The sequence below is a fragment of the Strix uralensis genome, chromosome 1 (genome assembly GCF_047716275.1).
Source record: "Strix uralensis isolate ZFMK-TIS-50842 chromosome 1, bStrUra1, whole genome shotgun sequence".
Taxonomy (NCBI): Eukaryota; Metazoa; Chordata; class Aves; order Strigiformes; family Strigidae; genus Strix; species Strix uralensis.
This window is the reverse complement of record NC_133972.1, coordinates 88978377-89050465: the sequence shown is the minus strand read 5'-3', so window position 1 is coordinate 89050465 and position 72089 is coordinate 88978377.

The window sequence follows — 72089 nt, the reverse complement described above, 5'->3', positions numbered from 1 at the left end:
TCTATGTTTTTCCCCTGTTGCATGTATTCAACCAACAACAGGATTCAATAATACAGCAGTACAGTAACATTATTTCTCCATTATTGAAGGGGATGAATGTGTTGATAAACCAGTCTGTTCATCAGGCTGTTTACAGTACTGTCATTAAAGCAAGTTGGTGAATTAAGTTCATATAAAAAGGGGTGATAGCCCTGAAGTTCAGGACTAGGATACTGAGTCAATTCATTATAAAAACAAAGGCAAATTCAATTTGGATCAATAATTCAATCTTCACTTTTGATATCTATTACAGTTCCAAATTTCAGAGTATGCTGTGAACCTGAGACACACCCAGACACACTCTTCTACAAATTAAACATAATCTGAGCATCATAATAAAGCATAAATACTAATTTAGGTGTTCATTTTCAACTCTGGAATCATGAGAAGTTATAGGCAATTTTGTAGTGAAAATATTCACTTTTGTAATTAAAACATTCACTTAGACTGGAGTTCAACAGAAGCATATATTAGTACAACTATAAAACCAGATTAGTTCATCTAACTCCCTTTAGACCCCTGGTTAAAAAAAAAACATATATTCTGCACAGAATTAGCCCACAGGTAGATATGAGTAGTGGCAAGAATGGGATCACTTATGTTGAGCTATAACTTCATATAAGCATCCTTATCAATAACAAGCATGGGACCCTCTCAGCAGGCAAACAAGAAGGTTTGGCATCCTGGTTGTGAAGCAGTAAGTGCTACAAAAGCTATTAAGTTAAATAAACCAACCCCAGAAAGTAACTGGGGGAAAAAGTCATTATTACAGGGAAGGTCTATAAAGCAGACACTGAATAAGTAAAGTTGTCTAATCATCCATGCTTCATTGATAAGAGAGATAATTACTATCAGATGAAAGACATAAACATTATATTGTTTCATTTTACAGCATAAGATTTTTCTGCAGCGTGAGGGATCAGTGCCAGATTTGTCTAAGTCTACCAATATAAGAAACCCCAAATCTGATTTCTTCCATTTTCTAATGCGTGGGTTGAAATGGAAAAGGAGCTACCTTATTCTTATTTACAGTCAAAATAAAATATTGGGAGCAAGTTATATGTCAAGAAAGCAGCTGACAGTAAATCTCCCTAAAGCTGTAGCTACTACCTCATCCTGACGCTAACTAGACAGAGATGTCATAGATTTCAGCAATTAAACAAAATAGATTTGTGAGAAGAAGCACTGATTTTTCAGGAAGTCAGACTTGTCTATCCTGCCTCACTAGTGACTATAGCAAACAAAAAAATCCAAAATGATATTTTAAAAGAAAAACTGAAAAAAAAATCTTAATGTTACATCAGGCAGAAAACAAGAGCAAGAGAATCGCTACTTTCTTTAAAAGATGCTTTCTTTTTTAGCATAAAATTCAGCTATGTACCCTGTCTTCAATTTAGTTCTGTGCTCCTCTGCATACGCATCCACTATTTATTGTGCTTATAATCCTTATTCATTTCCAGGGAACGCCCTCTTCTTCTCACTTCACATAGTTTATCATACATGCTTGGAATAGGTTCTTTACTATCATATGCCTATTTCTTTCCCTTTGACAAGCAAGAGCTTTTCCTTAGTTGCATATAATTGTTATCCTAGGTGTCTCTTCAGCTGGGAAATTTAGGTTGTTTTCTTAATGCACTGTAACAACTATGCTTATGGAAAACATAGGAAAAAGAAGTCTGGACTCTTAACAGTTTTTTCATTTCCTCTTTCCAGGTAGGGCTGTTTCAGAGTCTATTACACACTAGTTTCATTTATTTGCTGTTCATTATGTTTACAGACTGTAGACTGTTGCATGGAAACACAAAGAAAGTGAGAGGCAAAAAAAATCCACATTTTCAAAAAAACCTGTGGTGGTTTAGTCCCTGCCGGGGCCTGAGACCACGCGCCGCTGCCCCTCCCCCACAAAGGGAGTGAAATACAAAGCCCCGGGGCTGAGATAAGGAAAGGTTTAATACAACAGTGCAACAGCAACGCAACAAACAACAACAACAACAATAACAGTAACAGTAATAACAATGGACAGAGCAAGGCATATACTGATACAGCAGTGAGAGAACCGGCTGTGCCAACCACGCGATCACTGATTCTTCCCGCGCTCTGGCGCCCGGACGTGACGTCAGCATGGCATATGAATAACCCGGCTAGAGCTTCCTCCCCCACTGCTGGGGAAACTTAACCCTATCCTGGCTAAACCAGGACAAAGCCTTTTTCATTTCAGGATTAGTATCTAGAAATAGATATCTGATATATCATCAGCAAAACAGAAAACTGATTCTTACGTGGTTTATTTCTAATAAAAGCATTACAAGAACTTTCAAAACACAAACAATTCTAAGACCAAACCACTTGAAAAATCATGGTTTGCTGTTGCATGCCGTATCAACTGGTTTGTTGGAAGAATTCATTGAACAAGTAATGGTTCCCAGGAGTTTGGTATCAATTTTAAAAAATAGCCGAATAGTCCAGAAAAGCACCAAAAGTGCAATAAGGACAGAAACTGATTAAACCATTATAATGTGCTGCCATGTTAATGAAGCAATTTGAAAACCACCATTATGAACATATTTATGCAATGCATGTGAAAATTAACTTATATTAAAGCTTCACTTAGGAAAGTTTCTAGCAGCCCATTACGTGAATTGCTGGTTCTTCATGGTACCTCCTTGGATGCCATTAGACAAGTAGTAATTTAGGAACTGGGCAATCAACAATATCAATGTACTTTCCAAAATCTATTTTTTTACTGAAAATTCTATAAAGTGTTAAATATGCAAGAAACTGCCTCCAGTAAGGCTTAGACTACCAAAGATAAAAGCACTGGGCTTTTATGGAAGAGTTCTTATGAGAACAATTGTTGCCTGAACAGCAGTATAAAGATCTTCCAATTTTTGGCCCAGTACCTTAAGGAAAACTTCATTTCTACTGCTGGCATCCTCCACAACCTTGAAATGGATTAATCTTGCTGAAGGAACTGTATACAGAAATCCACATTTTAACTACTTGTATGTTATTTTAATATCCTTGCCTGGTTTCCAAATCCAACCCAAGGCCATAAGAACTTGTATATATTTGTACTTCATGCTACTTAAACACCAACCTTCTCAGCAGATGAGTTTCTACTGCTTACCAATTGACCTTGCAGCATGATTAGATTATCTATTTTTCAAATAATTAAAAAAAAAAATCACTAACATAATTTAATCTAAAAAGATTTTGTGCTGCTGGGAAAGACATCAAAGAAACAGTCAAAAAAGGTTTTTCTCGTTCACAATGCACTAGATGTACATGTGTCCAAATAATAAAGGTATTATTTGTGATAATTGGCTCTCCTGATAAGTTAGATAACAATGAAGCACAGTTGTAGTCTTTGTTGTACATTCAATGTAATAATTTTACAATTCTTCATTAACTATCTCCTAATACATAACGTATCTGTAAATTTAATAATGGCCAGAGGGTTGGAATCCCTCCTCTATGAAGAAAGGCTGAAAGAGTTGAGGTTGTTCAGCCTGGAGAAGAGAAGGCTCCAGGGAGACCTTATTGCAGCTTTCAATATATAAGGGGAACTTATATGACAGATTGAAACAGACTTTTTACCAAGACCTATGGTAACAGGACAAGGGGAAACAGTTTTAAACTGAAAGAGGGTAGAATTAGATTGGATATAAGGAAGACATTTATTTGTTTGTTCGGTGGGGGTTGGGGGTCTTTTTGTTTGGTGGGGGGTGGGTGTTTTACAGAATAAGGGTGGTGAGACACTGGAACAGGATGACCAGAGAATTGTGGATGCCCCATCACTAGAAGTGTTCAAGCTCGGGTTGGGCAGGGCTTTCAGCAGCCTGATCTAGTGGAAGGTGTCCCTGCCCATAGATGGACTACACGATCTTTAAAGGTACATTCTAACCCAAACCATTTTATGATTCTAGTTTAAGTCCTTTTTGTTTATTCAGCTCTTGTCAATATCTCTGTAAAGTACTGTACAGTGTGACCCTGAAGTACTTCCTGACCTCATTCAGTTAATGGTGATGGCATTTTCATTCTACAGCTAGAGAATGAGACTGGTACACTCATAATCCAGTCAAAGAAAAATGCATTAGGCATGTTCTAACCCATTATGACATGCAACTGATGACATGGTTGTGAGAAAAATAACCACCCTGTCCTTAATCTGAATATCATTTGTGTCCTGGTTTAACCAGGATAGGGTTAAGTTTCCCCAGCAGTGGGGGGGGAGCTCTAGCCGGGTTATTCAGATACCATGCGGACGTCACATCCTGGCGCGTCACATTTCCTGGCGCGGGAGCGCGGTGTGTGTGGTTTTGTACATCTGCTCCTCTCACTGCTGTATTTGGTAGCTATTTTGCTCTGTTCATTGCTATCACTATTACTGTTATTGTTATTGTTGTTGTTTGTTGTGTTGCTATTGCACTGTTGTATTAAACCTTTCCTTATTTCAGTCTTGGGGCTTTGTATTTCACTCCCTTTGTGGGGGAGGGGTAGCAGCCGCGTGGTCTCAGACCCCGGCAGGGGCTAAACCATTACAATTTGCCACTCATCAGCATATCCAATAGCATGACCAGCTGTAACTTATCTACATAGAAATGTTTCTTTGGCAAAAATAATGACATAAGACTAAGCCAGTCAAGTCTAACTAGATACGCTATGTAGAAAAAAATAATCTCCAAAGTGGTATTCATTCTTGTCTCAGGTACAAGAAATCTTAAATAACTGCATAGGGAAACTGAAAAAAAAAAAAAAATCTAATTCATGTTATGGAATAAAAACATTTTTTAAACAGAATGCATCAACAGTGATGGCAAGGGAAGTTTATCTGTGTGATTACAGCTATGAAAGGCTGGACAAGTCATAAGAGATGATCCTGTCCAATTCTGTACATTCCCTAGCACTGAAGCAGATTTATGTATCCTGCACATTTCAATTTTGCTAACCTTAATACAAGAGTTTTCTCATGGACTGATAATGTGAATCTTATTACACAGATAGGACTGCCTTGTCAGTCCTATCCTACTTCATATCCAGACCCAACATTGCTTTGCCAGTCTTTTTGTTTACCTTTGGGATAGCAGGAATATTTCTGTTTCCCCAGCACTCATTCTAAGTAGCAAACACTGGCACAACTGCAGCTGTCCCTCACAGTCAGAGCATAGTTTATTTCTGAAAGCAAGTGCTAGTGATGGAAACATGAGCTATGCTGAGTTAAAAGCCACTCAGAGCACAAAATATACAAGGGAAGAAAGGGTAATGGTGAGAACTGTTTCAACATTTAAGACTCAGAATGTTAAAAACCCATTTTAACAGGATAAAAGCTTGTACCCAAGGGAAGACAAACAATGGAGAATTAGAAAGCTGCACACCAGGTTCGAGATGTGCTCTCTCAGCAGAGAGAGAGAAGAATCCTTGGAGACCATTTAATTTGTTATGACCTCCATACACGAATCAAAGCGGAAAACAACATAAAGCACATACATGTTTTTATAAACTATCATTAAAGCTTGTAATTACATTTGTACTACACACTTTCCTATGCTGTTATCTTTGAAGTATATTAACACTAATTATTGGAATTTGTGTGCTACAGTGCATAGCTAATCCAAGATTTCATCTGAAAAAAACATACATATACCACAAGTGGCTGTTTGAATATCCGAGTGCAATACAGCTCAGATTTGAATGACTGAGCAGGGAGATTGACAATATGGCCTTTTGAGATCTCTTCAAGACATCTTTCTACAGCGTTTTCACTTCCTTTTCATTATAGGTATTATATGCTCTTAAAATAAGTTTTTGAAAATGTTTTCAAAGTAGTTAATGAGATATGAGAAGACAAAAAAAAAAGAAGGTATTTTAAAGGGTATAATTTTGATTTAAACATAATTTCCAGAAAATTCTAACAAAACATTTAAATATTAGAATAATGTTCTCTGTAAAATAAAGTGCTGTAAGAATTTTACAACTTCCAATTTTATAAAACCACTAGTGGCTGGAATATGTTCAGAAGGCATTTCTGCCTAACTGATGTTCTCAAATATGGAATTCATTCTTATCCATTTAATACTTGGAAGATGGCAGCAATGCCTTCATATAAGCTGAGTTCCTGAAAATGCTGCATCTACACATGAAACTGCTAATAGCAGTTACATCTATTACATGTAATAGATAGCAAAACTCTGTCAGATCTTTTTTAGTACAGTAACTCAAATATAGGAAATGTTTTCTATTGGGTGAACTAGTTCTCTAGTCATATAGAAACAACTTTTTAACTCAACACTGAAAGACACTTTAGTGAAGCTAAACTCAGTTAATTAAACCTAACTTTAAAAGACAATCTGACAACTTTTTAGAAGGAAGACAACAACAATATAACCATGAAGTTGAGGAAAAATAACTGCCTGGTAGTTATGGGTAGTCACAGATTGCCTATTTATGAGCTAAAATGCTAACAAGGCAACCAATAAAGGTGCTGGGATAATGGTTAATTTGCAGTCAGTTAAGCTTGAAAGAGATATATTTTGCTTCCATAAAGTTGTAGAAAAATAAACGGTCATAAAAATCCTATGATCTGAACACTGAGCTCTTTGCTTATATTCTGATTTTGTAACACCCATCATCCCTGCTTGTGGACAAATTGTTGTAGGACAGTTAAGAAGAAACCCATTAATAAGCAGCTACCAGAATATATGAATATTAAAATTACACCAAGACTCCAACTTTTTGTTGACATGAGGTTGTAAAACATTGAAAAGGTACTAAAAATCTGTGAGGATTTAAATAGGACAACAAGTAGCTATTCTAACAACTATTTTTCTTCCCTCTATAAAAATTCCATAATTCTTTTCTTAGAAGAGCAGACCTAGGAAACACAATTATAAGGGGATTTAATTCAGATACAGGCTGGTTTTCCTCAAGACTTTCACCATGGCTTCTTAAACCAATGGTAGTTCCATGCATCCTCAAAGCTACCGAAATACATATCCCAGAGACCTGGCACCCACCAGTGAAAGCTTCGCCACTCTCCTTCATCCCAACCAGCTAAATCAGACCACTCAAGGTCAGCATATAAAGGGCTTCCAGAAAGTACTTTTGAGTACTTCCTTTGGTTTACACCTACCTTCTTATAAAATTATGTGCTTCCTTGTGGGTAACCAACATGGAACCAACCATTCACCAACCTGCAGGTAAATTATTATGCTCATCCCAAACAGACAAGAGAAAATGAGAAGACAGTTCAATGATTACAGTTAAAATAATGTCATAGCACACCAGCTGACTGTTTTAGCATTTCTGAATCTAGAAGCATTGTTCTTCAAAAATTGCATTAGCCAAAAAGGCAAGTAACTAATGAGCTCCTTTTCCAGTGACTATCACCCTGTCACTGACCTCAGAGACCAAATACAACACAGCAAGACAAGTTTTGCCTACAGGGCATACATCCTCATGCTACATTTCCCCAATCAGTTGACACATTTCAGAAAGGTCTAAATTCCCTGATACAAAACATCTATCCCTCTCTCATGGCCCATTCAGCTTCATCTTGCTTAGACAGTGACAGGCAGTTTTGTGCACTAGAGACTGATCCCTTGTAAGCTCTGAATCACAGGGCTGTCTAAACTCGTTTTCCTGCTGACATTATCCCAGGCAAAACTTCTCCATAAAACAATACTGTCATGCCAGAATAACTCAACAATTAGGGAAACACAGCACGACCTTGTAAATAACCAACATGACAAATAGCTAGGGAAGAGTAAAGAGAACAAAGTAAATTTAATTCCTCTTTTCCATACTCATCTGTGAAAGGCAAGAACACGTCAGCTCTTTCATATGAGCCTGCTACAGTTTAAGTCTTCTTAAGGATAATCCTTAAAAACAGAAGTCAAAAGGATCACTTATGAAGAATATTTTAAGGACAAAGCAAAGGCAAACAACATAATATTCTCAGCAAAATAATCTGACAGTAATTTACAATTATTTCAACTTGGAACATCTTTCTCTCTGGAGACTTGCACATATTGTGACTGGGTAACAGTAATTCTCCATTATAACCAAGAACTAGTAAACACAGCCTGTTACTCATAAGACATTATACTGCATTCATTACCGCTAGGTTATGTGATAAAGCTAATCCACAGAGACCCACAAAGAAGCTCTGAGACACAATGGCAGGAGTAGGAACCCAAATAATACCCTGCCAAAGCTGCCCTCAGGCGCATACCAGAAGCCATCAGCCCATCAGAGGCCCATCTCCACATGCCCAGAGGAACACAAGGATGCACAAACACAGGTGGGAACCCAAACAGAGGAGTCCCAAGGAACAAACACCCTGTCTGGGCCCCTCCCAGGGCTGTGCCAGCAGACCCTCTGCCTCATTGTCCAGGTATGAAAACCATCACGAGGAGTCATCAGGAGCAGCTTTAGAGATCACCTTCCAGACTAAGAGGGTTGCTGTCCAGGGGTTACACTGTAGGATGCAAGGGAAATGCAGTTCAGGGTCACAGGACTTTACACAGGATGTTTAGGGGAGGAACCAAACATGGGAAAAGGGAGGAGTTAAGCTGATCTGGGTAGGAACAAGAGTGGGAAAATAGAGGAGTAAGGGGATCTAAAGGCCTAATGTAAATAGTTGGCTAATCTGGCCATGGTCTGTGCCTGACCAGAGCACCCTGTCCTGTCTTCTTATTAAACAAACTGCTTTCTACCTGTTTCCTGGGTGACAAGACTCTATGCTGTGTGCACCTGTGTGTATGGGGGTGTGAGTGCAGCAACCGGGGTTAGGAGTCCATGTATCTGTAGTGCCAGTGACTGGAGCAAGCATGGGTTCCCGAGCAAGCATGTGATCATTATCAAAGATCAACCCAGATGAGCTGGTGAGTGTGTGAAGTGTCCCAGGCGCAAGGAGATGAAGGCAGCTCTGGGTGTGAGAGCACCTGTGTGTCTTTAGGGGCAAGGGCAGAAGGGTGTCAGCTGTGGGACCAGGGGAGTCCTGGCCCCCTCGGGGTGGGGGTGGTGGAAGGCGGGAAGGTGGTGTGCGCACACTTGTGTACACATGTCCACAGTTTGTACCAGCAACTGGAATAGGGATGCACCCTCAGGGGCCTTGCGTGTCTGGGTGCCAGCAAGTGAGACTGGGATCCATGGATAGCTACTGGAAAAACTGAATGGGTCCAGTTGCTGGAGGGATCCACCTTATATATGTATATATGTATATATATATATATGTATGTTCTCACCAATGGACTTCCATCCTGTCCAGCAAGAGAGGCAAGCAGGATGAGACCGTTGGTGCTCTGAGTATTTGTCTGACCTGTGTGGCTGGCCATGGATATGCAATGTGTGCTCTGTGTGCGCGTGCCTGTGGGAATATATCTTCACCCTCACTCCTAGCTGAACCTGGGGACATGCAGCTGCAGCAGCCTCCCTCACCTCCCAGGTTGTTGGATCCTACATGAAATATTTTCCTCTAACAGTTCTCAGGTCCTCTCTTTGGAGGAAAACCTCATTAACTCAATGATAAAAACTAGGGTGCTTTACCAAAGTTTGTCACATCTAGAAATCAGAAGGAAAATACTCTATTATTTTATAGCACTTGTGTTAAAAGTCCCAGGATTGTTACATGACATAATCCCACCACCAGAAGGAACACACTGCAGTCATTGTTCCTTGAAGAACTTTTCTGGAAAACACTTTGGTACATGTCATACTGAAGGTGTAGTTTGGCTGGTAACATGCTGAGTTAATTTTGGTTTATTCCTTTTTTCAGCTACTGTAGACCACAGATGTAATTTCTTTAATAACAAAAAAGCCTACTCACTCTAATACTTGCAATACTAGAGCATACAGACACCTGTTTTCAGTTAGTCTGAAGACCACTTAAAGATCAGTTTAAAGGTAGGAATTGCTAATAAAGCAAAGTTTTCATTACTTAATACAAAGACAAGTAAGTTTTCATTAGGTAAAAAAAAAATAACCTAACAGAAAGTACAAACAGCTTGGAGAATTTTTTATATTATCTAGCATCCTAGCCTACAGCAGTATTTACAAAAGGAAATCCATCCTAATCTGACTGACAAGTAACAAGGAAAGGAAACCATACTATCCCCAAATCAGGGATTTATCTTAAGATTTTGTCCAGAGCGAAAAGCCAAAGCACTTCTGCTCTGAAGAGCCAATTAACTTTAAGTTATCCATATGCAGTGCTTCATAAGAGTACACAGCATCCTGACCAAGATAATATGCAATGTCAACTTGATTCTCTCGGTTTGTGTGTAAGTTCTCATTTGAGAAAACATAACAGTGGGTAGCTCAGTAGACAAGGGCTTAGAAGAAAGGCTTTCTAACCTTAATTTGGTTTTTGTTTGCCAATTAAAACCAGAAGTTCTACATAACAGGAACAACTTCTTACTGTGTACATGTACAACAGTATCTGGCGTGAAGAAAGTGAGATGCTGATTGTGGCTTGAAGACTTTACTGTCATTCTAACAACACTAACAGTCTTGAAGATTTGAAGTTTCAGCCACCTATGGCTACTTCCAACTCTCATAATCTGATTTCAAAATTTATTTCACCCTAACTGAAAATATTTAGACCTTTTCAGGGAGCATTCTGTACCTTTCAAATTAAATAACATTTAGCACATAACATATAAAGCTTTCTACCCATGAATCAAGGACTAAGTTACTCTGAAAGTGTTCTTTGCCATGCATCATAATGTAGAGAGAGTTGTGAACAGATCCTGCATTAGCTATTGAACAACATACTACAGATACAAGAATTCTTTATGCTTACTGATACAGATGCTCATGTCAGCAGAAATGTCACAGACAGTCAGAGCTGCAGGGAAGGAGCAAAGTACCCCCAGCAATTTCTAGTACCAACTACAAGAGATAAAAGATTTAAGCTCTAGAGTAGTACTAGGGCACCTTTGCTTCCATGTCTGTTCAATAGTATGGGGAATAAGTACTCCTATGTTACATTTATAATAATAAATTTAAGCAGACCTGAGAATATTCTCAGATGCTCAAGCCACTCTGAAGAAGTGATATGCATCCTTTCTAACAATTTTTTTTAGGCCTCACAAAAGAAGAGTGATAGAAGACTGCTTATCTGATATCTTAACATGGCCCCTGAAACACTCTTGCTGCTGGACTGTGCACAAGAATTGTCTGGAGGAACACCAGTGAGAACAGGCTTAAAGCCTAGTGGATGGTTTGGGGTTTTTTTCCCCCCTCACAATAGAGGTAATTTTGTTCCAGAACTTGGGAAATTTCCCACAGACTGTTATAAACCACTAATGTAGACATCATCTCAGTGTTAAGCTAAACAACAACTAACAGGGAATTATTAAGACTGTCTCCAACTGCTTTCTAGGTTGCAGCAATAGCAGGTATTTTGGGGGGATTACTTTTAGGATAAGAAATACATAGTTGTCTTCAGGATAGGAAAGCTACAGGAAAAAATCATGAAGATTCCTGCGCAGCTCTAGGGACTGCCAGATCCCAGGTGGTGAGAATTCAACACTTTGGAAGATAGTGAGTTATTCTCCTCATCCCTCATCCTTCTAGAAGGGTTCCTAGCACTTAACTGTTAATAGATACATATACAGATGGATAGATGAAAGTATTCTAACCAGAGATGAAATATAATACAGATATCAAGTAGAACATTAGTCTCAACAAATCTAGTAATAAAGCAGAAGAAAAAAAAATTAAAACCCAAAAATGTATAAATGCATAAATGCATAAGATAATGTGTGTACACACAGAAGGCCTTCTAATAGTCAGTGATAACTCTCTACACATTAAGTACCAATATATTTCCCTGCTCCTATTGGCCTATTTTAGAATCAAGTCCTGCCCTTAAAAGAAGTTGCACACTATGTTATCAGTGAGCAGCAGCAGAGCCTGCCTATACTTGAGTCTCTTGGATTTTCTGCTGTCTTCAAGGTACAAATTCCTGCTGATGCTGCTTCCAGTGTTACCAGGCATGACAACTTCCTATTTTTACAGTAGATAATTACAGTCCAGCCCAGTGATTCTGAAACACCGTTAACTGAATCTTGGCGCTTGCTGTAGTTCAGTCATAACCCCTGCTGTCAGCATGCACCACTGGAATGGGAATCATCCAATAAAACATTTATCTGAAAGGTTTCAGATATGCCTATAACACTTAAAAAAAATAGGGCTTTTTTTATATGCAGTCCTTCAGAGAGGTCTTCAAGCACAGGGGCTTCTTACCAGCTCTTTTCCCACTAGCTCTCTCCATTAAATTGCTTGTTCTACTGAGCTTCTTTTTATAATTTGATAGAGAAACATTCACTCTTTGTAGATTTTTCAAATAATTTTATCTGTATGTTGGCAGCAATGTATCTTGAGAAAAGCAAGAAAGAGAAAAATCCCATTCCCTAGTAAATAGTTGTTTTAATGCATTCTCTAATAAATGAAGCAATAATCATTCCTTTTCCATGTTAACAAACCAAATATACTTCCAGCAGAAAACATAATTTTGGTCAGACTTTTTAGTAGGGCCTGTTGCTATAGGATAAGGGGTAATGGTTTTAAACTGAAAGAGGGTAGATTCAGACTAGATACAAGGAAGAAATTTTTTACATCGAGGATGGTGAAACACTGGAACAGGTTGCCCAGAGAGGTGGTAGATACCCCATCCCTGGAAACATTCAAGGTCAGGTTGGACAGGGCTCTAAGCAACCTGATCTAGCTGAAGATGTACCTGCTCACTGGTGGAGGGGTTGGACTAGATGACCATTAAAGGTCCCTTCCAACCCAAACTACTCTATGATTCTATGACTTGCAGTATATCAACTTGCACTTCATAATTTTAAGAAATTTTTGTTTGCCTTCTACTACAAGAGCTCATAGCTAAAATCTCCATTTATGAAGAGCAGAAGGCAGTACTATAATCCACTGAAAAAAGTCCAGTTTGCAAGGGTCCTGCAATTAATATGAAGCTAGTGTAAGTCTCTGTAGATCTCAAATACACTTCAGAACAAGCCTGTAAAGTTGTCCTCATTTGTCACAATGCGGGACACAACTGTTTCTTTCCACATCCATCTCTGGCACACTTCTTAAGCATCTCAGAACCTATTATAAGTTTATTTCCACAGTGATAGTGACTATTCTCTCACAATGGGAAGAATAATATTCTTTCTATTAAATACATTGCAAAGTGAGATACAGGAAAGCTAAATGACTTACCCAGGACCACTTGGTAAATTTGTGTCAGAGTAAGGAATTGCATCTATGTGATTAATCTGGGTTTCCAGCTAATACATTATGTAATGAATATTAATGGGTACACAAGACCCCAAATGGTACAAGTTTAAATGGATGAACTATTTTGAAAAATCTGATGTTTGGGTGTTTTCAATAATGAGAGCCAACATTTTAACAGAAGTGGGTCAGAAAGTTAACACAATTACACTACAAACAAGACCTAATTACTGCATCTGAAGTCTAAGGTTTTTCACAAAAGATAAGCATGCTAGAAGTACTGGAAGGTCCTTCACTCTGGCCACCCTATAGGACAATGCTGTGATGACTTCAACCATATTAATTCTTGTTAAACTTTAAACTACACCTCAAGAGAAAAAAGTGTCAGTATAAATATTCGCATGCTTTAATCTTTCTCTGTTGAATTTTTCCATAAACCTAGCACAGCATTCATGGATAAGGGTAGAACAACTGATGTCATCTACCTGGACTTGTGCAAAGCTTTTGACACCATCCCACTTGACATCCTTCTCTCTAAATTGGAGAGATACGGATTTGACAGATGGACCACTGGGTGGATAAGGAATTGGCGGGATGGTCACATTCAAAGAGTTGCAGTCAACGGCTCAATGTCAAAGTGGAGACCTGTGACAAGTGGCGCTCCTCATGGGTCAGTATTGGGACCACTGTTGTTTAACATCTTTGCTGGGGACATGGACAGTGGGATTGACTGCACCCTCAGCAAGTTTGCTGATGACACCAAGCTGTGTTGTGCGGTCAACACGCTCGAGGGAAAGGATGCCATCCAGAGGGACCTTGACAGGCTTGAGAAGTGGGCCTGTGTAAACCTCATGAAATTCAACAAGGACAAGCACAAGGTCCTGTACATGGGTCAAGGCAATCCCATGAGCAAACACAGGCTGGGCAAAGAGTGTATTGAAAGCAGCCCTGCGGAGAAGGACTTGGGAGTAGTAGCAGATGGAAAACTGACTATGAGCCAGCAATGTGCTCTTGCAGCCCAGAAAACCAACCATGTCCTGGGCTGCATCAAGAGAAGTGTGTCCAGGTAGAGAATTCTCCCCCTCTACTCTGCTCTCATGAGACTCCACCTGGAGTACTGTGTCCAGCTCTGAGGCCATTAACATAAAAAGGGCATAGACATGCTCAAGCAGGTCCAGAGGAGCCACAAAGACGATAGGGGGGCTGTAGCACCTCCCTTATAAGGACAGGCTGAGAGAGTTGGGGTTGTTCAGCCTGGAGAAGAGAAGGCTTCAGGGAGACCTTATAGCAGCCTTCCAGTACTTAAAGGAGACCTACAGGAAAGACGGGGAGGGACTCTTTATCAGAGAGTGTAGGACGAGGGGTAATGGTTTTAAACCAAAAGAGGATAGATTTAGACTAGATATAAGGAAGAAATTTTTTACTGTGAAGGTGGTGAGACACAGGAACAGGTTGCCCAGAGAAGTTGTGTATGACCCGTCTCTGGAAGTGTTCAAGGCCAAGCTGGAAGGGGCTTTGAGCAACCTGATCTAGTGGAAGGTGTCCCTGCCCATGGCCAATCTATTCTAATTCAAACCATTCTATAATATGACTCTATGACATGGTATTTCCAAGCTTTACATTGGCGTCAATGTCTCATATTTTTGTCACACTGGAGAATACAGACTTTTAGCATACAGTAGAAGAATTGCTTGAAAAGAACATCATGATTTATTACACAGAAAGTGTTACTGCAGTAAGAGACAAAAATATATTAAACCTTAAAAAAGAAATCTAGAATTTCCCGAACAGGAAGCTTGCTATTTGTGATAAAAAAACCACATATATAAGGATCACAAATTAAAAATGTTTTTTGCCTCTACAGAGATTATCATATTCCAGTCATGTTACTGACAACATATGCAGACTGTATGCTTCTATAATGGTTTAATATACATTTTTTCTTTGTGCAAGATTTATAACCAAAGCTTTATATGAGGATTTAAAAATCTAATTATAGATATTCTGCAAGAGAAAATTGTAAAAGCATACTTTTGTATTAATATCATACTCCCAAAAGCCGTGAAAGGTAACAAACACAAGCTATTACAAGCACCTTTGATCCAGAATTATGGCCACTGCAATCTCAGTATCTCTTATAACACAGACTATCAGGGAAAAATAATAGCTATGGGAGAAGGACTCATTGCTCGAGAGTGAGTGGAGCCTTTGCAAGTTACAAACTAATCAGAATAATTCCCAGACAACATGCTGTGATATTTGCATTGTCAGCTGGTTATTATGATTTATTGGAAAAGTGGGACACGGACATAGCAGTACAATGGAAACACACTGTGGCTGCAGTAATCTCATTACACAGCTTTTGCTTTTTCAACCCAAACTCTGCACAGCCATTGTTTTCCTTTTCTCAAAACACATAGGGAAAAAAGCCCCCAAACCCCCAAAATCCCAGGTGTTTGAATCCATAGCTTTGTGTACTCTCTGCTTTTTGAGTTTTCTTCCTCTTTTCTATTTTTAAAGAAAGAGTACTTCAGCAAATCCACCATCTAAATACTGCCCTAGAAGCAGTCATGATAGTGAAATCATTAATCGAGTTTTAGGTATTTTTCCCATTGCAACTCCCACGCTCTCTCTAACCACAGACAATGCATCAGAGCACTTCTTTTGACTCAAAATACATGTCTTACCATCTATTTAGACTGAAAGGCTAAGCCTTATTTGACTATCTCATCATCACAAAATAAAAGTGTTCTTCACAGGTTTTTCAGGTAGCCTAATATCAAATATTCTTAGAAGTGAAGGTGGGTTTTTTTTTAGTAGATTCTAATAGAATTAGAAAAATTCTACAGTAACAATCAGCAGCCAGGAGACTATAATACTATATACACAAAATACACATTTATATGGCAGTAGGACCTGCAGACCCTCATTCATGTTCAGGATTTCACTTATACCAGTCAGTGAAGAGTCATAAAAAAAGGACTTTACACCAAGAGAACTTAAAAATAACAGAGCTGATGGAAAATACTTTACTTAAGGAGATTAATGTGAAATTTATTTTTTTTAATGTTTCGAACTCATTGTCATCATAACCATTACACTCCATGAATTGGAATACACTTTCTTAGAGATGTAAACACCATAGGGTACAGAACTGGTCCCAAGCAAGTTCTGGAAGTTACTAACTTTAGCAGCAGTCTGCTCTCAGGAATAGTCCTGGAAGGTGCTTCCACCTCAAACACTGTGGAACAGGATCCATAAAAAAAACTGAAGCAAAGGAGATAAACCTCCTTCCCTTCCCTCTGTAATGAACAAGGTGTTGATTACATACAGATTGGTGCTTTGTCTAACCTTGTGTAATCACTATGACACTGGATATCAACAAATACCATCAGAAATAGGTGCCACCAACAAATGATACTTGTACCCTTTCACTGGAAGGATGTAACCAAGCATATAAGCAACACATAAATTGAAGCTTTTAAGAGCAACTGCATAAACTGAACCCATGAAATACATTATGATGTAATTGTAACTCAGCTGAAAAAAAATGTATTTAAATAGCCAATTAAGTTCTGACAATGTTTTGTTTGTAAGTTACAGTTTGTAACTTAGATGTGGAAGGGAGAGTCTATAGGCTTCACACCTTATACATTTTACTATGTGAAATACCACAAACAGCTTAATCCTTGGGTAGGAAAGGCATTAGTTATCTACCAACTACTTTGGGGGCTTTTAATGGACAGTGCCAGCAGTCAGTCAGAACTGTATGAGCATGGTTGCAGAGACCAGTACTCAATAAAAAAAGAAAGACTGGTCAGAACAGAGAATGTCCATCAGGGACAAGGCTACAGTTCATGGCTGGGATAATGTAAGATGCTATACTCTGCTTCACACATACATACAGCCTTTCCTTGTGGGAATGGGATGCCACCCCTTCCGTTCATAAGTACACAAATGTTACAGACTTGAAAAGTATTTCCATTTCTGAAAAAAAAATTGGCCACACCACTTCAGAAACTGTAGTTTTAAAAGCATGTTCATGCACTGTGGCAGCAGATAAGCATTTGGTGTAGGGTGTTGCTTTTCATTTTTTTTTGAGACAGGCAGTCACGGCTTTTCAATCACTCCCAAGAAAAAACAACTTTCAGATATACATATAAAGATTCTCTGAAAAGGAAAGTGCTTACAAAACGTACCTTGCAGTAATCCTATCTCTAACTACGTCTGCAGCCCCTAACGTGTTTTTGTGCATCAGCATTAGAAAGCACACACTCTCCATTCACTCAATTTGGGATGAACACTCAAAAAAAGACTTCTGAATACAGCAGACTCCAGATGTTCCAGATTGCTGCGTGAGCACAGAGTGAGGCTATTCAATTTCACAGCATGAAAATAAAATACAGTAAATTACCTTGCCAGGACATCAAAGTGTCACAGATTACTGCTCTTCTTCCATAATCATCAGATGATTAAAAAGCATTTTCCTCATTAAAACCTCTTACAAGGGATCACCATTATCCAACTCTTCATTTACTCATTAAGTTAGGTTTTTACTTCTCTAATTGCAATTTGATACAAGCTTTTCAGTCCTAAAATGTTTAAGAAAGGAAAAGGGGTTTATCACCTACCAAGTAAAAATGTTTTTTTCATTGAAGACACCATGAATTTGAAGCTGCATAATTGCAATGTGAGTTGTTTTTAAAACAGACCAACAGTTGATAACAAAATTTGACCAAAACAAATAAACCAGGATTAAAAAAAACTCACAAGGGGCAGAAGTTAGGCACAGCAACCCAAATCCCCTTCTTTAGTTGCTTGCAGCCACCAGAAGTGGTGTCAGGAAGTGTAATGCTGGTAGAGCTCAACTGCTTTCTCCCATACTAAAGCAAAAGCTCTATAACATAATATAAAGATAACCAAATGTCTGAAAAAGGAAATGTTATTTTCCCTACCAAAAAACCGTATTAAGACACACGACCCAGTTTACACAAAGTACATGGGACAGGGAACTGGTGTACTGGTGCCGGTGTAGCGGGGCTCTGCCGGGTGGGCCCCTGCGGGGAGCGGCCGGGGCTGCCCCGCGCCGGACACAGCCGGTTCCAGGCGGCTCCAACGGCCCCAGCGCAGGGCACAGCTGAGCCCCTCAGCCCCGGGCGGGCGCCTCGGGGAAAGCCTGGGTAAGGAAGGGCAAAGCGCTGCCCGGCAGCCAGGGCTGAGGGAAACAGGGGGAGAAACAGCCCTGCGAGCCCCGAGGGGAGAGCGGCAGGAGGGCAGGAGGGGCTCCAGGCAGAGCCCCGGCAGAGAGGCCCCTGCGGCCCCGGCAGAGACCCCGCTGGGGCGGGTGTTTCCCTGCAGCCCCTGGAGAGGCCCCGGGCTGGAGCAGGGAGAAGCGTGAGGAGGAAGGAGCGGCAGGGAGGAGTTGGGGGGGACTGACCGCAGCCCCCCACACTCTCCCTCAGTGCCAGCTGGGGAGGGGTAGAAGAGCATGGAGTGAAGTTGAGCCCAGGAAGGGGCAGGGGAGAATAAGTGCTGTTTCAAAGTTTGAGTTTTTTTCTTACTTCTCAAATCTATTTTAAATGTCAATACATGACTTTTCTCCAAGTCAAGTCTGTTTCACCCATGACGGTCACTCATAAGGGATTCCCCCCCTCTATTTCAACCCACAAGATTTTCCATCTTTCTGTCTCCTCCCAGAAGGGGAAAGGGAGAGCAGCTGGGTGGGCATCTGGCAGCTAGCCAGTATCTACCCAGCACAACAGGACATTCAGATGCAGGTCAGTGTTACAATCCAAAATGTACATTTTTTTCTTCCAGAACTGTAGGATAGAATAAGGATATTCTGATTTAGCATCATGCTTGAGTATAGCCAGGAGGCCTAAAATTCAAATTTTCTGGTCCATATACAAGTAAAACAAATCATCCCCCTCTTATTTGCCTTTTGATTGCAGTTAATTTACTTTTTCACAGTATTCAGGTACTGAACACTAACATGGTGTTAATATGTTTATCTCTCTATACACAAATCAGATTAAATACGATTGAGATGAAATGCAAGATCTTAAGCAAAACCATTAAGTTAAAAGGCATTTTTTTTCCAGCAAAAGATGGTGTATGATACTTCCTAAACACAAGTACCAGTGAAAAGGTAATTGTGGTAGAGCAATATGAACCACTTCAGTTGAAACCAAGCTGAAATACTAACTCTACCAAAACACACCTCCCTTCATTGGCTTTGTTTGTTTGGTTTGTTGGTTTTGTTTGTTGTGGTTTGGTTTTTTTAAGTGCTTCAAGACTAATTTAACTAAATTACTTTGCAAATAAAAAGTTAGTATCTAGTGTGGAAGTGCTTTTGAGTCAATGTGAAATATTTTTTTGTACTATGCACATGAATGAGGCTATACATGAGTAAAGTAAATTCAGATAATTTAAATTGCTCCTTTTGTATTAACATGTTAAAATTTTGGCCTTGCACTTAATTGCCCTTCATTTCATCTCTATTTGACTGTATTCATATTGCATGTAGTCTTCCAAACGGATGTGTACTTGAAGTGCACAATTACCTATAAGTTGTAAAGACCAGGAAAAGAGAGAAATTGCTGAAGACAGTTATTTTCAGCAACTTCTACAGAGTGTAGGCTCACCATGTTTCTACAACAGAACACTAAGCCTTCCATTGTGAATTTCAGATGCTGCCCAGTAAGACTACTTTTCTTAAGTATCCCTTATGGATGTGCGTGGTAGTCTTCAAATCACTATTCTAAAACCAATGACTTGATATCAGATAAAAAGGGTTGATCTTGGAAAAGAGGGTTGAGCGATACTCAGGAAAAGGTTGAGAACGAATTGCAGTATCAAACATAAATGAATGCTGAAAAGAAATCCTTACAGAAACATTTAAACTGCTGATGAATAGTGGGGAAAATAATAATGCAGTACCTATTTTTAAATAATGCTGCTAAAAGGAACCTAGAATTTACAGCCTGGTGAGATTTGTCCCATTACTGAGTAAACTGGTAGAGAATCTAATTAAAGATAAGATGGCAGAACAGTTGGATAAATATATCTTGATAGACTCAAGCCAGCATGGCGCCAGTAAGGGGAGGAGGGAGACAGGGGAAAGAAATCTCACTCCTTTAACCCAGTAGAGGTACTCTTTGCAAACACACAAACAGGGGAGGGGGAGTAGATGAAGGTGGGCTTAATTAATTTCAGTTTTCAAAAATAATATAATTAGAGCTTTCCTAAAGGAGTATTAATTTTTTTTAATTACACATAAGGATATTAATTATTTACATTATGTCACCAGCTGCGTACTAGGTAGTTTTCTACGGGGCAAATATCTTGATTTAGAAACTAATTAAGCAATCGGAAATAAAGTTTAAAAGTTATTCCTCAAAACAACCACAGATATTTTTAAGTAGAAAAATCTCATGGGTCTATGTAGTTAATGATTTGGAAAAGGAAATAGCTAGCAAATGGATGACATTTCCCAGTGACACCACACTGTTTCTGTTAGAAAACAAGCAAGATAGTGGCAGATAAAATGTAACCTGTCTGTTGCAAAGTGTGAAGATGTTCACAATGAACAGAGGATTAGAAGCCCCCAGACTCATTCTTGAATTCTTCATAAGAGGATTTTTTAATTTTTTTTTTGGTGTGTTTTAAACATGAGACTTGGAGTTCACCATAAAGAACTTGATGAGATTAGTTGTCGGTGTCCTGGTTTAGCCAGGATAGGGTTAAGTTTCCCCAGCAGTGGGGGGGAAGCTCTAGCCGGGTTATTCATACACCATGCTGACGTCACATCCTGGCGCGAGCGCGGGAAGAATCGGTGATCGCGTGGGTTGGCGCAGCCAGTTCTCTCACTGCTGTATCGGTATATACTTTGCTCTGTTCATAGGTATCACTGTTATTGTTAGTTTGTTGTGTTGCTGTTGTTCTGTTGTATTAAACCTGTCCTTATCTAAGTCTCGGGGCTTTGTATTTCACTCCCTTTGTGGGGGAGGGGCAGCAGCCGCGTGGTCGCAGACCCCAGCAGGGGCTACACCACCACAACTTTGGCACTCCAACGTGGGGCTGGAGAAGACTGACATAAGGACAAAAGGAGAAGGTGTGTTAGAGCAATCTGTTAGGTGTAATTTTTTTTCCTGTTTTTATTTGTATTGTTTGATAAGGAACATTTGCAATGCTAGCCAATTTGCTTGTGTGGTGGGGCTGGATTAATCCTTATATCCCCTGTGTGTTCCCAGTGCTGGTGTTTGTTCTCGGTGGAAAATGTATCAAGGGTCTTGTTCTGCTCTACTGGTTACTGACTGCTTATAATGGGCTTGTTTCACTGCTTGTGGGGGTGAACCGGTACCTGTTTGCTGCCTGGTCTTTTGTTTGGGGTCTCACCCCCTCTATGGGTGAGCCAGGGGAAGAGATTCTCTCGGTTTTTGAGTTTCAGCTATCCCTGGAGCACCCAGGCCACTGTGCTTGCGGCACTGTGCTTTCTGAATGTCTGCCAGATCTTGTTTTGGGCCATGCGGTATTTCTCCAACAATAGCACCACCCAGAAACCTGCCCTGAGGGCAGATAGCTATAAATGGCTAGGTATGTGGGAGAAGATGGGCAAGTGCCTGAGTGAGTGGTCACCCCCAATGCTTTGGGTTCTCATTCCCGAACAAGTGCAGAGTCCTGATAAACTGGTGGAGTGTTTGGAAAAGGTGTGCTGCCAATCTGACAAACCCTGGGAGACACAAATCCTTGTGATGTGCTGGGGGCTTGCCCATGCTTACCGCATCGCCCTTAACACTGATCACTGCCCTCAAGAGGGAGAAAGGGCTGCAGGGTCTGAAAGTGAACCTGCTGGTACAGCAGCTGGGCCAGGGGGACAGGCAGTGCCAGTACCAGTCACTTCCACCAGCACAGCAGCTGGGCCAGAGGGACAAGCAGTACCAATATCAGTCGCCCTGATATGGAAAACCAGATATACCAAAAAATCCCCTCGCAATGTACAGGGTGATAATGAACCAGGCCCATCACAAGAGCAGGAGGAAGAGCCGGAGGTAATCATCCGATCTCTATCCCTCAGTGAGTTGCGAGATATGCAGAAGGATTTCGGCCGCATTCCAGGCGAGCAAATTTGCACCTGGCTGCTCCGGTGCTGGGATAGTGGAGCTGCTGGTTTGGAATTGGAGGGGAGAGAGGCCAAGCAGCTGGGACCTTTCGCCAAGCAGGCCTGTATTGACAAGGCAATAGGGAAACAGGCTCAAACCCTCAGCCTTTGGAGGCGACTCCTGCTCGGTGTGAGGGAGAGGTACCCCTACAAGGATGATGCTCTATGTCGGTTAGGCAAATGGACCGACATGGAGAAAGGCATTCAAAACCTCAGGGAAATGGCTGTGTTTGATATGATCTATGGTGATCTGAATGATGAGCAGTCACCAGTGGATCCAGATCAGGCCCCTTGCACACAGCTGATGTGGCGGAAGTTCCTGCAAAGTGGACCAGAGGGACATTCCAAAGCACTAGCAGTAGCGTCCTGGTGGCAAGACACCCAGACTCAGACAGTGGACAAAGTGATTATCCAGCTCTGGTAATATGAGGGAAGTCTCCCTTCCTCCCAACATGCTTTGGTTTCAGCTGTAGAGGAACTGTCTCGGAGGCTCCAGAAAGTGGAACAGGACATGTCCTATGTTCCACCTGCACGGGCCGATGTCTCAGCTATTAGAAGCAGGCGCTTCCCCACCCAAGAGAAGGGCAGTGGAAGGCAAACACCACGGGGCACCCTGTGGTTCTTCCTCCGCGACCATGGGGAAAACATGAGAAGGTGGCATGGACAGCCCACTTCCGCCCTAGCTGCACGAGTACAGCAGCTGAAAGGGAAGACCACCATGAAAGGGGAGTCTTCCAAGAGAGATGCAGCTTGTGTCTAGTCGGAAATCCCCCAGACAGAATAGAATGGCCAGCAGTATGCTTGACCCTCTTGAGGGGACAAGTGAGTCATTCTTGCAGGAGTCACTCTTAGATCAAGTGAGTGATGGTGAGCAGGATTAGAGGGGCCCTGCCTCCAGCCAGGTGGAGGAAAGGGATAATTGGATTTACTGGAAGGTGTGGATCCGATGGCCTGGCACATCAGAACCACAAGAATATAAGGCCTTGGTAGACACTGGCGCACAGTGCACCCTGATGCCATCAAGCCACAGTGGGGTCGAATCCATCTGCATGTCCGGAGTGACAGGGGGGTCCCAACAGCTGACCCTATTAGAAGCTGAAGTAAGCTTAACTGGGAAGGACTGGCATAAGCACCCCATTGTGACTGGCCCAGATGCCCCGTGCATCCTAGGTATAGACTACCTCAGGAGAGGGTACTTTAAAGACCCAAAAGGGTACCGGTGGGCCTTTGGTATAGCTGCCCTGGTGGAGGTTGAGCAATTGTCCACCTTACCCGGCCTCTCAGAGGATCTCTCACTGGTGGGGTTGCTTAAGGTTGAAGAGCAGCGAGTGCCAATTGCCACCAAGACGGTGCACCGGTGGCAGTACCATACTAACCGAGATTCTCTAGTCCCCATCCATCAGCTGATCCGTCGACTAGAAAGCCAGAAGGTGGTCAGCAAGACTCATTCACCTTTCAACAGCCCTATATGGCCAGTGAGAAAACCTAATGGCGAATGGAGACTGACCGTGGACTACCGTGGCCTGAATGAAGTTACGCCAGCGATGAGTGCTGCAGTGCCGGACATGCTAGAGCTCCAGTATGAGCTGGAGTTGAAGGCAGCCAAGTGGTACGCCACAACTGATATCGCTAACGCATTCTTCTCCATCCCAATAGCACCAGAGTGCAGGCCACAGTTTGCGTTCACTTGGAGGGGTATCCAGTACACCTGGAATCGATTGCCCCAGGGGTGGAAACACAGCTCCACCATTTGCCATAGACTGGTCCATACTGCACTGGAGAAAGGTGGGGCTCCAGAACACCTGCAGTTCATTGATGATATCATTGTATGGGGGGACACAGCTGAGGAAGTCTTTGAGAAAGGAAAGAAGATAATTGAAATTCTCCTGAAGGCTGGTTTTGCCATCAAGCGACAGAAAGTTAAGGGGCCTGGAAGGGAGATTCAGTTCCTAGGAATAAAATGGCAAGATGGGCGTCGCCACATCCCAATGGAGGTGATAAACAAGATAACAGCCATGGCCCCACCAACCACTAAAAAGGAGACTCAGTCTTTCCTGGGCACTGTGGGGTTCTGGAGGATGCACATCCCAAACTACAGCCTGATTGTGAGCCCTCTCTACCACATAACCAGCAAGAAGAACGATTTTGAATGGGACCCTGAGCAACAACAAGCCTTTGAACAAATTAAGCAGGAGGTTACCCAGGCAGTGGCCCTCGGGCCAGTCCAGACCGGGCAGGAGATTAAGAACGTGCTCTACACCGCAGCTGGGGAGAATGGCCCTTCCTGGAGCCTTTGGCAGAGAGCAGATGGGGAATCCCGAGGCCGACCTCTAGGCTTTTGGAGCCGGGGATACAAAGGCTCTGAAGCTAACTATACCCTGACTGAGAAGGAGATACTGGCAGCGTATGAAGGAATTCAAGCTGCCTCAGAAGTGGTCGGCACTGAGACACAGCTCCTCCTGGCACCTCGACTGCCGGTGCTGGGATGGATGTTCAAAGGAAAGGCTCCCTCCACACATCATGCAACAGATGCCACGTGGAGTAAATGGGTTGCGTTGATAACACAACGGGCTCGAATAGGGAACCTCGACCCCCCAGGATTAGTAGAAATGATCATAAACCGGCCAGAGAGCAAAGATGCTGGGATGTCACCAGAACAGGAGGTGAAACGTGCTGAGGAGGCCCCACCATATAACGAGCTGCCAGAGGAGGAGAAACGATATGCCCTGTTCACTGATGGGTCTTGCCGCATTGTGGGAAAACATCGACGATGGAAGGCTGCGGTGTGGCATCCCACACGAGAAACCACTGAAGCTGTTGAGGGACAAGGTGTATTGAGCCAGTTTGCAGAGGTGAAACCCATCCAGTTAGCTTTGGAGATTGCTGAGTGAGAAAAGTGGCCAAGGCTCTATCTCTACACTGACTCGTGGGTGGTGGCAAGTGCCCTGTGGATGTGGTTGCAGCAATGGAAACAGAACAACTGGCAACACAAGGGCAGACCCGTCTGGGCCGCTGAAGTATGGCAGGACATTGCAGCCTGGGTGGAGAACCTCGTTGTGAAGGTGCGCCATGTGGACGCCCATATACCCAAGACTCGAGACACTGATGAACATCAACATAACCAGCAGGCCGACCAGGCTGCTAAGATCGAAGTGGCTCGGGTGAACTTGGACTGGCAGCGTAAAGGTGAACTGTTTATAGCCCGGTGGGCCCATGAGACCTCGGGCCACCAAGGCAGAGATGCAATATACAGGTGGGCTCGAGATCGAGGGGTGGACCTCACCATTGACACCATCGCAGAGATCATCCATGGATGTGAGACGTGTGCTGTGATCAAACAAGCCAAACGGGTGAAGCCCCAGCGGAATAAAGATTGATGGATGAAATATAAATATGGAGAGGCCTGGCAGATCGACTACATCACACTGCCACAGACCCGCCGAGGCAAGCGCCACGTGCTCACAATGGTGGAAGCAACCACTGGGTGGCTTGAAACTTATCCAGTGTCCCACGCCACTGCCCGGAACACCATCCTGGTCCTTGAAGAGCGAGTCCTGTGGTGACACGGCACCCCAGAGAGGATTGAGTCGGACAATGGGACTCACTTCCAAAATAACCTCATAGATGCCTGGGCAGAAGAACACGGCATTGAGTGGGTCTACCACATCCCCTACCACGCACCAGCCTCCGGGAAGATCGAGCGCTACAATGGACTGTTAAAAACTACATTGAGAGCAATGGGGGGTGGAACCTTCAAACACTGGGACACACATCTGACAAAGGCCACTTGGTTAGTGAACACAAGAGGATCTGCCAATCAAGCTGGCCCAGCTCAGTCAAAACTTCCACGTGTTGTAGACAGGGATAAAGTCCCTGTGGTGCGCATGAGGGACCTGCTGGGAAAAATGGTCTGGGTTAGTCTTGCGCCGGGCAAAGGCAAACCCATCCACAGGGTTGTTTTTGCTCAAGGACCTGGGTGCACCTGGTGGGTGATGCAGAAGGATGGAGAGGTCCGATGCGTGCCACAAGGGGACTTGAGTTTGGGTGAAAACACACCGTGAGTTATACTGTGCTTTTGTTAATTTTTCTTTGTCAATGCTAATTGCTAAATGGCAGCTGGATGTGACGCACATGGTATAGAATAAAGGGGTGGATTATGTCCTGGTTTAACCAGGATAGGGTTAAGTTTCCCCAGCAGTGGGGGGAAGCTCTAGCTGTGTTATTCATATACCATGCTGACGTCACATCCTGGCGCGAGTGCGGGAAGATTCGGTGATCGCGTGGTTGGCGCAGCCGGTTCTCTCTTTGCTGTATCGGTATATACTTTGCTCTGTTCATTGGTATCACTGTTATTGTTTGTTGTGTTGCTGTTGCTCTGTTGTATTAAACCTGTCCTTATCTCAGCCCCGGGGCTTTGTATTTCACTCCCTTTGTGGGGGAGGGGCAGTGGCTGCGTGGTCTCAGAGCCCGGCAGGGGCTAAACCATCACAGTCGGGTATCAGGAATTCAAACAGAACTCTCGGGTACATTGAAAAGGTTAGTTCTGTACAGAGTCAATCTAGACAAAATAGGCAAACATAAGCAAAAGAAAGTGTCGGAACAATTGTGTGATATTTTCTAAATCATACATGAAATTTAAGACAACCATTCTTATTGAACATATGGAAACTAGGCATCCAGAAAACTGAAAGCTTAGCAGTCTCCACCTTGATATTTCATCTATTCCACATAATGACTGGAATCTCTTATCTTAACTCTTGTCCTTCCTATAGGCATACATGTAATTTTTGAACAGTCAGAAATGCAGCATATTGGAGGACACAGCAGAATGGTTTACCATTGCTAACTCTGGCAGCTTGCCAAACTTTAATCTAGCTATCTATCTAGATATATCTAGATATGTCTAAACTACATTATCTTGACCATAGAAGGAAAGAAAACAGATCTGAAAGAAAGAGAAAGCCATTTGTTGGTCTTAAAGTGGCGCTCTTGGAAAAAATAAACATTTTGACTGCACATACAGCTACATTTTAAAACTAAAGCTTACGCACAGTGAAGCAGGAACAAAGGCCATTCTTCCAAAACTTCTGTCGAGATTGGTGAGGTAAAATAAAGGAAGGAAACTACTGGGTAAAGGCTCCAAATAATCTGGAGATGTTGCCACTGTCAGCCAAGTAGTTTGGGTATCAGAGTAATCCTCTCCTTTGCATCCACCAAAGAAAGCAGGAAAGCAGCAGAGATTCTGGCTGATTAGTTTTTGGGGGTGGTGAGTGAGCAGGAAGGGTAACTCATCAGAAGAGCCACAAGACAAACCAAATTTGAAGTAGTAACCAGCCAACAAGTAGAAACATCTGAGGTTAGGCAGAATATCCTTACAGCCAGACGAACATGGGGGGAACCACAAATGCATTCAACAGATAAGGATTCCCAGTGTCTCCCACCAAAGGTAGGTGACACCTTGCAAACAGTTTGGCAGCACTGAGCCACCAGCAGCCCAGAGGGTCAGGCTTGGCTCTGGTGCCCTGCTGCACTTGAGCAGTGGGTGCAGGCGCTTTCACAGTGCTATTTGAATGGTTGCATCCACATGCACATTTTGCATAGCACTCTCTGGGATGCTGCCCTTCTTTCAGACCACAGCAGGATCCCCTTTCACAATTCATAATGTGCCACTCCAAGATCTTATCAAGTCACACGAGCTCCTCCGCAAACACCTCCCCAGCTCTGGCCCAGACAGTCACAGGGAGCTTAAGGAAAAGGAAGGTAGGGTGGAATCTGCTCCTGTTCTCAGATCCCTGGGGCAGTATGTCTCTGGATATCTTTGGGATCACAGGGTACTGTCAGGGAAGGTCTGTCTGCTTATTCCCCCTTCAGTTTACTTACACCAAGTTTCTGGTGTTTTGAGACTCACACCCATCCTTTTCTGTCCCTCAAGTTTTTTATTTTTTTAATTTATTTAAAAGGAAGGTCTCTGATGGGGGCGGGGGGGGAGGGGAGGGTTAAAAGTTCAAGCCACCTTGGAAAGCCAGAAAAGCACCAGCCACAGATACATAGGGATGAGCAAGTACAGGGCAAGTAATGGTGAAAATCTAAAAAATAACAAAGGAGCTGGCATATCTAGCTCCAAAGAAGGACTTGCTCTACAAGGTACATCAGAATCATGATGAAATGAAGACAAAAAAAAACCCAGGATAAACAAGTTCCCAGGAAAGATAAAATAGTCCACATTGAAAATGAAGCAACGCTGTATGTTCAAACAAGCTTGGAACAGAATTAAGATTAAGCAAGCTATCTGTGTCAACAATTAGCACCAAGAACACACATAAAAATTCGATACCAAAATAGAATAATTAGGGAATTGGGTCATCATTACCAATTGCCTGAAGGCTGTCAGGGAGTTCCCAAATATTCACAGATGTACTTTTCCCTGCTTGTTTGTGCCTCTGGGCAGAGCATATTGGCTTCTTGAGTGCCTTATGCAGGTACTGGAGGTTTTTAGGTCTGGGGTTTTTTTAGTTCCCCTACCTGGTTATCTCATTTAGAGTTTGTTTTTTGGGTTTTTTTTGGTTTGGTTTGGTTTGGTTTTTTTAAGCTTTGACACACTTCTCTCTCTTCCCCTCACCCCCCTTTTTACTCACGGTTTTCCTTCTGCAATATTTTTTTCCCTTGGGTTTCTGTAATTTCAGAGGGAATTTGCATTTTCTTTACCTAGCAGGATCCATCTTGTCTAAGGAACCAAAGGTATACCAAAGAGTACTGTGTGCTCGAGAAAACATGCTTGGAAACATCCCTTTCTGAGATATATTAACCTACAGTTTCTGGACCTTTTAATCTCAAGTTCGTGTCTTCATCTTGGTATTTGATAGCTCTGGAAGAGCTTTTTTTATGAATTTGTCTAATCATTCTGTGCAGTTATACTTTGCTCTTCCACAGTGATTGCTGGCATGAAAATCCTCTGGTTTAATTGTATTTTGCATGACAGATGCTTCTTTCTGTTTGTTCTATACCTGCTGTTTGTTTTGAGGGGTTTTTTTGTATCTTTCATTCTTGTATCATGAGGCATGAAAAATGAATATAAAGTGATTAATTCATGGTCATTCATCGTTTTATAAGTCATTAGCACATTTGTCTCTTCCCCAAGTTAAAGATTTAGTTACTTAATCTCTCCTCATACTGAAGTAATTGAAAAACCTCTGATTGTCCTTGCTGTGGCTATCAATAGCTAGGGAACTGAATGATGAACTTCAGTGGCAATCAACAACCTCTTATTTCTTTTGCTTGGAGGACAGAGAAAACTAGTTTTAAACTCCAGTTAGACACAATCTGACATTCTCAACCAAACAGCTAACTCAAATTAGGCAACATAAGTTAACAACACATTATTTTGCAGTACAGACGTGTGCCAGAGAGCAAATTCTTCTGTTGTTCTGAAAAGACTTTTGAGAGTTCCCTTTAATCAAAAAAGCTTACTGTGATACTTTAAAACAGAGATGAGAATATTAATTTTTCCCAAAACCTATTTTTTTAAACAATGTCACTGAATAAAACTGCTTTATATGTTTATATTGATCATGCTTTATACATAAATGGTATAATTTCAAACAATCTGCAGTTTACCATATAGATCAGGTAACTTCCCAATGGAAATTGCAGTTAGTAACAAGATTTATGAACAGACTAATGAAAGATGAACTGAATTGACTTACACCATAACAAACCTCAGCTGAGCTGAAACCTGTAGTCAGCTCTCTTATTTCCCACTATTTCCTCAATTTCATATAAAAAGTCAATTAAAAAGGTTAGTGTTTGTTCTTTTTTTTTTTTTTGTCCTTTGTATATGACCAGATTATTATTCTTATAAAACCACACTGATTTGTCTGGAAAATAATATGTGTCATTTAGCAATATCTGTAATTTTTTATATAAACCAGTGAACTGAATTCAATTTAATGATCCAAAGCCATCTACAGTATCAGACCATAATACACTTCTAACCATCAGCAAACTGTTTTGCTTAATATTGAAATTTTTTTTTTTTTTTTTTAATAGAAAAGTCAATTCTGCATTTCCAAAGGCTTGTTACTCTGCTCCACTTCAAATGCAAGACTAAGGGACTGGGGGATGGGGGGATGCCTTCATGCCCTCTGAGAGTACAGAAACCCTAGAAACATTTACTGCAGAAGGCAAACTGGGAGGAAACAGATGGGGAGAGAGAGAAGTGTGTGTTAGAAGTTTTCAAAACTCTTGATGAGGTAACCAGATAGGGGAACTAAAAAGAACAGACCTAAAAGCCTCCAGCACTTGCTGAAGACATCCAAGAATGATGCCTTCAGATCCCCCACAATATAAAGAGTTGACTACAACTGTCTCTTTTCTGTCTCCTTCCAAGTTATGAAGTTGCTTCACTTTTTAAATCACTAGATAATTCTGGAAAAACAGTAAGTCTGCATAAGGAGAGTAAAGTCTAATCTCCACATGCCAAAACAAATCCATCATATCACAGAACTAATCTGACCAAATTTAAATGGACAAGGTCAGGGGAATCTTCCTTCTCTTAGGCTGGGAATCCCAGTTTGATAGAGATGAGGAGAATATCTGTCATTAACACAACACAATCATTGCTAGATTGATCCTGAAGGTTTCTACAAGGTTGGCAGCTTCACCCAAACTGTTGGTTGAATAGAAATGAAGAGAGGACTGCTTTCTTACATCTTTCATTCCTCTAGTTAGCCTCCTCTGATCCTGAACAGGATAAATAAGCATGTTAAAAAAATTCAGTATTACTTTGTCACTTTCAATACATTCTAGATCCTTTTCAAAATTGTTCATATTCATGGTAATAGAACAGAAGCTCTATAAATTTTCTTTGTTCAGTGCAGTGCTTATCGCTTCATATATGCGACCAGTTAAAGCCCACTTTGAATGGAAGGAAGATTCAAGTGCTTTTTAATGGGGCTGCAGAATCTGTAGAAAGCACGTCTGCACTACTCCCTGGAGTGAATACAGAATATTGAATGCAGTCATTCAGCAGCAACCATAATGAAAGGCCTATAGCTGTAGCAGCATCATATTCTGATTATGCAACATCACACAGTACAACAGTAGTTAAGGGTGCAGCTGATCTAACTACGTGCTGGGACACTGAAAATGTATAAGCAGCAGCAGGATTTAATATCTTTTATTTTGGGAGTGTTACGATTCTATCACAGCGTGCTATGCATCAAAACCATCCTAAGGAATTCGATTACAGATGAGACATGGAAAAAAATAGTTGTTCCCCCATGCCTTGCATTTCTCTGGAATATATTTAAGAAAAGAAAAAAGATTAAATCATTTGAAGGTCTTACGAATCATAGATATAACAACACACATTTCTATAACACCACAGCCTTAGAAGGTAAAGTTGAGACAGACAACAAAAACTCTAAAACAACTGAATCATCTTGAAATATAAGCCAAACACTGTGTATTTTAGCTCAGAGAAGCCTGTGAAAAATTATGTATGGTCTAAACTTAGAGCTTCCTGTAACGTTAAAGTGGAGCAGATTAATGTTGGAGCATGTACTGAATTGCACTGCAAGGCACTCAGGAGAAGCTCTTAATGGCTCTCCTCTGGAAGAGCCAGGTCTCGAACATAAAAGTCAATCAGCAGGAAATGCCATAAAGCTTATGGATAATGAAGATAGGTAGGTAGGTAGGTAGATAGATAGGTAGATAGGTAGAAGTTGTCTGAAATGTAGGTTAGCCAGCTACATGGCCAGATTAATTAATACTTAATGACTCTCATACTGGTCTCTGCTTCCCTGTGCATTTGCAAAACATTTGAAAGTGTGACCTGGTACCTACTTAAAACTACATTTCTAGGTTCCATAAAATACAAGAAAACTCTGCACTTATCCTCTGGATTTTTTTCCTTTACATACAAACAGGGTGTGTGTTTGTTAAGAAGATGAAAACTTAGGATATCTAATGAAATTATGTCTCTTATCCTTCCTAATTACTCCTTTATGATTATTCTTTTAAAGGTATTACTCAGCAGGGATGGAATATAGTAAAGATTTAACAAAACACTTACTCATTTCTGTTTATGGACAATTCTAAAGCTTGGTTCCTATCACATACTAATTTAGCTGTCTATATTAAAACCCAGCTGACTGTATAATTGGATCAGACACTCCACAGATAATATAAATTATGTAACAAAACTAAATCCTAGCATAAGAGCTTAAAAAAGTTATTTGGCATAAGAAAAAAAAAAAAAAAAAAAAAACCACAGTTGTACTGCTAATTATCCATAATTATCCAGAAAATACATTGCTTCTGAAAGACAAAGAAAAGAAAAAAGAAGGAGGCAGCAGAGGAGGGAGAAAAAAACTCCACAATGATCAGAAGAAACCCAGCCATATTTGACAATCCGCCTCAACAATTGACTGGAAACAAAGCAAGCAATCATTTTAGATCCTTTCTAGAACTTAAAAATATTTTTTCCAAGATGTTCATGTACTTGCCACTAATTTTCCCTTTCCTTCCCAAAGACCAGAAAGAAAGCAATGATGATAATTACCATCTGACTTCCTAAAATTTTTATACAGCTTTAGGATCTCAGACATTTCATATACAGTGAGCAGAGCTTAATACCCTGCAGGACTAAACTGTCATTAATTAATGAAATTTAACACACTGGTGAGTGGTCCTGTTCTCTTCCAGTAGCACTCCAGATTGATATAATTTGGTTACATGATGAGCAACAGAAACTGGACTGTGTTTTGTTCATAACTGTATAACATGAAACAGAATTAACAACAAAAACAAGTAATTAGTTAACACGACTTGCACATGATACCATCACAAAGCAAAGTCACTTTAGTTTCTTTAATTACCATGCAAGTTTTTAAGAAGTTTTAACTTAAAAGTAGCCTTTTGACCTGAGATGAAATTCTGACAGTTCCACAAGGGACAGCATGGGGATGAAAAAAGCTCCAAGATGTGCCAGTGTTAGTATAAATTGGATATGCATTTATGAATTCAGTGATACATGAACATGAGAGAAGCAATAGGAAATGAAAACAGAGTAACTTGGCTGCATTTTTGTTTATCAATTGAAATTAAATACAAAAATTGAGAACACAGCATATCTATATTGTTTCTGACATTATGGTTTTGAATATTTTTTTAACACAGAGAAGAAGAGCGAGAAAAAAAATTCAAAGTATTCTGATTTTGAAATGTTCTTTTAGGTACTGAAGGCACACTGGAAGAAACAAATGTGAAATTACTTTAAAAAAAAATCCCTAATGCCCTAATGCATTTCTCACTCAGCATGCCAAAGTTTTAGAATACGTGTTTTTCTTTTTGAAACACCTTTTCAGAATCACAGTGAAGTCTAAAACTATGCATATAATGGAAGCCTGAATTTTCAGAAGGGACTAAAATTTCTTCCAGAATATCCATGAGGCTGACATGTTTCCCAGAATTAAGGAAAAAAAAAACCCCAAGAAAGTGAGCAAATACTTCATGCATGCAAGAGGCTATTCTTAGGGATACAGACAGCCATATAGATACATACTTGATTTTCAAAGTACCATCCTATTTAATGTTGTCAAAATACTAACATTATAGAGTGGTGGGGTTTATTTTTTAAGGAAAGCTTTACCAATCAAGCTGTTTAGGCATATGTTGACTTTTGAAATCAATAGGATTTAATCACACACTTAAATACTTGCTTGACTTCTCATTCCTTCATAACAAGAACTCCATAGAGGCTCTTTAGAAACAGAGAAGTCAGAGTACTTGCATTAAACCTTAGGAATTTGAGCAATATTTTGTCAAAGGAAAAGGTTGTGTTTTGATGGGGTTTTTTTAAACAGTGTTTTCAAAAATAATAGTCAAACATGAAACAATTGCTTACACACTTAACAGTAGTAGCCTTTAGGACTGATGCTATATGTTGTGTACAGTCTCCATAAAAGGAATAAGGCTATCTAAAGATCGAAAGTCTATAGAGCTACATTCAATCCTGCTAATATTAAAAAAGAAGAAAAATGGAAGCCACTGAAATAATGTGCCTATGAAAATTATAGTAATTATCTGAGACCCACACCTATAACTTTTTCTCTATTTTCATATCTATAAGAATTAAATAAAAGCAGGTAAGAGAACCTGTTGCTAGTAGGAAAACTTCTAAAGGGAATTAATGCCATAAACACAACTAACAACCACTTTATATGAACTAAACACAGTTTTTTTGTATCATCTTTGTTCATGGGCTTCAACCAGAAGCTTAAAGAATCAGATTGTCAAGGAGATACTTCCTAAACTCTCCTACAAGCCTGCCAAACAAAACCAGCTACATGCAAGCTGATCAGTAATACCCTTTTGTCTGCTCTAAGATAGCCCTCCATTAAGAAACTCTCACACCAAAACCTCAGTCACACAGAAACCAAGTGATCCCAACTTCCAGCAGCCCAACTGCTCCCACTACACAAGACAAAGGTCTGTAGAAACATAGAGCTTGCCTCCACCACCCCAACTCACCACAAAAGTGTTTAGTAACATAGAGAAAAATCTCAGGAGTATCTACCAGTGTTTTCACAAACCAAACTCAGCTCAACTCAATCCCATATCCCCCGTCTCATATTGCTCCCATTGCTTATATTGTTTCCCCCTCTGCAGGTTAAAATATCAGAAGAAGTAGTTGCTTTTCTCTGATCTATCACATCAGGTGTCCTGCTTTGTCACATCAGGTGTCCTGTCATTGGTCACTGTAATGAAAGCTTTCTGTTATAGTTACTCCACCCGGTTTTCAGTGAAATGAAGGTATTTAAGAAGGAGTTACACTTTACATTGTCCCTGAGAGCATAACTGTCTGCCCTTGATCTCTGTGATGTTGTCTGTTTATAAGAACTCTAGGCAAGATAAAAAAACAGTGACAAAGCATTTGCAAAGTAAAAGTAAGCTTTTTTTTTTTTGGGGGGGGGGGGGGGGGGAGGAGAGGGTAAAGGGATAAGAGAAACAAAAACTTGGTAAAAAGGGAAAAATTAATTGCCTTGATTAGACTGGAGACTATAGTAGGGAAAAACTAACTTTGGATGAGGTCCAAATTAGAATTTCTTTTGGCTAAATAAAGGAAAGCAGTATTTCTAGTAAGATGGAAGACAAATAGGTAGTTTAGATAAGATGGTGTGAAAATAAAGATTAGATAGCATCTGTTAGAAATAGTTCCTTTCAGTCCGCCTCCCAGGTATTATATCCACATCTCAAGCACATGTGTGTAGTGAACAATAGACAGGATGCAAAGCCATCTTGAGTGATAGCCTTTCTTTCATACCCCTGTTATCCCATTTTACTCTATGTATTCATTGTACCTGTAGGGTAGCTATAACCCATAGAAAGCACAGAATATCGTATTTTATTAGGTATTCTAACTTCATTCATACAGAAGTCATAGTGACATTAGGTATTGTTTATTCAAGCTTTCTCTGATTTTTTTTCTTTGGGAGGGGGATATCTGATATCTTCTTATATCAGATATATATCTGATAAGAAAATTGGCACCATAAGCAGCTCAGTGTTCCTGTTCTAATTCTCGATAAATATTTCAGGTGATTCCTTTACAGATACAGAAGAAAATACATCAGCTGTTCTTCAAATAGTTGAAAGTACCCTCTGACAACAGTCCATCTCCATGAGGGCTTAGTATGGATGTGCATGTGATTTTCACATCCTGTGCTCCTGCAACTATTCATCTCTCATTACCTTCTCTCTTCTCTATACTGGTGCAAAGCCACACCAAATAATTTGGGTTCCTAAGAAATAAATTTGATCAAAAGGATTGGTTGGGTAATAGAAAGCTTGTGAAAGCACCCACCCCACTGTCTTAAAGTTTACAGTCTACAGGTAATTCTCACTGAACAAGAGGTAAGCAGCATTTTACTCTGACCATTAGCAAATGAGTAGAAAGGCTGCTTGGGGCTATTGTCAACTTGGTGTAAATTAAGTCCAGAAGGCATTATAGAGGCTCTCAGAGCACTTATGCAGCTTATGTGTGGCAAATGCCACCATACATGAGGGAGTTTTAGCTGACTTCAATGTGGCTAATAGGCTCACCAGTAATTTACCAAGGAAAATATTTTTTTTACTTGAATAAAAAATGTAGAATATAAAATATAGACTTATTGTACCTTAACAGTTGATGTCATCATCTGCCCTGGTTTGCCATATAAATGAAAGAATGTCACAACTAATAAAATAAGGAAATGCAATACAGGAATTATAGGAAAGTGGTTCAATTTGCAAATAGATGACCATATCAAAGTCAGTGAGACAGAAAATACATAGCTCTATGCTTAGTCATATTTTTCCTGCTGTTGACAGCAGTGTATTGTCTACCTGGTGCTGTGATGTTTGGACCTCTTATTAGGATGCTTAGTACTAATTAAAATTTTAAAAGGTCTCTCTGCTTTATGATGTGCTGTATTAGTTCCTGGCCAAGCAATCAGAATATGCCATAATAAACAATTGGTTGCTTTAAAAGAAAATTCTGTGTGATTTCTCTCAAGGACTAAATCCAATGAAAGTAGAACTAAGTTTGACTACTTAGATATCTTATTCAGATGGTCATTTCAAAAAGCAGATACTGGTCATGGTTTCTTTTGGACAGTCAAACAATAGCCACAGTCAAAACGAAGAGAAAAATAGTTTTCATATGTAGTTAGAATGGAACTACTTGCTTGTTAGTAAATTCTCTCACATCCATTCATATACTTAAGCAAATGACCCTCCCCAAAAATACTTCATTTTTTGCCTTGTTAACCGTTTTTACTGTTCTGATATTGGTGATCTACCTTTCCCTATTTTATCTTCTATTCCTTGCTTAAGAAGAAACAAATTGAAAGCAACTAAAAAACCACTTGTACTATGGTAACTGCTTACTTCCAGTGTATTTCCCCTCTTCTCTTCCTTTATCAAGAAAGACATTATATTTGTAATTTCTTGTCACATTCTCAAAGCCTATCAATACGTGTAAAGTAATTGCAGCATTCAGAGACAACAAATCCCAAAAGGCTTGTAACTAGACTGCAGCCTGAAAACTGTGAATAGAATTTTTTTCTTTCACTGTCCTTGACATGTTTGTGTAATTATTTTATGATTAATATATTTTTATTTCCTATTTTACATCTTGCTTGTTTGTGGTAGTATTTTCCAGGAAAATGTATTGGAGGTAACAAAATCACTGAAAAATAAAATTTCAAAATGGCACCAGAAAATTATACTTCCAACATTATTATCTCTTCTATTTATTGAGGAAAAATCATCTTCAGAGAGCATGAGGGATCTTGGACCAAGTCCACCCCTCCCAGAGCTCTGAAGTGGGAGTGTTGCTTGGAGCAGATTCAGGGAGGGCTGGGGCATGGATCATGGCACAGAATGGAATTAGAAATCCCCACTAGAGTCCATCTTAATGGGAGAAATGCTCTACTGCCAAAATTCAGAGGGACACTAACTAAATAGTGGAACAGAAAAAAAAAAACCCACAACTTTCAAGTCTGTCTTTTGTTAGAAGGAGCACACATTTCAGAGAAAGGTATTGAAATCTTAGAGCACATAACAAAACCAGCCAGCACCATTAGAGAATAATATTCACATTTACAGGCTCATTTTTATAGACTAATTGCCAGCATAACACGCCCATCTTGAAAGGCAGGAACCCTGCTGGTTACCAATGGCAATATATCAAGTGAGGATTTCATAACTCTGCCACATTGAGAGGTTTGAAGCTTAACCTTCAGTACAGGACCACACAGTGTAATTTGGATTAGCTCCGGGCAATAGTTGAGCTAGTATGCTAAATCAAACAAAATCTAAAATACGCATGGATAGTGGCTGAGCTCCAAAACATAGTCATCAAGTGATCCTGAATTGTTCAGTTTCTGTGATCATTAGTAAGTTAAAGAAAATATACATTCGTCACCTAAAATAAATAAAAGAAAAAAGAGAAAGCACATAGAAAAAAATATACAAACCTCTTATGATTCCTTTTGTGACATCTAGGGCTGCAGCTGCAGTGTGGTGAGTATGTTAAAAATACTAAATTCTTTATGTCAGTTTTATTTGCTGCTGGGAGGGGAGGGGATTTGAAGATTCTGTTGATTTTCCTGAAAAGATTTAATTCAGTGTCCGGTGAGCAATGGGGCTGGAAGGTAGAGCCATGGGTAAAGGCAGGAGTGCTGCAGCCAGCATTTGAATTGGCTTGGGTTGATGTGGAAGATCATCCACATGCTTGAGGCTTGTGACATATAAATACACATCTGTAACATCAGCTACCAATGGTTTTATTTCCTCTTCTATTTTTTTTTTTTTTTTTTTTTTTTTTTTTTTATGAAACATGAACAATGTGGTCAGCACTGCACAAGGCACTGAATGAGATTAACTTTGGGTTCTTAATTAAGATGTCTAATGTGGGATTGTAGTCACTGCAGGTCCTGTCTGTAGTCAATGGACAGAAAAAGATACCTCTACAGGAGCATTCAGGTCTTAGTGAGCTAAATCCATGCCTGTGTCTCTCGTGGGGCCTGTAAGTACTTGTTTTCCCTCTTCAGGGGAGAAAATAATGAAATGAATGACAATTCCCAGTGGCTGAAACAGTTCAGGTAGCAAGTCTATTCTCATATCAACATCTTGAAGAGGAATCAGAGTTTTTTGTGTATTTCTAAAGGTTTAAAAGGATAAAAAATGTTGAAATGGTTCAGATGACAGTTTTCACCCAAGGACAGAGAGACAAGTCCTTACCTAAGGACTAGTAAACATGACAGTGGATTGCAACTTCTCTGTCTAAAAGTTGAATAAACCAATGCATATGTGAATTCTGTTATAAGAGCAGACATCTTGAAACATTTTTGTTTTGAAAGTTTTAAATATTAATTTTGAATTCTTCTCAATATTTTGATCTGAAGTGTTTTCTCAAGGTCTTTTGAAACATTGTGCTTGTGATAGTAATGTAGGACTGTTCTAAAATATGAAATAACAGCTCCTGATCATGGAACTGGAGGTAGTCAGTTGAAATCAGATCTGTTGTTCTTTTGTGACCTATGTTCATGCCTATACGTGTTTCATAAGCAGATTCCATTAGAGCCATCTGAAGGTTTTCTCTAAGTTTTTTATAGTGCAAAAAGGTTGCTTTTGAGAGAATGAAAATTTCTAGAGAAAAAAAAAATACTGCAAATTTGAAAATCATTCTATTTTTAAGTAAAAAAGTAGTAATAAAACAATCTGCCATCCTTTAGTTTTCAGTAGATGAAGAATAAATCACTGTTTGAGAAGATCTGGATGAAGATATCTGTGATTTATTCTAATTTTTTAAGCTGTACCTTATTTTATATCTTTCCCAGTGGTCTTTAAGCAGGAATAAATAACTTATTAGAATGTGGAAGTATGGAAATTATTTTTGCAGTTTCACCTTTAGCAATGCTCATCTAAAATTACAGAATGTACTCCCTCTCTAGCAAAATTAGAATGAATATTGAATTGGATTTATACAAAGAACTACTTCAGAAATCTACAGAAACAAATTTTTATGGGGCCTGCAGATGAAACGCTGAAAAATGTGTCTGCATATTGCTCAGACTGGCGGATAATTAGTGTCATTTGTAGAAAGGAGAGCAAAAGATAAGGAAATTCCAGATATTTTAAGGAAAGAGCAGATTAATGTTCTGTAAACCTGGAATTATCTTTTAGATTATGCTACCAAGCTGAGGAAACCAGAATCCTCTGCCTTCACCTTGAGGACAGCATAGAAAGTGGGCATGACAGTTTTTCTGCTCAGTTTTGCCAGTGTGTCTTAAATAAGGGCAAGTGTGCAATAAGCTACTAAATTCAGTTTGTACTCTCCTAGATAGTTGACTGAGGTGGCAGTTCTGATGCATATACCATGAGATGAGATCAGTAGCTTTGGAATCTAAGGCTTCAGGTCCTATGAGTTGTAATTGATTTTTTAAAGCTTTCTACCACTCCCTTGCACAGAATTGTATAGATTTCTGAAAATAAATTCTATTTGTGATGGGGATATGACATTCAATATTAATGCATGTTAAAGTTCAGGGATAGTAAAAATCACCTTTTCTCATACAAAAATGTTTTAGCTCAAATGCAATGGAAGCCTACAAAACAATTCCTTGATACCAGAGAAGTTGTTTTCTCTAGTCTTGGAAGGGGGACAGGCGCAGAAGGTTTCTTTTCTTCCTCCTTTTGTTTCTCTTTTTCTTCCTTTCTCAATACAGTTAGGGCCAGGAGAAAAGAGGAAAGCCATAAAAACATGCAATTTTCAAAATAATGCTCAATATACTATAAGTACCATATATTGCCAAATGTTTCCAATACTTTATTTTACAGTTATTCTTCTCAGGCTATAGTTATTCATCCTGTGCTAGCTGCTGGTCACTCAGTAAGGAAGATACCAAGACCCAACTGTACTTGAGTATTTATGACCACTTTTCATGAAAATTACTATGTGCAAGGGTTCAACAGAATAGTTACTCATGTAAACAGTACCTAACTAAGTTCAGTCAATACAATTCAGGTAAAAATCCCATACTAATAAAAGAAAAAAAGTACAGTTTTCCTAAAGTTAATGAGTAAAATATTTTCAGTATATACATTTACATGAATTCCAAGTTTCACACTTGGCAATAATTATGATTTTGCTAAAATTTTATATGCTATACATCATGCATTTCTGAAGTATAGTTATCTACTACCACATTTGTGATAATATGCATTTCTGTGATTGTACAGGTTTTTCATTTTATATTAAAATAAGGTGAGACTCACAAAGAGTTAAATAAAATTCTCTGTACATGTATTTAAAGTGCATGGTATGTTCAGAATTTGGTCGCTATCTGCTATGGCAGGAGAAGAAGTAAAGCCTATTTAATTTTGTGATACATTTTCTAATCTAATGAAAATCAATCTGTAAATATATATTTATTTTCATCTAATGAACATCAAACTCATATCTACATAGAAAATCAGCAGTGATGAATTCATGCTGGATGATGTAGGTGCAGAAATATGTCAAATTGCTACATAGGTACTGGATTTTAAGAAATATTTTCTAGGGTTGTCCATCTCTTTTCAGCTCATAGAATGTTCCGTTTATTCTACTATTTCACTTATTCACAGAAACTCTATTTACGTCTAATTATTCTTGTTCCTGGGTGGGACAGTATGATACATGGAAATGTGAATGCAGTTTTGATGATTGAAGCCAAAATTTCCAGAGTGGAGTCTCACATAAAACATTTTAAAGCTGAGGTATTTCTCCTAACACAATAGGGCTGTTAAACTACATAAGAATTAACCTGAGCATAAGCTGTCCAAAGAATAATTCTGATTTGACCACATATATAAAGGAAGCAGCATTTCTTGAAGTGTTGTGATAGTCTCTTCCAGTTCATTGCCTAGTTTGAAAGTGTGACAGTACACAAAGGAAATAAGAATGCTCAATTTTTTTTGTATCTCAGTTTGGTTTCAGTGGAACTGAGAAGCCTATTCCTTTTTGAACTAAATAAATTCAGTTCTGTAATGCCAACTCTGCAGAGCTTAGTGATCTGGACCCAAACTACTCTTAACACGGTATTTATAACTCTGCCATAAAAGCTTAAATCCAGACACACTTTTATTTTATTCTGTTTTTGACAATATGGCTTTAATTTTTTTTGAAATTTAAAAAAAAAAAAAACACCAAAAAACCAGGAAAAAACCTTCAAGTGTATACATTCTTGAGAGATATAAATCAAATCAGAAATCTACAGGATTAAAATATATTAATCTCTTTACTATTGTAATGGAACCACAAAATATTTCATAAATCAAGGTCTGAGTGAAACTGGAGAACAATTCTCAGAATACATGATGGGATATAGGTAATAATGAAAAAAAGTTTAAATGTCAATACGATAGAAAGAGAAGAAGAAGCTCTTGAACTCACTGACCTTGAATGCATCAGATTTACCTTCAAAACGAGCTTGTCTACAGGAAAAATTATGCCTGAGTGAAACAGGATTTGAATTTAAAGTAGATTATGTAGTATTGAACAAGTATCCTTACAGATACAGAACAAACAGTGATTTTTTTAAAAATTTTCTTATTCCAAAGTATAGTGAGATAAATCCGAAGAGTCATTCTTGTTCTAGAATGAGAGTATGGGAACTCATCTACAGTGGCTTTTTCCATGCTGATCTACCTTGGCTCCCTGTCTGGATACATATTTTGGGCCACAATTTTTGCCAGTCTCTTTATGTGCAGGGAGGCAGATGTCTCCCTCTGCTGAGGCAGCAAATCTGACTCTAGTTACCAAGCTGTTCTTTAAAGGTAGAGGAGACACAGTGTCTCTCTTGCCATTTCTCGTCTCAACTGAGGCAAAGATGGCAGCCACGTGATGGCTAGTTGAGGTTTTTTAACTTGATTCCATAATATGTACTCTTATCAGCTTTCCTCAGCCCCAGGTCCCAGGAACTTCATTAATTTTTTCTGACTGTGTAAAGGAACTGAATTGATGATTAAAATGGTAAGGCATAATGCAACACTTGCAACTGAAGTTACAGTAGTAAATATCTAGTAGCTAAATATTTTAATCTTCACATTAAAAAGGTCTTTTTGCATCTCTCTCCTTGAATCCTTTACAGCATCTTTGTTTCTTCCATTCCTACTTTCTCCCACAAACCTCACAAGCAAAAAAGCATTGAGTGAAGAAAATTAATACATTACACTGGGTCATTGCTGGAACACCTCCGCAGTTATCAGATACCGAGTTTTTCAAAAGTTTCTAGTAACTCATTTCAAACTAAAGCATTGATCAGAGCTGTACTGAACATGTCAAAGCCACCATGTGGTGTAAAAAGTTCATTTTACTTCCTCAGAATTCCATCATGAAAACTTGAGAAGTTTTTGAGGATAGACTTTCTGACTTGAAAAGTTTTAAATTGATGAATATCAGCACAGAGGTACAAGAAGGAAAAGAAAACCCCACAAAAATTTTTTTAGCTGTAGCTGATTCTCGAAGAAAACTCCATGTTGTCATGTGTAGGCTAATCAAATCCTTTCCTATCCAGGTTTAAGGATATACATAGAACTCCAGACCCTCAGCTATGGTCAACTGGTGTAACTCCATCAAAATCAACGTGCTATGCTTACTCAAACTAAATAATTCAGGCACAGCACATCTTATTTTCTTCTTACTTTATATATAACTTAAAACAGAGGTGATCATGTTCCAGAAATGAAAAGAAGGCTGGAGTTTGTTTAATCAGGCCTTATTTACAGGTAAAACATCTTTCCTTGCTTACTGATTAAGGGAAAGTTTTAGCAAACAGAATAAACAGGACTTTTTCCACAGAACTCTAACTGGGAAAGTTCTAGAGACTTTTTGTTTCAATTTGAAGACTGTAATGAATTTTTTATTATCTTTTTTTTAATTCCATGTAGGTTTGTTCTTGCTGATAACATGATCTATTATTCTCTGAGCTATGGTGAGATTGCCATCCCTTAAACAGACAGCACTTATTGGAAATTAAACCTCTACCAATGTATTATAATTATTACTTCAGAGTAATTTGCTGCTCCAGCAGGGAGTCAGAGCTAATCTGATGGTAACGTTTCTTCTGTGGAGCCGTTAATATTTTGTCTATGCTGAATATCCACATAATGGATCTAGCCTAAGGCTGATTAATGATTTTGGTGCTGGAACAGTGATTTGTAGCTAAATCAGCCCTCACTGGAAAAGATTCAGTGTTACGTCAGTCAATACTGTTAAATAAGTGTAAACAGTGACTTTGGTTAGCAGAAATGTAATCTAGTAAGGTGTGAGAGAGGCAATAAACTGAAATAGAGAAGGGAACTTCCACCATTCATGCATTTCATTTGTACATGGAACAAATCAAACAAACAAACAAATGGAAAAAAATCCCAACATTCCAGTGTTCACTGCACAAAAATCAAAACCTGTGGTATTACTTCACTGAATTGCCATTTCCTAAACAATGTAAAAAGGCAATTGAGCAGTATGGATAAAAGAAATTGTTATTTCTTTCTTCTTTTCTGGACATAAATGTGAAGCTGAAGAGTAAGTTCAGTAAGGGGTTAAGATCTAAGCAAAACAGAACATTGATGTTTTGAGCCCATTGGATCACCCTTTTTCCTTCTAAATTCACAGTGTTTCAGAATACAAATGTTTATAATACTATATCATGGAGTGAATTAACTATAGTTAGATCTGATGGATATAAATATAAGAGAAAAAGAAATAATGGTCACCTCCACCTGCAAGTTTTTGAAGAGATTCTTTTGATTTATAGTTCATATGTCTGACTGTAATACACTTCTTGAAACCTTTTATTTTTTAGGGAAAAAAATAATAATTTCAAAGCTTGAAATATATTGATTACTTTTGTTTAGTTACTGCCTATAATAACCTTAAAATTAATATTTTGTGTTCTGAATTAAAAAGTTGCTTTTTACTTGAACTGATATCACTTTCTTCTTAGGAAACCCAAATATTCATATTGTAATTTTGGATTATTAGTTTATTTTCCAGGTCTCTTCATTTTCAGTTTATTATTTATTCTTGAGAAAGCAGACAAAGAAGAATGAGAAGGAAAGGTGAAGTGAGGCTCCCTTCCACGGTTTTCTAGCTTCTATTTGTTGGAAGGAAATAAATGTATAAAAAATACTATTAATTTCAGACAATGCTACAGAAAATTGAAAATGTGTCTGTACAGAAAGGTTCTCAAATTCTTTTTAAAATATACATTTATATGCTTTTTTTTCCACTCTTACTTTTACTCTGCAGAAAAGATTTCTGAACATCATTTAAGCATCTTTCCTTGTAGACTGATATTACCATAATGAGATGGATAACAGGCAATAAGGTGTCAGTCCATCAGGGCAGACACCGCTGCAACAGGTAAAGTCTAAATCTTAATTTGATGAAAGCTCCAACGGACTTCTCTGAGGAAAACTCCCTGCATTATTTTCTTTTTCTTATTTTTCTGTTCATGCCTAGGTGCCAGGGGATCTCCTGCCCAGTCCCAGGGCAGTGGGGAGCCCAGACCTGCTGAGCACCCAAGGAGCCACCTGCCCCTCTGTCAAATTCGTGTTTGGACTTCTCTGTTTACACCCAGTCCTACACCTCAGCCGCTAGTCTAGACCACAGCTGCCATGCAATGTTTCTGAAGGTTTCTCAGCTTTACCAATTCAGTCTGGTTTAAAATTTGCCTTTTCCTATGTTCTCAAACCCTCCTCTCAAGCAAGAGAACAGTGGCAGTTCTTGGGGGCAACTCTGCAGTTCATCCATATGAAAAATTAATTTGGATCATTTCAGTGTGTGAGCAATTGTATGGGCAGAAAACTCCAGATTGTGTTAAGGCCAAGTATTGTTTTAAATTAAAATCTTCAATAAGACAGCTGCACCAAAGCACAGAGACACTGCAGAAGCAGTGAAGCATTTGTGGAAAGTCATTTGTTACACAACCCACCTGTAAAATGATCAGCCCTAAACCTTGTAGCCTTTGAGGGTCACTGATTGTCACACAGTCAGTAAATTTTCATATATAAATACTTCACTGGGAAGAACAGTTTATGGGATCTGAGGGACAGGTACTATCAGCAGTAGCAAACAGCTATATTTTCTCTGCTGTCTGAGACAACCTTTTATTACCTTAAAGCTTAGTTCCTGTACTTTAGATTCACTGAAAACTACAGTTTTATTCTTAAAGACCTAAAGATAGATACAGTTCTTGGCTCTCTAAAGACAGATTCAGATCTTGGCTCAAATTCTGGCTTTTATTTTTAAGATATTTTGTTGGAATTTTTTAAACTTGCTCACATTTCTTAGAAACTTAAATAATTTTACTTTTGAAATTCAAACATAGTGTACCAATCAATTTGTAAGACCACAAAACAGTGTTACAATAACACATAAATCTTCCAGTCTCTACCTTAATAAATCATCTTTGCTAGCCAAGTGACACTTTCTGTATATGGAAGTGTCTCAGAGACTTGCCAGACATATGTCTCAACCAGTGAGTTCCTAGCTATTATGTGAATATATAGTAGAATAAATTAAATTTAGCAGTTTTTAACCAGATGAACTAAGAAGAAAATACATAAATATAATTAACTGAGAGTTAAAGTGCCTTGGCAGAGGCTAATAGCTGGAAGATTTAAGAATCTCCTGAGAAAAAAGGCAGTATGTTGTTTTCTGTTATGTATATACAAATGAACAAAAAACTGAGTTTGCACCACTTCCAGTTATGTTGGTTACCTTTTGTGGTAAATTTCTTACAGGCATTCCTAGCACTAGGGTTCATTGCAAGTCTGGGATCACACAAGAGAAACAAACAAATTTCTATCCCAGACTTCTGTTTGCAATTAAAGCTGGACCCAGACTCTTAACTCAATCTGTTCATAAGTAAAATAACTATGTAAGTTTCAGTTTTTATATCATATACTTGGATAAAACAAGCAAAAAAGTCAACGTTTTGAATATCTGACATCTCTTTTCTTTCTCCTTTCTAAAAAAGTGTGTGATTTTCATTAATATCTCTGCTGTTATTTACAAATATTTAGCATTAAATATACTGTTTAAACTCTTTTCCTCATTGATTTATGTAGTTCAGCTGCTATAAGAATGAAATTAAATCCATCTTTTATGAAACGTGTAGCCCTGTAATTCAGTAAATAAAATATTGCCCTTACTAGTAACAATATACTAATGCTGTAAGAGCTCTGAAAGGCCTCAGGACCAGGGCTTGTCTGTCATGGTTTGTCTGGGCTTCCTCAGGTTTTACAGGATTTTTCTTTTAGCTTGTTTTGCTGTATTAGCAATCATCAAGAAATCAAATGGTTATTGTCTAATCTATTTCAGTTTTGCCTAGCTTTGAAAACTGCATGTTATGCCTGCTGTAATAATTTTTATATATTTTGGTAGGCAGTAAGTAATGATGGTGTGCTGTTACTCTGTGTAGAATGAACTGTCACATTAGGATAACAATGTGGTGGAATAGAGTCATGTGATGACAGCAGAAGCCTTGCAAGTACAAGCACAGGATAAAACCAGAAGCTATGAACATCTCATCAGTGGGCATTACAAGCCATAATCAGAATGCAACCTTGGGAGAAGGGCAAAACCAGCTTTAGGGGTAACAGATCAAAGAAGAAACATCCAACATATGCAGAAAATACCATATACATTAATTTCAGATGCAGTGTGACCACCAAAGGGTCAAAAGTGTGTTTAGTTGCTAACAGGAGGCATCCAAGTAACACAAATTTGCCAGAAAGAGGGCAGGATAAGCACAAGGGACTACAAATAGGCACAATATCCTCCTGAGTACACAAGAAAGGTGGCAAGATAAAAGTAAACAAGATAAACAGAATTAGCAGCAGAGGAGGCTCCCCTTGTTGGAAGTGCTACGCTTGCATGAAAGCATCTGATGAACTCTCGAGCCCAACCACCTGGACCTCAGTGACAAAGAGCCACCAAGGACCACAGACATCAATTCTCACTATACTGCATCAGCTCGAACTATTAAATGCTTACAGCTAATTTAATATGTAAGTGTTAATACTGTTGCATATGTAGTGATAATTAATAATTGTGGACACTGAAATTGTAAGGGACCAGCTCTATCAGCTGAATGTTCACAAGTCCATGGGGTCTCATGGGATTCATCCCAGAGTACTGAAGGAGCCAGCGGATGTTATGGCAGGACCCCTCTCGATCATCTACCAAAGGTCTTGGGGGTCTGGGGAGGTCCCTGCTGACTGGAAGTTAGCCAGCTCAAAGGGCTGTAGAGAATGGGGCTACATCTGGCTGGCAACCAGTCACCAGCAGTGTTCCTCGGGGTTCAATTCTAGGGCCAGTCCTGTTCAATATATTTATCAACGATCTGGATGCAGGAGTTGAATGCACCATGAGCAAGTTTGCTGATGATACCAAACTGGGAGGTGCCGTTGACTCCCTTGAGGGACAAGAGGCCTTAGAGAGATCTAGGTAGATTGGAGCATTGGGCAATGAATAATGGGATGAAATTTAACAAGTTGAAATGCTGGATTCTGCACCTGGGATGGAGTAATGCCGGGCACGGCAGAGGAGTGGCTGGAGAGCAGCCCTGCAGAAAGGGATCTGGGGGTGCTGGTCAACAGCAGGCTTGATATGAGTCAGCAGCGTGCCCTGGCAGCCAAGAGGGCAAACCTCTGCATCCTGGGGTGCATCAAACACAGTATAACCAGCTGGTCAAAAGAGGTGATTTTCCTGCTGTATTCAGCATTGGTGCAGCCTCACCTTGAGTACTGTGTGCAGTTCTGGGCCCCACAGTTTAAGAAGGATGTGAAGGTGCTCGAATGCATCTGGAGGAGGGCAACAAAGCTGGTGAAAGGGCTGGAAGGAATGTCCTATGAGGAGCAGCTAAGGACTTTGGGTTTGTCTAATTTGGAGAAAAGGAGGCTGAGGGGTGGCCTCATTGCTCTCTACAGCTTCCTGAGGAGGGCAAGTGGAGAGGGAGGTGCTGACCTCTTCCCTGGGATCCAGTGATAGGATGCATGGGAATAGTTTAAAGCTGCTCCAGGGGAGGTTTAGATTGGACTTCAGGAAGCATTTATTCACTGAGAGGGTGTTCAAACACTGGAACAGGCTTCCTAGAGAGGTGGTTGATGCCCCAAGCCTGTCAGTGTTGAAGAGGCATTTGGATGATGCCCTTAATAACATGCTTTAACTTTTGGTCAGCCCTGAATTGGTCAGGCAGTTGGACTAGATGATCGTGGTAGGTCCCTTCCAACTGAAATAATCTTCTCTTCTCTTTTCTCTTCTCTTCTCTTCTCTTCTCTTCTCTTCTCTTCTCTTCTCTTCTCTTCTCTTCTCTTCTCTTCTCTTCTCTTCTCTTCTCTTCTCTTCTCTTCTCTTCTCTTCTCTTCTCTTCTCTTCTCTTCTCTTCTCTTCTCTTCTCTTCTCTTCTCTTCTCTTCTCTTCTCTTCTCTTCTCTTCCCGCTCCCCTCCCCCCCCTCCCCCCCTTCCCTTCCCTTCCCTTCCCTTCCCTTCCCTTCCCTTCCCTTCCCTTCCCTTCCCTTCCCTTCCCTTCCCTTCCCTTCCCTTCCCTTCCCTTCCCTTCCCTTCCCTTCCCTTCCCTTCCCTTCCCTTCCCTTCCCTTCCCTTCCCTTCCCTTCCCTTCCCTTCCCTTCCCTTCCCTTCCCTTCCCTTCCCTTCCCTTCCCTTCCCTCCCCTCCCCTCCCCTCCCCTCCCCTCCCCTCCCCTCCCCTCCCCTCCCCTCCCCTCCCCTCCCCTCCCCTCCCCTCCCCTCCCCTTCCCTTCCCTTCCCTTCCCTTCCCTTCCCTTCCCTTCCCTTCCCTTCCCTTCCCTCCCCTCCCCTCCCCTCCCCTCCCCTCCCCTCCCCTTCCCTCTCCCTCTCCCTCTCCCTCTCCCTCTCCCTCTCCCTCTCCCTCTCTTCTGTATAAATTATTAGTCAGTCTGCTGTTAATGAAAGAACTTAGTAAATCTTATTTTTAAGACTTAAAATTAGCCTGTCCCCTCAGTCTTCTAGATATTCCCATCACAGTGATCTCTGATTCCCTAGTTGATAAATATATACATATATTTGTGTTTAACATGAGTAAATAAAATAAGTGGTTGTTTCTATAAGAACAAACGCTGAACCTTCTATGCATAATACTAACCTGACTGATCATGATAGTGGTTTCTCTTCAGTGTGATTAAGAAGGATTCAATATAGATGATAATATTTATACAAAGTTACAAAATTTTAAAAAGAATTATTGGTTAAGCAGACATAAGATCACATATAGATGGGAAAGTATTGGTGAAATAAAATAATTTCAAGCACCATTTCAAAGCAAATAGAAAACTTATGAAAAAATACAATAGAAATATTTTTTCTGTGATTATGGAATATTCCATTCTTATGAAATAATGTATTTCATTATAAAGGATCTTTAATTAATAGGAGTGAGATGGTGAAGAAGAATGAAGATAAGAAATTATCACCAAAAAAAGGTTTTTACAAGTTTATAATATGTTTCAGAAACAAAGAAGGTAACTCTACAATTGGATCTTGATTGGATGGGAAAGCACTAATCATCTCAGTGATGTTGCAGACAACTGAGGAGAAGTCCTGAAGGACAATATAAATGTTTCACAAATAAAGTCCTCTGTCCTTCAACTCTTTACTGGTCACTGTCCTAAAATGTTAAATATGTTGAAATATATTTTAAAAATTTACCTATTAAAAAAAAAAAAATCTTTAACAAAACCAGTTGAAGAATATATTGTTATGTGGTTTACAGCTTCCTCTTCCACTGTCTGTAGCAAATTACTTTCAGCTGCATGCTGCCAACTGTTGAATAGCTTTTATGGGCATAGCATTAGAAAGGTGGTATGAAAACTGAAGAAATTCAGGGTATAAGCTGACATCTTCTCTTGACTTATCTGAAAAACAACCTCAGATGGCATGTGCCTTAAAGAATGAACATCTCTTCCTCAGAGACTGCCACACCCTGTTGGGTTTTTTTGAGCATTTTTTATTTTTCTTTCTCCTGGTGATGGCACATGACTGTTTCCACATCATACATCAACCTTTACTTGAGTCCAGCACAAGATGGAACAAGGCCAGCAATTCCACCTCCACTCATCCTCTTTGGGAGCAGCTGTTCCCAAAAAACTACTGAGAAGGGATAATTTCATGGCCTAGGAAAACTAATGAGCTGCAATTTGTCTGACCTCTATGATTTATTCTCAATATTGATGTAGGATCACATCCCTGACTCATATCTATGTAAACTCAAATTAACAAAATTAGAGCTAATACCTTCTGTTAGCCCTGAATTTCTTCCTAGGTAACTGGTGAATTCAGTGATGGAAAGAGGTTGAACTAGCATAGCACTTTGGAGAGAATATTACTACTGGGCAAACATCACAGTGAAACCCGTCACGAAGTGATACATATTTGTATGACACTCCTTTCCACATGAAACTGAAAAGCAGATTACGTTAAATTGTCAGGAAGAAAAGATTCAAGGTGACATAATGTAAATGGACTAAGTGCATACTGTTTCTGGTTGGTTTAAAGCTAGAGACAGATTTTGTAAATGCAGAGAAAGCAAGTTTCTGATAGAAAACAAGTTTTGACCGCTGCATTAGGTGGCAACGCTGCTTTGAAATTAAAGTATCACTATGCATATCTAGTAGCGCAGTCTCAATACACATTTATTAATATGAATTTCTAGGCTAAGAGGCACTGGGTTTGATTTCTGTTCATGTAAATAAACAACATAGTTACAAAACTTTGCTGCAGAATTCAAAAGCCTTCATTTCCAATAATGAAACCAAGCTGACCAGAAGTATGAAGCAACTGGCTCAATTATACTAATCATTTAAAAAGTTTTGAGTTAGATATGAGAGAATGGAGGGGTAACCGATTATCCGTATGCACCTTAGAATCTCTTCTTTAGAATGTTATTTCTAGAAAAAACTTTCTGCAAATTATGTATCCTCCAGAATATTGTTTCAAGCATGGCTTTCACCACTGTTGGACAGATGATAGTTGGCTGAATGACAGTGGGGAAAAAAAGTCACAAGAATTTCTTAATGTAGAAATGTTTTTTTCTCAGTAAACAAAACCTTCTGTTTTTATAGCCAGATGTGCTCTCTCCACCCAGGAGAGACAAGACAGAAAAAAAAGATGATAGCAAAGAAGCAATAATAATGACCTGTGATGTGTGGCTAGTGATAGCCTCTGTTGTTTTTGTTTTTTCTTTGATATTCTCTTCTCCTTGAGAGAGAGTTGTGTATTCTGCTGGAGAAATATATGAGATGTGCATTGAAGTGAAAGATGATACAGTGAATTGACTTGTGAAGTAGTGATGTGGATATGAATGAGGTGTGAGCACCTGAAGCTCCTCTTGTGTGAAAGAAACCAAAATAGAAAGCAAAGTAAAAAGAAGTTTTGGATGTGGCTATTAAGAAGCTTTCTTTCAATGCTGAGACAATGGAGCAAGTATCTCTTGGACAATCCAGATGCCAGTTTCTTAAACTGGCATTAGGCTTTCCCATTATTTGATCATGAGATGGATTTTTAAATCAAAGCTTTGTAATACAGCCTCAAATAATTTCTTTTAAAAATAGCAAATAATCCTAACTTACTTCAAAATAATATTAAGAGTGCAAAATTAATAAATATTATCAGCTGAACTTTTTGATTTATTATTTTCCATTTTGCACGCACCATGACTTTATCACATAAAGCTGTTTTCCACAAAGTCCCTGTCTCATCCAATGAATGGGATACTTACTCCATACACCTTTTTTCTTACTATTTCTTCAAAGATAATGAAACATTGGTATCAACATTTCTGTAATGTGACTTGGACATAGAATTTCATTTTATAACTGTGAAAATAAGGACAGATTGTTAGAACTATCTAGTAAGTATCATCAATTGAATGATTTTGCAGAACACGTCTCATAATAACCTCAAAGGTTTAAAGCACAGCTCTGGTTAACTACAGGTTTTATGTATCAGGGCTTCTGAAAATCAGTCAATTTTAAGTATTCAGAAATGAATGATACCCAGCTGTTAAAAGTCCTATTCAACTGAGGTTTTCAAAATCATACAAGAAATCAGTGACTGTGACAGAGAGAAAATACATTGTTTATGATGGCCTTAACAATTAATCTTTTACCATCATAGGCAAATGTACTGAAATCCCACAATAAACTCCTCTAACCTGTTCCATGAATCTGGTTAATCTCTAAAGAGGGCTGTAAAATTAATTGCAAAATAAAAACCATTGCAATAATAAGGAATATTTAAACTTAACTTGAAGTAAATGTACAAAACAAACACAGAGTGACTGCATTTTCATATAGTTTCCAAGAAATTAAAAAATTATAGTGACTAAATTTTCCATAGTTTGTATTCACAGAATGATTCAGGCTGAAAGAGTCAGATGTGGGGTCAGATCATGTTTCTCAGAGTTTTATCTAGTTGTGTCTTGAAAAACTCCAAGGACGGAGATTGAACAACGTCTCTGGGAAAGGTGGTCTGCTGCTGGAGTGTGCTTACAGTGATTATCCCCCTCTTACAGCCAGTCTGATCCTCTCTTATTTCACCTTATGTGTGTTGACTTTTGTCCTCCCACCAGGCACTGCTGTGAAGAGTCCAGCTCCATCTTCTCAGTAATCCCCTCACAGGTGTCAGGGCGGGTGCTGCTCTTCTGGTTACCCTGAAGACATCCCTCTGGGCTGAACAAGCCCTGGTTCCTCACCCTCTCCTCACACGACAGTGCTCCAGACCCCAGCCAGCCTGGGGGGCCCACTGCTGAATTCACTCCAGTCTATCAGTGTCATCCCAGTGTTGGGAGCCTAAAAGTGGACTCAGTATCCAGATGTGCTCTCAAAAAACCAATCAGGTTGGTGAGGCATTAAACTTGGTAAATATTACCCTTGGTAAATACTGGTTTAATATAGATTTTTCTAAACTTTGAGTGAGTAAAATAATTGGGCCTGCTCTTTGCATAACAAAATAGTCAAACTGATCTACTTATTCCATGTACCTCATTAATGTCCCAAGTAAGAAAAACATTTCAAATCTATAGATTTTGTGGGAGGTAAGCAGATCTATTAACGCTCCATTAAACAAGTATATCTTTTTAAGTGAGTTTAGTGCCTGATACCCTGAGTTTAGTTGGTGTTTCCCTGGACAAGGCACAAGGACAGTTGATCATGTTGGCATGTATGACTACCTAAATTAAGCAGCTGTTTTACAAAAAGATTAATGTTTAATAGTGCAGTGCACTGAATTCAGATTTATTGACAAATACCCACTTCACATTATAATGGCTGACTTAAATTAATTGATGTAAAACAATTGGTTTTGTAAAACTCTATTCAGGATTCTGATCTCAGTTAAACAAAGATAAATCTACCAGGGAGATGGGATGTACACAAGTATAGCTAATAGATCAGTTTGCTAATCCAAGTAATTTTAGGGTGTTTGACTTTAGAATTGTACAACTGGAATCTTCTCTCAAGACAATTTAATCTCATTCAGAACAATAATAATTTGAAAGGTGCAAGAAGCAAGGACATTTAACTTTTCCTATTATTTACAAATTCAGGATTTAGAAATTCATACTAAAAATTAAGAATTCAGGAATATGTTAATTCAGTAGTCAAATGTACAAATGCCATATATGGAGAATTTAGGAGACTGTGTCTTCAGAGTCCAAAATGTATAAAAATTTGATGGGAAAGAAACTGATCACAGACAAAGCAATATATGAAGAGAAAGGGCACTTTGGATATCTTACAGTAAGAGCAAGATGCACTGCCTTGTACATTTAAATAGATGTTGCACACAAGGAATGAATAACTTGTTCTTAATGTCCACTGGGGACAGAACATGAAGTAAGAGGCTTAAATTGAAGGCTTAAGTTTGATTGGACATTCGTAAAACCTTTAACTGTAAAGACAGTTAAGCGCTAAATTAGATTGAGGCTGTGAGAATTCCATCATCGGAGGTATTTACCAGGATTTGAAATAACTCTGTCAGGAACAGTTGGGGTAAGAGGATGAAAAAGATGGTCTTTTTGGGATTTTTCTTTCATATTTGCCATATAATGAAAGTTGGGGTTTTTTTGGTTTGGTGTTTTTGTTTTTTTTTTTTTTTGCATCTTAGGAAAGTAATTACATGTTGCATGCTGTGAAATGTATGTTATTCTACTAGAAGAGAAACCCCAGTCAACATCTGGAGACTCATTTTCTAGATGCGGTAGAAATAGGAAACATACCATTTCCCAAATATTTCCTCAAGTAAAAAGGGAAAATAAGCAGGATACATAAGGATATTTGAGTAGAACATTAAAAAGGAGATAGCTAATACAAAAATGTTAGTGTTAGAAGCACAAGGTTACCTGTATTAGCTAACTTTGATGACTTCAAAGGTTTTTATTAACAAATGGGAAAGGTATTCATGAATTAATGTACAAGCCGTCTGCCTCACTATTATTAGCAAGCTAATTTGCAGTCTTGTAAGCAATTTCATGACAGAAGCCAAAGACTAAATAGGCTTGGGGAATTGCCCCTCAAGGTTGTTCATATCTGGTGGGGGGTGGCTGGGAAAAACCATGTTCACTGCTGCTTGTGCCATACTTCACTTAATTTAAATAAAGGATTTACAGGGTTGTCATTGTGCAACCCTTCATGAAGAAGATGGTTACATTACAGATGATTCTGAGCTATCTCAGCTATTGGGCAGCTTTTTAAAGCTATCTTTAATAAGAAAAATACAGGGCAATGTAATGGACAATTAGGAAGTAATGAAGACCATGTCATTGCAGCTGATGACAAAAGATATTGAAGGGCACTGCAATACATTGAGTCTGGATGTTAATCTGCTAGACTACTGCATTTTTCAGAGGTTGGATTTATTTTATGTAACAACTCCATTAATAATCCAAGAGAAGGCACAAACAGAACATTTGTTATAGGAGGTGTTCCCATCACTGGAGTGAACAGACACATTATGGAAAAGAATGTAGAGAGGAGAAGGATCAAGAGAGGAAATACAGTGAGATTCACTTAGAAAATATCTAGTCCTACAAATGTGTGTGGGGAAAGCATTTCCTTCTCTCCACAATGAAAGACATCACACTGTTTGAACAGATGGGACGACCCTCACAAGTGCCACTTCAGTGTTATGTCAGCAGTCACTGAAGTTAGTCTTAGGATCAACCCAAAAGCACACTGGTGGTAATCATTCCCTCTACTGATCTGCCAGCCAAGAGGCAGTTCAAGTGTAAAGCACACTTGCCCTAAAATGCATCTCTCCAACCGTTCCAAGTCCCATATATTCTCCTCAGACTAAAGGGAATGTAAGGGTTAGTAAGTGGCATGAACCAGGTGCATAACCATTTATGAAGTAATATGGTTCACACTCAAAGGCTATGATCTTCTAAGTTTTCTAAAGCTATGATTTTTTAACTCAAAACTTTTTTTAAAAAAAAGTCCAAAGCATCAGACCAAACTCCTCTCAAATTTCATTGTTTTACTCCAGTCATACTGGTAATGTTAGTCATCCACGCTTCATTACTTGATATGAGGGCCTGCAGCCTATGGCTGCTCTAAAACATTCTCAGAACAAAGTTGTAAGAGATACAACCTCCCATTATATCTGACACTCATCTGTGCATTTAACTGTAATCATGCTCCTACAGAGTCACAATCTTTTGAAAAAGGAAAATGGTTCTAACATCAGAATCGAGACTGCCATCCATTGCCAAGACATACTATCATGAATTATGCACTGTGTATCTCATTTGCTTCAGAAAGACATTGTGTAAATCAAAGCTTTTCTGTGTACCCAGTACATAGACATGAAGCACTAACCAAGTATTATGCTACCAGATGGCTTAGGTTTGTTCTTCAAAAAAATTACTCCACTATAAGTACAGCACAGAAATCTGAAAAGAATAATTCTACAGAAAAACTCAAATTTTCTCTCTCTTCCCCCTTATATTTTGATTGCATTTGTCTCAAGTCTTGAAAGGTCTTGCTTTAAAGGATCTAGAACTTTATTCTTTAGAAGTGTTTAAATACAACTTTTTTGCAGAACTGAATTTGAGAACCTAGAAAGCAGATCTATCTGTAGGAAGAAAACATGACAGAATTTTATTAAAGAACTCAAAATGCTGCAAATTACCGTATTCACTTTCAATTATAAGGGAAGGGCATTAAAAAGAACTTGTTTAATATCAACCCTTGAACATTAATGACAATGCAGCAGTAGCCCCTGCAGCCTATATCTCAAAATAGTACTCAACTGAATATGATGAAAATGAACTGAGGATGACTGTCAGAAGCAAGATTTACCTTTCTGTTTGATATATGTATGGGTTTCTTCGGCTTACTTCCTAATAACATCTGCAATTCACTGATTACAGAGAGAGGATGTTACAAGCCTGTTGTGTCAAGTTTTTACAGAGAAATTGTAGAAACCCCTGGGAAGTAAAGATCTGGTCACAACAAGGAATTTTCTTAGGAACAAAATGTCTTGTGAAGATTTGCCTAGCCACAGAATTGGAATGACATGCTGTAGCAGGCAGACACAGACTCTATCCTTTCTATATAGGAATCAAATTTCAAGACAAAACTAGTTCAGTCTTGGGCCTCACTACTGTCATTTGGAAGCTTGTTCCAAAACCTTTGTGACTCTAACAATTAGAAATCTTCTAATTCCAGGCTGAATTTACACAAAGTCTGTATATGTATATTTATTTGCTTTTGGGCCAGTAATGCTCTTTACATTTCCTCCTTCTGTTCACTCCTATCACATGATATAAGTAAAGACAGTGACTATATTCTTCTCCCAGGCCTTATTTTATTTTGGGGCAATATCTTCCCTGTTGTTCACCATTTCATAGATTCATTCAGGCTGGAAGGGACCCCAGAAGGTCTCTAGTCCAACCCTCTGCTCAGAACAGGGTCAGTTGTGAGGTCAGACCAGGTTGCTCAGGGCTTTATCTAACCAGGTCTTGAAAAGTCTCCAAAGAAAGATTGCAAAGCTTTTCTTGGGCAGCCTTTTCCATGAGTTAAGTGTCCCCACAATGATATTTTTTCACCTTATAAAAAGTGAGAATCTCTTTTGTTTTACCTATGACCATTGCCTCTTCTCCTCTGGCTGTGCACTTCCATAAAAGGCTTGTCTCTGTCTTCTCAGTAACCCCTACGGGTACAAGCAGGCTGGTCTTGGGTCCCCTTGAAGCCATTTATTCTCCAGGCTGAACAAGCCCTGGTCCCTCAACCTGTCCTCCTTCAGACTTCATTTATTTATGATCCATCCAGCCCCCACCACCTTGAACACATTTATCTATTTTTGGTTTTGTCTTACGTCTCCATTTTTTTCTTTCTTCTCTCTGCCTTACAGTCCCTTTTGTTTTGGTTCCATGCATTCCATTATTATCTTTACTAAAAATCAAGGCAAACAAGGATTTTCTTTAATTTCTGACTATTTCCCATTACATAGCGGTCCCACTACTTCTTTCATTCTTTTCTTATTTTATGCATATAACTGGAGAAACCATGCTTTTCATTTTAATTCCTCTGCTGAAGTGCTAAGGCTTGGACAATAGGCCCAAGCCAGAGTTCACCTATAGATGAATTCTGTATATTTTATAACTGATAACCATTGTGCTAACAGGTTGTGAGAAACGCTCAGTTGCCAATTATCAACGGCTCAGACAGGATGCGGTGTGAAGCACTCTTTATTGAGTTCTTGCAAGACCGGGCGCCCCATCAGGTGGACGCGCCTAACAGCCATCATGCAATGGTTTATATCCCTTTCTCCCGACCGTGAGTTCCTTCCCCTGATTCCTCATTGGCTGAGTACTACAGGGTGTACAGACTTCCCGAACTGCCTACCGATATGCCCCTTCATGTAGGTGTTCATACGTCGCATGTTCATGGAAATGAACCTTGGCTTTCTCCAGGGCGGAGAAGTTAATATGCATGAGCTCATCACGCAAGCGTACTAAGATGGAAAAGTTCGAAATTCAGATTCCTCAAGTCTTTTGGTATCTGCATCCATCTAAAGCCAGTTCCAAGTACTGGGTCCTCAGAGTTGACAAAAAGACCACTTGTGTTCTAGCCCTAGGCCAGGGATTTCAATGGTTGTGAATTGGTCTCGTTAATTTCTTTGGTGAATCGCTCCTGCCCTTCCCTTCAGGCTTATTATGCGAAAACAACATTCTTTCCCTTACAAAGTATTATACTAAGTTATAACAAACCACCTAGTCTGATGTAAAAGATGGAAGTGTTGAAGCCTGAGCAACAGGCCCTGAACCAAAACTGTTAACTCAGTATGTAATCCCTAATGAAATATGGATGGAGGATGTAGCTATCTTGAATGTATCTTTCCCTTCCTTTGTATGTGAATAGAATAACAGAGTCATGGAGGCAGGTGTCTGTCTCCGAGACCTGATGTGATGAATGTATCTTTCCCTTCCTTTGTATATGAATAGGGTAACAGAGTCATGGAGACAGGTGTCTGTCCCCAAGGTCTGATGTGAGACCTTGTGCATAATCCGATCAGATAAGCAGAGAAATTCCCTTAGTTTCTTCCTTGAGCCCTGGCCAGGTTCTGGGGGGAACCTAATGTGAAATTTAAACCAGATATTTCCGCTTAAAACAAAGGTGCCAGCTATTCTGGCTTGCTGATTTTTGGGTATATAAGGCTGGACCCGCTCACAGTGACTTTGGATGCCTCACCTACGGGTGGACGCACCGCGTAGGATTTCCCACTTGCCGGGACAGGCTCTCCAAATCCTCGCTGTAACCGGGGCTCCCCAGCGTCTGCGGATCTGGATGATGGTAAAGTATGCAAATGGTGATGTATCTTTCTTAATCACTATTCTCTCTCTTAGGTAGTAATGATTTGATGCATTACCCTGTATTTTCCTATTTGTTTAAGTGCACTATTCTGTCTTTTCTTACTGTATGTTTTATCTATTATTCTGTTATATTATTTAGTTATTTCTAGTAAAATACGGCTGCTCTTTTCACTCTGGTGTCTGAGTTTAATTGATATCCCTAATCAGCAAAACATCTACAAACTAAACTTTTGGCAGTTCCTGTTTTATTCATTACTGAGCTCTAAAACATGGACTCAGTTTCCTTTTTCCCTTTCTAATCAGTCCCTTTTTCCACTGTCTACTTATTCCTAATAACTTTTGAGTTATTAATCTGAAATTGCCTATATGTTTTTTCCTTTTGTAATGAAAGCAAGACCCAGATTAAACTGAACCAAACCAGATCAAAAAAAAAAAAAAAACTCAAGCAAACATAACAACACTGAACTAAATTATGCCCAACTAATCTAAACTGAGGAAGATAAATTCAAAATGTACGCATGTCAACAACAGTGATACTGGATGTGACCCTAGCTGAAATACACTGGTGTACCTCCAACTAGAAAATCTACACACAGCATGTTGCTATACTTTCAGGATTATTACCTGCCTGTTAAAAGGAGTAGGAAAGAGATATCAAGTGAACGACAAAGAAGGTCACTATTTTTCAATGATTATATTTTTAAAAGGCTTTGTTATTTATTATTCAGTGGCTCAAATAGACTATCAAATACTCAGTAGTGTAACACACATGACCATTCTTCCAACTTGACTTTCAAATCCTTGGGAGGTATCTGTTAGCAAATTAGATAAACAGAGAATCATAGAATCAATAGTTTGTGTTGGAAGGCACCTTAAAGATCATCTAGTTCCAAGCCCCCTGCCATGGGCAGGGACACCTCCCACAAGATCAGGTTGCTCAAAGCCCTGTCCAACCTGGCCTTGGAACACTTCCAGGGACGGGCAGCCACAACTTCTCTGGGCATCCTGTTACAGTGTCTCACCACCCTCACAGTAAAGAATTTATTCCTCATATCTAATCTAAATCTACCCTCTTGCAGTTTGAAACCATTGCCCCTCATCCTACTGCTACACTCCCTGATAAAGAGTCCTTCCCCGTCTTTCCTGCAGGCCCCGTTTAAGTACTGGAAGGCCACTATAAGGTCTCCCCAGAGCCTTCTCTAGGATGAACAACCCCAACTCTCACAACCTGTCCTTATACAGGAGGTGCTCCAGGCCGCTGATCATCTTCATGGCCCTTCCCTGGACCCACTCAAGCAGATCCATGTCCTTTTTATGCTGGGGGTCCCAGAGCTGAATGCAGTGCTCCAGGTGAGTTCTCACGAGACTGGACTAGAGGGGGAGAATCACCTCTCCGGACCTTCTGGTCACATTTCTTTTAATGCAGCCCAGGAGACAGTTGACTTTCTGGGCTGCACATGCACATTGCTGGGTCATGTTGAACTTCTCGTCAACTAACACCCCCAAGTCCTTCTCCACAGGGCTCTTGCACTCCACTCATTACCCAGCCTGTATTTGTGCATGGGTTTGCCTATGTGCAGGACCTTGCACTTGGCCTTGTTGAATTTCATGAGGTTCACATGGACCCACCTCTCAAGCCTGTCAAGGTCCCTCTGGATGGCATCCCTTCCCTCCAGTGTGTCGACCGCACCACACAGCTTGGTGTCATTGGCCAACTTGTTGAGGGTGCACTCAGTCCCACTGTCCATGTCCCTGACAAAGATATTAAATAATACTGGTCTCAATATGCACCCCCGAGGGACACCACTCATCACTGGCCTTCACCCAGACATCGAGCAATTGACCGCAACTCTTTGAGTGTGACCATCCAGACAATTCCTTATCCACTGAGTGATCCATCCATCAAATCCATGTCTCTCCAACTTAGAGAGAAGGATGACATGCAGAACAGTATCAAATGCTTTGCACAAGTCCAGGTAGGTGACGTCAGTCTCTCTTCCCTTACCCACCAATACTGTAACCCCATTGTAGAAGGCCACTAAATTCGTCAGACATAATTTGCCCTTAGTGAAGCCATGTTGGCTGTCACCAATCAACTCTCTGTTTTCCATGTGCCCTAGCATATTTTCCAGGAAGCTCTGCTCCATGATCTTGCTGGGCACAGAGGTGAGACTGAGTGGCTTGTAGTTCCCTGGGTCTTCCTTTTTTCCCTTCTTAAAAATGGGGTAATATTACATTTTGCTTTTGTTGTTTCTGATTAAATGGCCACTATCAGTTTAGAAGGCAGAATTAGTTGGGGAAGAACAAAGTATGTTAGTGTGGTGGTTTAGCCCCTGCCGGGGTCTGAGACCACGCGGCCGCTGCCCCTCCCCCACAAAGGGAGTGAAATACAAAGCCCCAAGACTGAGATAAGGAAAGGTTTAATACAACAGAGCAACAGCAACACAACAAACAGCAACAATAACAGTGATAACAATGAACAGAGCAAAGTATATCTACCAATACAGCAGTGAGAGGACCAGATGTATAAAACCACGCGCCCCACGCTCCCGCGCCAGGATGTGACACGGCAGGATGTGACGTCCGCATGGTATCTGAATAACCCAGCTAGAGCTCCCCCCGCCACTGCTGGGGAAACTTAACCCTATCCTGGTTAAACCAGGACAGATAGTCAGTGTAAAACCTCTGTATATTGGAATTTATTCTGAATCAGTTTGAAGTGCACATCAACCAGTGCATCTTACTTCAGTCAGTAAAGCATTTCCTTTTCTGAAAAAAAAATAGTGTCACATTGTTCTCACTGGAAATATATGAAAATGCTTTTGTTGAAATAGATGACAGCAGGAACAGAAAATACCATAAGTGTGAATTGAGGTTATAAATGAAAGCATCAAGAAAAGTAGTTTCATTTGGAAAATATGTGACAGGAAAAGCAGTAAGGATATAGGGACTACAGGTAAGCAGACTCAAGCCTATGTGATATGGTAGTTTGTTCCCTTTTGTGATGCCTTTTATAAGCTCAGAAACACTTCTGATTATTGGTTTTAGAAATTAAAGGCTATGCCTACTGCTATGACCCAGGCAAGAATATGGTGTTGCCATGGCTTTAGCAGGAGGCAAGGTATTTAAAAAGATGAACAAAATATATACATGTAAATGGGAAGACAGCACAACATTACTGGTCATCTATTTGAAAATTTGTTAAGTTCAAAGCCGAAAAGTTCAGTACCTTATTTAGATATGCTAGATTTGGAATGTTTTCTTTATCTTCAAAGCTCTAAAGTCTGAAAAGCTGAGTAAGACATATCATAGACAATAAACTTTCTAGAGTAAATCTGTTTTATTATATGACTGGGCAATATTTAGTAATACAGCGACCATAACATAAATGTGACTAGCAAAAAAGCTAAAAATAAAAGGGAATTTTATGCTATTTCAGCAGTAGCACCCCCTGTCTAGCTGTGAAGCTACAAAGGAAAACCTTTCCAGTCACTGTTTACATTTACATCCTTCTAATAAGTCAGTATTGACAATAACTAGATGTTGGCCTGTTACACTGTGGGTTTTTTTCTCAGTACTCCCCATGTTGTGATCAGGCACCAGGAAGCCAGATGTGGATGTAGTACTCCAGTAAGAAATGTAAATGCAATAGTACAGAAAAAAGGTGAGGAAAGGAGGGTGTTAGAGGTTTGGGTAGCAAAAGATTAGATAAAGAATCGGGGGAAAGGCCAAGAAACAGCATATATAATCAACAGCACATATGTTCTTACAGAAATCCATGAAGTCCCAGAGTCTGTAATCCTAAATTTCAAAAACCATTAACTAAATTCCCTCTTGGCTACCTGATAGCTGACGTATTCAGAGGTCAGTCTATGTAACAGCCTAGACTGATGAATGTAGGAAGGAAAGCTTATTTTGTACATCTGATGCTCTGAACGCTTTGTTGACTCTAAACGTGAATCAGCTTAATTCTCTGATAGAATTATTGATTGCTTAGGGTTTTGAGTATTCTTTTGCTTGTTTGTTTTCTGTATATGAACTAATGTACAACAATACACTGGGACTTCAAAGGTTTTTAAATTTGGCGTAGAGAAGGCAGGGAATCCCGGAAGTAAGATACTCTGTGCAGCCTGAATTCAGCCATCTTGTGCATAAACATAGTAAAACAGTCTTTTAAGGAATGATCATGTATTATCTGTGGGAAACAAATGTGCCTACTTTTGAAAGCCAAATTAGCATTGGAAATCTCAGGCAATTCTAAGGCATGAAGGAGAAAGTATAGAGTAGCAATTTAAAATAGTTGCCTAACCCTTTGTTGTTGGGAACTTCATGTTGAGTGCATTCTTCTGTTGTTTGGGCACATGTTTCATGCATGTGTATAGTTCTTTATAAAGAGGTCTAATAGAAGAGGTCTAATGTTCCCTGGCAGCTACACGCTGATACCTTTTCCTTCTATTGATACTTCTCCACTCATCAGATGACTAGTGTCCGTATATCATTTTGAACAATAACAAATAAGTGACTAATAAAATCCCAGGCTTCTTATCTTTTATTATGCTGTATGGGGATACAAGCATCATGTGCCCTTCCCTGAGAATAAGTGCCATCACCAATATTACTAATTATAGATACCATCACTGCCTCTGGAGAGACTTTATTCTTCTTCCAAAGCTTTTTTTCTGTATTGTTCTCTTTACACTTGCTTGCTGTGATTTAAAGCCCACATAAACTCAGTCTGGCTCCTGCTGGCTTTGCTTTTAAATGAACCTCTAAATTTTCAGTAACACAGAAGGACAGGATAGGGGATATAGACCACTCAAACACATTGTTTTGTTTACAACTTTATAACAAGGTATCACCTCTTCTAAATGAGGCCTTCTATTGTTAATAAAAATGGAAGTCTAGTGTTTCATTTCAAGTCATTCAAACAGGCTTGATGATATATTAAAATAATGCAAAGGATACAACTGAAGTACAGAAATACAAAAATACTAGTCTTAAGATTGTTTCTGCAGCCTTGTCCCTTTGTATATGGATTATTCCTTCTTGTCCGGTGTCACACAGGAAGAGAGCCAAGGATGGAGCTTCTCCTTTGCCACAAGGCAGAGTGCTATTCACAGAAAAACACTTATTGTCCCATATCACCCCTTTACATATTTCCATGGTTCAACATATTTTTCTCCTGATACCCATCTTCTTCCACCCAACAGACTTTTTAGGTAGCCTATGCAGATGTCTATCATTTGAATTAATACTGCATAGTAGCAACACTATACTGAAAAGCTGTCAGCCAGCCAATAGATGAAGCCTGACAGAACTTTTACTCTAGTGTGAATAACTGCTTGCAATATGGGCAAAGAACTTCGGATCCTCAGAACTTCCAAAGAATTTTCCTGTCCTTTAAAAGCATGATCTACAGTTATTGACAGTGCAGACATATTCTAGACTTATTAAAAAAAAAAACCCAAACTTTGTCATGGAACAGACTTCAGTCAGGCTAATTAGAAACTGAGGGAGTAGGAAGGAGTGCATTAGAGATCTCTGCCATAAATGATCTGTAGAACTCTGACATCTGAAAAATTGATATGATAATCCATATCATCAATTAAAACAATACTCAGAGCCTCCTAAACTCAGAACTCAAAAGCATCTAAATTATGCAGAACTTTCTACATCCAACCATCAGTGGAGGAGTCTGTGCTAAAACATCAATGTATTTCTTCATACACAGTTGTTGCTGGACTAACAAAGCCTAACAAACTATTAGACCGCTCAACATTTAAGTCCTGCCAGAAATCTGTCTGCAACCTACTGTGTATAGGACACAACTGAGACATGTAATCTATTTAGTGTATGGTTTTAAAAAAGTATTTTCTTATAATGGAATTGATAATAATAAAAATATTTAAATAATTATTTTCAGAGATAAGCATTATCTTTTGAACAAAAAGATGGTGGTCTTCATGGACCTTCATGTTGGAAGACACTGGAATTTAGCCTGGTTTAAAAATCACTTGCCAACATCCACAAGCAATAGAATTCAGGGGGATAAATAATACTCAGATTTATTTTCTTAGTGTATTAGTAAAACTTTTGTCTTGAAGTTTGTTTCACAAAAAGAGCCTGAAACAGCAAACATGGAGTATATTATCCCCAGCAGTTAAATTCTGGCAATACTAAACACAAATGAAAGCAAAGACTTATGAGAGAAAATCTAATGCTGAATTAAATATTGAAACTCCTGTTATTACCATGATTTATGAACCACCTAGTACTATGACAGAAAACATATAAGTTGTGTTCATGGTTTGCCATCACAGTTAAGAATATAATTGAGAAAAAACATACAACAAGGGAAGCAAATGAGCAGAGATACTTCAACCTTGCAGAAAAGAAACAAGGGTACAGCTCAGTTTTGGGGCCACTCCTGTTTAACATCTTTATTGATGATCTAGACAAGGGGATCGAGTGCACCCTCAGTAAGTTTGCAGATGACACCAAGTTGGGTGGGAGTGTTGATCTGCTCGAGGGTAGGGAGGCTCTGCAGAGAGACCTGGGCAGGCTGGAGCGATGGGCTAAGGCCAGCTGTAGGAGTTTCAATAAGGCCAAATGCCGGGTGCTGCACTTGGGCCACAACAACCCCCAGCAGCGCTACAGGCTTGGGGAGGAGTGGCTGGAGAGCTGCCAGTCAGAGAGGGACCTGGGGGTGTTGACTGACAGCCGGCTGAACATGGGCCAACAGTGTGCCCAGGTGGCCAAGAAGGCCAATGGCATCCTGGCTTGTATCAGCAATAGCGTGGCCAGCAGGGACAGGGAAGTGATCTTACCCCTGTACTCGGCACTGGTGAGGACGCACCTCGGTTACTGTGTTCAGTTTTGGGCCCCTCACTACAAAAAGGACATGGAATTACTCGAGAGTGTCCAGAGAAGGGCAACGAAGCTGGTGAAGGATCTGGAGCACATGTCGTACGAGGAGCGGCTGAGGGAACTGGGGTTGTTTAGTCTGGAGAAGAGGAGGCTGAGGGGAGACCTCATCGCCCTCTACAGCTACCTGAAAGAGGTTGCAGAGAGCTGGGGATGAGTCTCTTCAATCAAGTAACAAGCGATAGGACAAGAGGTAATGGCCTCGAGTTGAGCCAGGGAAGGTTTAGACTAGATATTAGGAAGCATTTCTTTACAGAACGGGTTGTTAGGCATTGGAATGGGCTGCCCAGGGAGGTGGTGGTGTCCCCATCCCTGGAGGTTTTTAAGAGTAGGGTCGACTTAGTGCTGAGGGATATGGTGTAGTTGGGAACTGTTAATGTTGGGTTGATGGTTGGACTGGATGATCTTCAAGGTCTTTTCCAACCTAGACAATTCTGTGATTCTGTAATAGTGACCTACTCTCTAGCAAGGAACAGTTCAATGGTGGCACCACTCTACCTTTGCAGCAAGAATGCCTGCACATTATTAGACAGGATTTTGGACTTCAGATAAAATTCAGATTTGTTACAGAATTTTGGTTTCAGTGACAGTCTTGTCTACTGATTTTTATTTTGTTCATAAATCAGTTTGAGACTCAAAAATCTACTTTCTACTTTTTTAGAAATTAAAAAGGCATTCAAAATGTCAACAGTAGGTGGCTAACCTTTCCAATCAATTATTGAATTTTGGTAGGACAGACCTGTATTTTCAAACCACAATAAGCCTGCATGCTTTTTTCTGTCTTCTGTCAGATCTCTCTCTTGGCAAAAGAAAGATTTTTCTTACTGCTGCTTTTGGAGGGAAGGTCATCATTTTACAGATCTTCATCTGGTAAGATACTGACCACTTCCTCAGAAGTACAGATTGCCCTTTATTCCCTGAAACCTCCAAGCTTGCAGGGTTGAGCCCATAAATGGCATTTGAAAGTGGTTTTTATAGTTCCTTTACATTCATTATATTTCTTTATGTCCTGTCCATTTATGTGCAGTGCTCATTTCAAACATGAATTTTCAATGCAGAAGATTCTATCAGCAGCAGCAGATGTGAAAGTAATGACAGGCTGAGAAGTGATCTGCAGGCTGATTTTGGAAAGTACTTTATTTGGCTCAGAACAAATCTGGTTGTTTAGAAGACCTGCATGATAATCATATTCATTTTCAACTTCTTGGAAAGGAAAAAAAATAAAACAAACCAAAACTTTTTGCCTACAAACTGATTACATGGCTAAACTAAACCTTCTAGGTCACTGTATTATAAAATATATAAGAAAAAGGACATTTAGGAGAAAGTTAGTAGAAAGATAAAAGGATCTAGAGGCAGTAAGGGTAAATCAAAATAAGTGAGTAAAACATAAGGGGAGAAAAGGAATAGAAAATAAACCATAATAATCAAGACATAAGGGGTACCAAATTTCTTTAATTTATAAAAGGAGATAGTGGGAGAGAGGACAAAGGACAGAAGTCCTGTGCATATGTTCACTTTCCTCATAGGCTGTAGCAAGAATCTTAACTTCCAGAGAGAAGGGAATACTGACCATGACCCTCGTCCCCAGGATACCAACTGTGAAAAACTTTCCCAGAAGTCTCTGACATTTATGAAAGTTTTGCATCTCTTCCCACTTCAGACTGTCATTTTCCCTCACCTCATCCCAGACCTCTTTATTTTGTCTTCTGTCCTAACCCTTTCTTCTATCTCCACCTCCAGCCAAAACTTGTCTAACTGAGTAACTTCTTATGTTTGTTCCAGTACAAATCTTGGGAACCTGGACACAATCTGCATTTTCCAAAAATCCATCTGTAGGGGATTTCGATATTGCCAAGGCTTTTGTTTGAAAAACTGACATCTTAATGAAAGAAATATTAGGCTTAGGAAGTAGAATAGAGAAAGCAATTTGGAATTTAGTAGGAAACAAAAAGTCCTACCTCCTAGGCACTCAAATGTTTGATAATCCCCTCAGAAATTTCTCATATAACAAAACTTGTTATATGCCTGTGTTTTAATTACTGTGGCCACTTCCTGACCTCCAGAACTTTCTCGAGGTTCATAAATAGGAACACAGAAAGCAACATTGTTCTTTTCTGTAAAGGTTGCAGATTAATTTCTCCATGTGTATGTATTTGTCATCATACGAGAGCTAAGATAACTTATTGAGTACAAGAACAACCTGTTAAATCAGAAAAAAAAAAAAGTTTTGTACTTCACATGAAACTTGTTAGGTATCTTGTCTCAGGTTTTGCTAATCATACAAAGAGTCTGATGTATTCAGAACCTCTTCTTATATTTTATGTTGTCCAGGACTTTCACTTGCTGCTTCTGTCGGCTTCAGTTGTCTGACTGCATTGCTAGTCTGCTAGTGGCTGCCTTTTGTCCTTGCACCCTAGGGCATCCCACTGCAAAGCTGCTAATCAGAAAACAGTCTGAAATGACAGCCTGTTCTGTGCAAACCTGAAAATACTGCAGTATTTTAGCAACTCCCCTGGTTCAGTTCCACTGAGCTGGCATCTTTTGGAAACCCCTGTTATAATTCCCACATTTTACACACTGTACAGACTTTTCATGACTTAACCCCAAACTGAAGGAGATGAGAACAAGCTCAGCCTAAAGCACTTTCAGGACATCTTATACCATGCTAAAGATGAAAATAGGCAACGATGCAACTGCACTCTCCACTTGCTAAGAGAAAATGTTAAGAGGCAAGAAAGAAGCAAGACACATTGGGAAGGAAGATGCTGAATCTAACCACAGGAAAGGAAGTTCAGATATCCAGGCTCTAATGAAGTTCCTAAATAGTAGAAAAGAGCTAAAGAAACCAGGCAGAGAGCAGAGCTGGAGTAATGGAAACGTAAAAATGGCTGTAATGGCCCATATGAAAGGTCTGTGTAGCCTGAGAACCTGAGAAGGGTGAGTAACAGACACATCAGGAAGGAGCAGAAGAAACAGCACAGAAAATGCTAATGTCTTGAGGAAAGTAATTAAATTTTTAAGAATATGCCCAAAAATGAGATTGCGTCTGTGTGACATTTGTTACTGGTCACTGCTGCATGGCTACTAAACATACTTTTAGCCTCGATAACATTCTGGGGCAATCAGAGATACTTTTAATCTTGTACTTTTAAAAAAAGCAACCTTTTTGTTTGCTTTAAGCCTGCCTAAAAGTGTCATTGCATGTTCCCTTTTTCTTGCATGGTGGAAAACATTGAAAAGCTGTTTCATCGTCTACTTTTTTATACCACTGTGTTATGGTATTTATGGACATACTAATATTTTACTGAAATATTTCAAGAAGATCTTCCAGATAGCTGGGTTTCTTCTTTTTTTATTATAGAAGGAAAGGCATTATAAATAGAGAGAGAAGTTCTAGACCTTTCAGAAGGATGTTTTGATAAGGTTAATTGGTCAGAAAGACAGTTTAGCAGATAAGAACTAATTCTTTTTCTAATGATGGATCTAGGGTATTTACTTTGGACTCATTGTACTCTGTCATTCACTGTTAATTTGTTACTGGGCTTACACAAAGATCAGAGATGAGACCAAGATTATTATCATCACCCATTTGTGCAGTGTCTTATTGTCATTTTTTATCTTTCACCAGGTAAATATGCTTACTTTTCAGAAATAGCTCTATTAGTTTCCTGCAATTACTCACCATATGTACTTCATTTTTGTTTCTGCCAGCTTAAATGACTGGGGGATAATGCTTTCAATAAAAGAAATACTGTGTTTTAATATTAACTTTCTAGAGAAAACTGGGTGTTTTTCATCAATTATCCATAAATTTTTACTTAGGCTTTCTTAAAAATCCTGAAAGATAGAAAAATTTTTTTACAGAGGAATTTTAAATGGGAGAATTTGGATATGTAATATAACTTTAAAATGGCGGATCTTGAAATGTGTAAAGTGCGTTCAACAACTGAATCTTATAAGGGGATGAGATATATGAAAAACTGTGTTATAAGTTCTTCTTCATGTTTTCACTTTTATTTTTAAAGGTTTTTATCTCACTGTAAAAGCTGTAGCTAAAACAATATAATCATGGCATGCAACGATGTTTATCAAATCTTCTCTTTGAGAAAGTTGTTTGTTGTAACAGCTGGAGATGTGGTAAGTATGCAAAATATTTAAATGTCAACAAATTCTTTCATAGCTGTTTTACCATACCTGTTGTTAGACATTGGCAAAATATCATTAGGGTAACTTTCTTTAGAAGATAAATACATAAATAATTACATATAAAAAATGGCATGGGGGGAAGAAGTAATTCCTGCAGCCAAATAAAAGCCCTTACTGATAGACTACACCCTAGAAATCAAACACAAGATTGCAGCATATCTAACATGTTAGAGAAAACTCTGAACTGTTTCTTGCCAGGATGAGTGCAAAGCACTGTTAGTTGGGGAAGGTATTTCCTGGAATATCTCCACCAGAGTCTGAATTTCTACTTTCCATGTAATCTACAGAACTTGAATACAAATATACATTTATATGTGTAGATAATTCTGCTTTCTGCAGGAACAAATTAAATATTTGTATTCAACCTTTACTTAGAATTCCTAGATATTTTAGTAGGAGGTTTTTCCTTGAGAATTTTATAATTGACTCTATGGGCTGAAAAAATATGGCACTTTTATCAAAAGAGAAAATATCAGGAATAGAATAAATGAATTATTGACTTGCCCAGGAATTATTCACAAGGGTTTACTCATTACAAGTAGCCATACTTTTTATAAACTCTGAGCATAAAACTACACAGGTCTTAACATTTAGTTTAATATTGAATTTAATAAATCTTGGTTTTATTCTGCATAATTCTTTAATCCAAAATTAATTATCTGATTTTTAAAAGAAAATTTAGAATTTAAAATATATGTGGATGTTCAAAACCGATTCTCTCAATAGGAAAGACTATTTTAATTACATTCATCCTAGTTTAAGGCTAATCCATGCAGCTTATTTGCATGTAAAGCCCTACAGGCAGAAAATAAACACGTAGTAAATTTGAGATAGTAAAGTATTTTGCTATAATCCAGGGAAAACAAAGTGCCAAACTCAAAAATATTCAGAAAAGTATTATAAGCTGTTTGTTGTACAGTAAAAGTAGAAGTTACCCAGAACTCACGTCCGTTTGACAAGCTGAAACTGTGTGATAGCAACATAAACCGGGAACTAGTTATGATGAGCCCACATAGATGGTATCCCCAATGTTCATGGGAGTTATAAATGCTTCTAGTTTAACTGCCCA